This window comes from Erithacus rubecula (genome assembly GCF_903797595.1).
Source record: "Erithacus rubecula genome assembly, chromosome: 3".
Lineage (NCBI taxonomy): Eukaryota > Metazoa > Chordata > Aves > Passeriformes > Muscicapidae > Erithacus > Erithacus rubecula.
In genome coordinates this window covers 89,480,989-89,547,254 of record NC_136689.1, presented here as the reverse complement: position 1 = coordinate 89,547,254, position 66,266 = coordinate 89,480,989, and the positions used below count along the sequence as shown (strand labels likewise).

At 40.4% G+C, this 66,266-nt stretch overlaps 3 protein-coding genes across 3 annotated transcripts; 1 reads left to right on the top strand and 2 right to left on the bottom strand.

The window, feature by feature from the left end:
• Positions 1-12,947: 12,947 nt before the first annotated feature.
• On the bottom strand, positions 12,948-17,162 carry LOC306800264 (uncharacterized protein). The gene is made up of 3 exons (XM_079302217.1): positions 16,969-17,162; positions 14,001-14,147; positions 12,948-13,122 (listed from the first exon to the last, which is right to left on the bottom strand). Exons 1-3 carry the CDS (start codon positions 17,114-17,116, stop codon positions 13,094-13,096), a joined length of 324 nt encoding a protein of 107 aa, XP_079158343.1. The 5' UTR covers positions 17,117-17,162; the 3' UTR covers positions 12,948-13,093.
• A 19,066-nt stretch (positions 17,163-36,228) lies between these two features.
• ALG2 (ALG2 alpha-1,3/1,6-mannosyltransferase) lies at positions 36,229-39,464 on the bottom strand. Its single transcript, XM_079299478.1, has 2 exons — positions 38,973-39,464; positions 36,229-37,156 (listed from the first exon to the last, which is right to left on the bottom strand). The coding sequence occupies exons 1-2, from the start codon at positions 39,312-39,314 to the stop codon at positions 36,254-36,256; spliced, it is 1,245 nt and encodes a 414-aa protein (XP_079155604.1). The 5' UTR covers positions 39,315-39,464; the 3' UTR covers positions 36,229-36,253.
• A 91-nt stretch (positions 39,465-39,555) lies between these two features.
• SEC61B (SEC61 translocon subunit beta) lies at positions 39,556-44,832 on the top strand. Its single transcript, XM_079299479.1, has 4 exons — positions 39,556-39,698; positions 39,802-39,899; positions 40,439-40,540; positions 44,500-44,832. The coding sequence occupies exons 1-4, from the start codon at positions 39,696-39,698 to the stop codon at positions 44,585-44,587; spliced, it is 291 nt and encodes a 96-aa protein (XP_079155605.1). The 5' UTR covers positions 39,556-39,695; the 3' UTR covers positions 44,588-44,832.
• Positions 44,833-66,266: the final 21,434 nt, after the last annotated feature.

The following is a 66,266-nucleotide window of genomic DNA, read 5'->3' as shown; positions in this document are numbered from 1 at the left end:
CAGTCAAGAAGGTATTAATAAACTTATTACTGAGGTATTCACATCAGAATTGCTTAATTTTCTTGTCAACCCAAAGTTTCATGTTTCCTATTTATTTTCCTTCATCCCAGACCTTGCAGGGAATGTGTTCATGCTCCATCTTAGGTTAGACTGAAATCCAGCATCACCAATTTTGGCAGCATTCGTCATCTAGCCATGCACTTCTAATACGCAGGACTGCAAGAGAAGCCTAAATACAGTGATTCTCTTGGCCCTTATTTGTGTTAGAGACAATGCCAGTTTCTAGCCCACATCATTGTGGGGGAAGGAGTTTTCAACATGTGACACAAATGCAAACAAAAAAATGTCTCCCAGCACATTAAACATAATGCTCTTGCTTTCTTTCGGAATATGACTCATGTGTTTTAAATTATTACTAGTGCCTCAAGTTCAATCCCCACCCAAAATAGCCCTGTTGCCTCTGATAAGAGAGGAGGATGTCACTTTACTGAAGTAAAGCCCTTATTATCTGCACAGGAATGAAAAAGCAGGCAAAAAGTGGGCAGGCCACATGGCTAAAGAAGAGACAGTTTCATTTTCCTGAGCTCATTTAGTATCTTCAGCTCTGGCAAGTGTGAGATTTTGGGCTGAGGGACAGACCTTTCCAAGAGAGCAGTACAAGCTGAGTTAAAGAAACTGGAACTGAGTGTAATGCAACCTAATTAAAATTAAGAGTGGTTGGAAATGTGTTTGGTTATATTCTGCAGGCAATGAAAGGCCATTTTCCTAAAAGTGTTATCTTAATGATTTGCCCAATTTATATTCTTGTCTTTTCATTTATTAGTTACCTAAACCTTATAAAGCAGAGCTTTCTCCATCCTCATGAGGCAGGTGTGTATACAAATGGCAGGTACTGATGAAATGTTTACTGAAAAGATTAGCTCGTCAATGAGGCAAAGGATGGATATTGATCCCCCTTCCATGTTTGTCAACCTGTAACCTGTTTAAGAAATGGCCTACAGCAATGAAATCCAATCAAGCACTCTCTGCAGCTCCAGTTTTCTTGTAATATAGGGAGGGGATTCAATCACAATAAAGGAAATGAACCACTTATCATATAAATGAGGGTAAGGCAATTAACAGGTTACAGGTTCCAAGTGAGGAGAGTTTCCATTACAGCAACATTAAACAATGGCTAGTCTGTGCACCTGAGCTTTCCTGTGGTCTTTCTGCAGGGAAGGGCTGTTATTTGGCCAAATGTGTGGCAATGTTGAGTTAACAGGTTTAACAGAAAAGAGCACAGTGTGCCTCCCCTACCTATACCACTGCTTGATAGCTTTGTAATGGAAATGTTTTCAGAGGTGGCCAAAGCACCAAGAAATTGTCAGCACTTTTCAATCCATAGGGTGACCTGAAAAAACAATTTTTAGGTCTATGACAATTGTGAGAGTTCACAGAACTTAAGATCAGAAGAAAACTTGCTAATATGATCCTCCTATCCTCACCTCCCCCAGTAATGTCTCAGGATCAATTGTGTTGAAAGCAAGTGTTGGAACCACCAGGCTGCAGGTACAGCCTTCAATAGCTTGTCTTTATTTATTTGCTTGATGAGTAAAAGGGCAGCATGATCAACAGATAGGCTGATGTGAACCCTCTCTTCCCTCCAGAAGAGTGGATACCCATGCACAGCACCTAATTTGTAGGTCTAGATCCCTGCCCTGAAACAGATAACAGCAGCTGATGTTGAAGCATTGCCATTCGAGAGTGTCCATCTCCAGAAACAATCCCAGACCGTGTTTGGAAAAGATGAGATCAAGTACATTTTCCATTAAAAGTTTAGATCTTGGTATTTGCAGTGGGTTGAGTTTGGCTGGGTATCAGGTGCCCACCGAGCTGATCTCTCATTCCCACTCCTCAAGGACAAGGGTCTTGCTGAGGAAGTGAAGTGCGGGGAAAATAGGACAAAAAGAGGGGAAAATAGGACAAAAAGCTTATAGGTGAAGGTAAAGACAGGAAGAGATTATTCTATCTAGAACCCTGGCATGTAAATCCAGTGCTCCAGCCTTTTCCAGCTAAAAAAGTGTGCCACTGCAAACATCTGATCTGTGCTTAACCTAAAGAAAGTTTTCTCTCTAATTTTCTATCTCCAGTGCATTTTTTTTCTTTTCTAAATAATGTTCTTCCTAATGAATACTTTTATTGCTTCAAACGTGCACTGAAATAGACTCCATTAGATAAGCAGCCTTCAGTGAGAGATTATGCATGGCAGTCAGCCAAATGTGGGAATTCAGTGGACTCATGGACTTGGGGAAGATGGGGAGGTACACAGCCCTCAATCCCCACTCCCTGTGTCAGCCAGACCAGGGCAGCCTGTCCAGTGTGACCTAAGAGCCTCCAAGCTCAACCAACTCAGCTAAAGGGCAGAGAAACCACAGCTGATCTAAAAGCCTTTCTGAAAAAACCAGCTTTCACTGGGCTGCTGGTGTTACCCTGGCCAGGAAGAAGAACAAGCTCTTGTGGCAGTCTGCCAGCTAGCTTGAATTTTCTGGCAATTTACCTTGCTGAAGTAAATTGTGCTTTAAGAATTAGGAGTTGTAGGTGAGCAGTGACTGCATTCCTTATTCATATTCACCCTTCCAGTGATGACTAGTGCCATGTTTTACTCCTTCCAGTTCCATCCTCAAAAATGTCTGTCCAGTGGTAGAGAGAGCCCTTGAAAATTGTCTCTTCTTTTGTAGAATCATGGGATAGAAGCACTGAATAGCTTGGGTCAGAAGGGACTTTAGAGATATCTTGTTCCAATCCCCCTGCCATGGACAGATTAATATTCAACTGGACCAGCTTGCTCAAAGCCCCATCCAGCCTGGATCTGAACACTTCCAGGGATGGGGCATCCACAACTTCTCTAGCAACCTGTTCAAGTGTTTCACCACCCTAATATCTAATCTAAACCCACCTTCTTTCAGTTTAAAGCCATTTCCCCATATCCTACAACTAAATGCCCTTTTGAAAAGTCCCTATTAAAAGCAAAATAATAATTGAATTATTAGAATTAGTAAAATCAGTGATTGAATTTCTCGTGAGTTTGAAACCTTACATTTGTGACTTGGACTGATTCAGACAGCAGAAATAAGATTTAAATTAAAAATTAATCTTAAAAGTTTGAAATAAAGAGCTAAATCTCTCATATGCAATGACGCTAAATTTTTCATAAGTAAGCAGTCTCATGTGAAATAAAAATGTTGAAATGAAGCTGTGACATGGTGGTTCATCTTCCTAAGTACAATAACCATGTTCAAAAATTAGTGTAGCTTTTGGAATAATCAGGATAGAGTCAAACCCTTTAAGGTTCCTATGGCATTATCTTGCCATGCAGACACCTTGCTGGTACCAGTACCATCTGGTCCAGCATTCCCAGGTGGAGGTGTCTGCCACTCATTTTGCAGGAGAGAGGAGAATCCTGCGTCTGTTCCCTCTCTCTTCCCGATACCACATCCCCCAGAGATTTACTGTCTGCTTTGTTAATGATTAAGAGCTAACTACAGAAGGGCACATATCAAGTATGGACATATTATATGGGGCCAGAATTGAGGAGGAAGCCTCAGGCTTGTGTCCCATGGGCCTCTCTCCAGTATTAATCTTCTCGGTACATGAAATATTCCTCACCAATACATAACCTCACTTATTACTTCCTGCCATTAAGTGCAGCAAATACTCAGACACTCTTCTGGAACATCTCCAAATGAAATCTCAGAGTCATTACATTAACCTTTTCCATTATAGAGCAGAAGGAAATTAGCTATTGGCACACAGAGAAATACTTAGAAAGTGGTATGATATTTCGCATTACTGTATTTTTATACTTTCCAACAATGCAAAGAGTTAAACAAAAGCATTAAAAATCCTGCATGCTTCATTAAAAACCCTCAATTTCTCTATTTTCAGCAAAATAAGCCATCAGAGTTAGATTCTATAATTGACACCATTGCTTAGGGAACAAACCTATGAATCTTATTAGAGACAAATTCATTACTTTAAGTCCACCCTTAGGATGCAGAGCTCATAAAAGAAACCTCTGGAGGGTTCAGCTTAGAGGATGAGATGATTTCAGGCTGCAAATCTACAGATTTGCTGTAATTAACCTGAACTAATTATTGTCAGGCGATGGGTCAGACATCCTGGATAAAAGCCCCTGACTGGTTTTGTGGTCTACTGGGTTTTCAGCAAGAGAGCTGCTTGTTAAACAAAGAAAAAGTACTGAAAGCACAGCCCTATATATTCTTAAAGTAAAATAAATCTTTCCACTAGGAGAGAATACCAGAGTCTATTTAAAATGCACAGTCAATTGGCACACTGAAATGTATCAATGTTTAATACTTTAGTTAGTTATCTCACTGCAGGCAACCACCACTAGCAATGGTCAAAAACAGCTCCTGGGTGGGCTGTGCTGCTCTCCCTCCACAGGAAGAGAATTCCTGCCTGCCTGCTTTTGCAAGTGTCATGAGAAGGAGTCCATTAAACCATTCTTCATGCACTGCAGGTACAAATTCTAGTCCTGTAATGGATGCTGCCCTGTCACAACTCTGCTGCTGCTTTCAAGGTCTAAGAAAGGTGCACCAGTGCACCTACAGAAGTTTCTCTGCCTGGCATGGGGCAGAAGAATCTGGCTGGCCTCTACAAGACATGCTGATAATTCAGATCATCCCAATTTACTTATCACAGCTTCAAAAAGCAGTGACTATTTTTAGCCAACAGTGGAAGAGGTGTTTAGTGTTATTGTTTCAAACACAGATTTTTGTACACATCTGAATTTCTAAATTCTGTTGTAATTAGTGGCCATGAGATGAAAATATTTTGGGGTCTCTCCATCCTTTGAAGTTTTCAAGACTTATCTGGGCAAAGCTGACATGATCAACTTCCAACTTGAGTGGGACATGACCTTCAGAAGTCCCTTCTGGCCATCATTTCTATGAGCCAGTGTGGTTAAAACAAGGTTACAAGGCGAACTCAGGAGTTGCACTTTCTCAGAAGGAGATGCTTATTGACTGCCCATTGCTGGGGATTTCTCTTCCCTTCAATCCAAAGGTCCAATGACATTGTTTTTTCTCTCACCTCACATGGTGTATCTTGGCAGATGGTCACATATTTCTACAGAATGTTTCACTGATATTGGGCAATTTGTTTTCCATTTCCTTTGGGTGTCTCTGATGCTGTGGGACTGAGCTTCTAACTAAGGACTCTGAACAAGGGAAGCCTGAGAGTGAGTGCAGCACAGCTAGAGCTGATATTGGCAGTGATCACCTGCAAGCCCTGGGATACATCAGTGAGAGAGCACAGGGTCAAGCAGTGGGGATAGTCAGTGACTCTTGTCATAAGAGCAACTTAAAATACCTTGGTGACATTTTAACTCATTGAATGTGACTTAAATGGCTTTAAATTTATAATATATATAGCAGTTTTCCTACTGGTATAAAGACATTTCCTAGCAAGCAGAGGATTAAAAATTACTGATAAGAATAGCTGGAAATCTAAACAGTGGAACTGAAGGGAGGGATTGATACTGAGCATAACATTACTTTTATGTGGAGGCAGCAGCAACACAAGAGCTCTTCTGTAGATCTGAATGTTCTAGGTGATTGGATCCTGTAATCAAAGTCAGAAGTTATTCATTACCTGAAACAGATTTTAAAATGCACAAGTAGCAGCATTTAAACCCTACTAACATTCTGCAGGAGGCAGCTCTTGAAATGCACAAAATTCTCAAGTTTTATGTGTTGTGAGGACATCCTGCAAACTAAGATCATTAAAATATCCCCCCTCTGACCCAAATATCAAGCATTGTTCCTGTTCCCTGATTTGGGCATCCCTGTAATAATGATGCATCTTCCTGTTGGGAGAGCAGGGAGAGTGATGCCAGGTAAAAAGTGCCTTTTTGGCATCCTTCCATGCAGGTGCTCAGCTGACCCAGCTGTACTTCAGCCTTACTCAAGCATCAGACTTCTGGTCTTGATTGAAACAACACCTTCCTCAATGTTAACAAGCTTACCAACCATTGACTGCCCTGTTTAATGATAAAACCTGCTTCTCCAACAACAGGAGGAGAGCTTCCAAACCCCTCACTTCACTGCCCTGGTCAGCTGTGGCTGGTGCTTCAGCTGTGACTTTTTGGGAATTGGTCTCTCCCTAATCAGCATCAACTTAGGGCAAAAGCTTGGCAAGCTTGCTCTGTGCCTGTTTATGAAAATATTGCAAATAAAAACTATTTGCCAGTGAATGGAAAATCCTAACTGTAGCAGGAAAAGCTGCAGTTATCAAGCATCACCACTGTATGCCACTACAGACTAATTACTCTAGTGGATCCCAGAGATGAGGCACTGCTACAGCAGACCCTCAAGAAACACTTAGTTAATATTAAATTGTAATCCTATTGCTTTTAGATGTTCTCAGTGCTATTAATCTCACAGTTTCAAAGTCAGTAGTTTAAAAATGGATTATCTGAAAATCACAATGCCATTAACCTCTTTGTGTATATAGCTTTTTTTAAGCACAGGAGCCAAGAGGAGTAAAAGCAATAATAAATTTATGTTTTCAGTATCTTTCTCCTTAAGAATATTCCACATATAATTTCAAATTCATCCAAAAAGCACCAGGCATGGAAAAGACTATTTTCATAATCTATTTATGCTAAAGATAAAATAAACATGAATAATCAGAAATATATTATCTCATCCACTGTCTTTTATAAGTTCTCTATTGGACTGGTACAAAATTACTCTCAGATTTATATCCTAGCACTAAAAAGCGTAAATAAAATGAACTACAGAAGAATTATTAGTTAGATATCTTGAAAAAAGTTTCCAGAGTTAATTTACACCTAATAAAATTTTTGTTGAAAATTTGCTAATGCTTTTGCAAAAAAGTCTTTGCAACACAGACTACTGTGCCAAAGTAAGAATTAACCTCCTCCTGACAGAAGATGAAGAACTTCTTAAGTTTGTGTATAAATGCTTAAGTAAGACTGTAAGTGCATAAGTTAACACTTACATGCTTTTTGGATCCTACCCTAAATTTGGTCTCTGTTTCTATTGCTTTCTCCTATTAAAAAATATTTTCCTTTTTTGTCTCTTTTGTTTTCTGTTCATTATCATTCATTTTTTCTATACCTGGTTATTAATAGACTTAAGCAACTGATTGTTGCTGTCTCTATGAATTCCTATTCTTATGCTTTCCTCAGTTTTTATTCTGTCTGCAGTTTAAATGATTCTTTGCTCTAGAAAAATCCCTGTAAGATGGGTAGGAGGGGGAGAACCAGTGCAAAGAAATTAGTAATTATAGAAATTGTCACTTTGACAAAATAAATTATTCCTAGAATCTTTTAGTATTTCTTACAAAAATTATAGGGAATATCTCCTTCATCTTGAGCACAGAAGCTAAATAATGTGGAATAGTGGTCTCACTGAGAGCTGGAATGTTTAAATTCAAAACTTCACAGCAGAATTATCTGGCACAGGCTTCATCCCTTTTCCCAGGGAAATGACAGACCCTCTTGGACTGCATCCTTTCCATTCCCTGTTCAGTGAGGAAGATGGGTGGTGCAACACTTGGAGAGTGTTTCCTTTCATGCCTGGGATATTTGCTCCCCTTTGAGCAACTCAGAGATGTCTTTGTTTTGCTTGTGCAAAGGAAATGTGCAACCTCTTTTACAAAATGGATGAATTTGAAAAACAGCATTAAACAGATTAAATGACAGGGGAAAAAACCCAAGAAAATGAAATCTCCCTTGAAAGTGTACACTTAGAGGGCTGAGAAGTGCACTTTGTTTCTGAAGTAACATCCCTGAGTTGTTTCAGTGCTGAAGATCTTTTCAGCTGATTTTACAGAGCTCCTGCTAGATCTTGATGATGCTACTTCTGCTGCAATGCCATGGCAATTTCATGGAGATGGTACAAATTGATGCATTCTTTCCAAGAACCCTTCCTTGTCCTCTGGAGTTTCTCGGGGCATTGCAGCCCATGATTGCTACCAGGAAACTGGATCCAACTCAAATATTTAAATCTGGACATGACTTCAATCATCTACTGAGTTTTGTCTCCCCAGTAATTAGTAACTACTTGTATGTTTGACATTGGAGTTTACAGTTCTGTAACGTCTCCCTTTCCTGGCTTCATTATGATATTTGAGCTCTGAAAGGGGTTATTCCAATCCCAGAAGTGAATGAATCCTTTCACAAGAGTTAGCCTCTTAAAATAATTATTAGGGAAAATTAAAGTGTAATCATTAGTCCAATAATGGCTCTAACGGAAGGAAACATAAATTAAGTCATATTGGATCTCTGAAACACTAAATTAGGCAAATTAGGGATCTGATTTTTCTTTAAAAGCCTAAATCTATAGTAGTAAGTACTAAAGGAGGGCAGTGCTGGATGTGAGAGGAAAATAACTATCAGCTGTGAAATATCTTTGGACTGTTTAGCAACATTACCATTCACAGCCACGGAATACATTACATTTTATTGTAAACTTCATTCCTCAGAGAAGTATAAATCTTGAAAGTGTGTCAATACTTGGCAAAGTAAGCAGTCTCTGGAGGCAAAAAATGTTTAAGACCATCTATCAAGTATAAGAAGTTGATAGCAATTAAAATCAGAGCTGTTTATGTATAAACATAAATTGCAGAGGTAGCTTAAAACTGGCCAGTAAAAATCTTGGCTGGGTGGAAATTCCAATAGCAAAAGACTGCAAAAAACAACATCTGAATTTTAATTTTTTTTTTGCTTTTCTGCTTTTGTGGCATACATAATTTCTTTAGCAACAATATTTTCTATGAAATTTTATTACATTGAGGAAAATGCATGTGTTTATTTTTACATCCAGGTATTCTTTCAAAAACACCACAAACAACAAAACCCAAAACCCACTGAACAACAGTAAAAAGAAAATAGCTTGGATAAAATATTACTTATGGTAGATAAGCACTAAACCTGGTTATATTTCAATGTTTGCTATTACCCCAAAGAGATACAGAGAAGGATGGGGAATGTTTTAATGCTAATTACTATAATAATAATGATGATTTTTAAAATTATTGGGTATTAAAAGGGAATTATTATATCTCTTCTACCAAGACTTCCATGATTTTAAGAATGGTAAATAAAGCCAGAGAGGCTGTTTCCTTCCTTAAAACATGGGGAGGTGTGAAGAAGACACCAATTTCAAGTGTGACAGTCCTGAGGAAACTTGAAGAGCTGGGGTGCTGTGCCCACAGTGACCCCCAGTCCATACCATGGGCACAGAGAAAAACTTGCTGGCAGCAGGAACAGTGCCAGGCTGCTGGATGGAAGGGAGAGACCTTGGCTACAAAAAGTGGGATTGAATGCTGTTAAACAGAGCATAATGTACAATGTTTATTTGAAATTAATGAGGCTTGCATGTCTTCAAAATGCATTTTAATATTTAAATTGCTGAAAAAGTAAATTATTAAAATAAAGTGTCCATGAATTATCACCCTAGATCTCCCAAGCCTCAGTACTACAAAATGATAAACAAAGAGTGCTTAGGTCAGTGAGGTAAAGGAAAGGCTGTCCGCTTTTCATGTTGAATTTTTTACACTATCAGGTTACCTCTTTTCATTTCTGTTCAGCTGTGGGAAAGATGTCTCAGGAAGGAAGAGTTAAAATGGGACCCAAATCAGGACCTAGTATGTATGAGAGATTTTCGTGTTCCAGACACTAACATCCACCACTGAAGGAACAGAGCAAATTCACCCACATAAGTGGATTAATTATGTCATCAGACAGAGAAGAAACTGCTATGTCAGGACCTTCCTCTCATCTTCCTTACTTTCAGAGGAAGATCAGTCCAGCAACTATTTCTACATCTCCAGAACAATGCAAGAGAAGAGGACTTTGTTAAGTGCTCCCAGCTTTCTAGAGGAAAAGTGTCTGAGCTTCCTCCCTGATTTGCAGGGCTCCTGCTCTATGCACACACTGTGAAGAAAACCAGAATAAGAGAGAGGGTGAGACAGCATTTCATTGCAGAGAGTTTCTAGACCTTGAATCTCTCCCTTCCTTTGTAGGAAGAGTCCTTGGACAAAGGACGAGTCTTCTCTCTTTTGCTTGCAAGAGCAGGAATACTGATGGGTCTCTTATTAACACAAGGAGTAAAGGGAAGCCCTAGGAAATAACAAAAGTATTCTGGTATTTTTAAACTTAGGCTTTGTCTTACACCCTCTCCACCAAGAATTTGTGAGAATTTCATGGAACAAGACATGAACAAATCAATAGAGGAAACAGCATCTGAACCACAATGCAGGCATTCAATATCTCCTTGTGCATTAAATTACCCAATTAATGTTTCCTGTTGCCTTAGCCTGCTCTAATAAGGCTTGACTGTCGCTTATCAGCCCTTAATCTTCTAAATGATGAGCAAGAACTGCAGCTGGATTTACAAGAGCCTTTGGGGCACAATACCAAACTCCCAGGATGCCAAAGATCCATCCTTGGAATTACGCTTATTAGGGGTTCTCATTCATTATCATTTACTTCACACAGATATCCACTAATAACATCAGATTGACTTTATTATGTATTAAACACTATTAAAATAGATACACAGGACAATCAAATTCTGAGTATAAATAATCCCTCAAAACCCAAGTTTTTTGTTGCATAAAAATGTCATTTTAGATACCAATACCCCTTTGAGCTAACTGAGTTTGCCTGCTAGTTTGGCTTATTTTTCCTGAAAGGTTGATATATAGTTTACAATGTTTTGGGGGAAGAAAAATTTTTCTGGGGTAGCTGAAAATAATTTTTATGGGCTATGTCCCTGAGTTAGCTAATTAGAATTAAGATGTTGGGAAAGAGTGGTAGGTAATGATTTTTAACAGACAATGGCAGTGTCTTCAGAATGATATTTTCCTGTTGTATTATTAAAAAAAAAAAATCTATTTTACTAAGAGAGTCTTCTTATGAACTGTGAGGCCAGCTGGGGGGAGGAGTAGATTCATTTAGATAAAATGCTATTAAATTGCCTGCATAGTGTCCTGTCAGACGACTATTGATCCCATCCCATGGGAGAAATTGATTTCTGTGCAGAGAGCTGTGTGCTCTCTGCAGTGTCTTGCTCCAGCACTATTGCTCTGGTAATCACACGCTGCTGCCTCTTTGCCTTTCTCTCTCTTTCTGTCTATTTGTTGTGCAAAGATTGATTGGGAGACACGGAGGATTCAAATTGCAATATTTGTTGTTATTTCACCTTTCCAATTATATTCTGTTGAATATGTAAATAGTTCATCTGTAGTTCTGAGTGTATGAATGTGCTGAAGCAGTCTGTGAGGAAGGCTTCCAGAGGGATGGATGCTTGTACCTTTGTTCTCCTATAGACCTGTAAGAGCTGACTCAGTTAAGGGATTCCAAATGCAGATGAGAATTCTCCCTGCTTCAGCAAAGCCACCTAAGCTAGTTCTCAACACAAGATCTAAAGATGGGAAAATATTTCAAGCTTTTAATGCCAAAATTATGTAAAAGCTGAAAAGTGAAATGATGAGTGATTAAGCATCCTTGCTTTGGTTTCCTTCTTTTAGGCATAAGAACCTTTTGTCAGGTCTCATTAATGTGAGTCATTTCTTAACAAGACAAAAATACCTGAGGTCAAGTAATGACAACATTAAAGTTGAAACCCACTTTTAGATCTTCCTCCTTTGAATAAGAATAAGAAACAAGGTCTTTAATTGTCATGAAATGGTCACACACATTGTTTCTTGATAAAATACAGCTTCAGCTTGTCTGATGAGTTATGTATGTACTTGACTTTTTTCTAGTATTTCTTGTTATTCTTACATTGGTATCATTCTTATGACTCATTTATCATCATCATCAGTGCTAAGAAGTTGTTGGAATGTCAGCTTGTGGGGATCAAGGCCCTTGAGGTTCTCTGGAACCATAACTTGGCATTTGTACATGGAGAAAAACTTCTGAATGGGAAAAACTCAAGGTAGACCTGATTTCAAATCATGCTAGTGCTCAGGGTATAGAGGGGAAAAAAGATCTGTTGGTAGATCACAGCTGTGTTTTATTGTCCCAGGCTGCTGCAATAGACGTAGGAAGGAAACTGTAGGATGGATCCTCCTGGAAGACTTTCAAAATCTGACAGGACAAAGTCCTAAGCAAATAAGTCTAACATTAAGGTTAACCCTTCTTTAACAGAAGTTTAGGTTAGAGAACTGCCCTCATTCTCCTCACACCAAGGTCTCTGAAACTAAGTTTTTCTATGATTTTATGAATTCAAGTCCTGGTTGCATTTAAACATTTTTGCAAGGCAGCTCCTCGTTAGGACATCAGCTCTAGCCCATGAATGAAGCCCTGTTTTTTAACTGCCTTTAATGCTTTGGATAGCACAGCAAGTGAGCATACATTTATTCTCCTCTTCATTACTCTCTCCCCCATGCTAGCATTTCACCACTCAACATACAATTCAACTTGGCTTGGACTGGAGGCAAATGATGACTTCTCGTGTGTGTTCTGGAAGGTGCCCAGGCAGCAGGGAGAAGACCATGTCTGACAGCCTAAGGTGCATTTCCCAGCTGTGGAGAAAGGCAGCTGAGATGGGAATGCTCAAGCAGGGGGTCAGGAATCATTGGAGATCACTGATTGCAGCTCCCAAATTCAGCACCTCTTAACTTCTGTCCTGAAGGTGTGGGACTCTCTCCCTCCATCTTGGAGTGGAGAAAGGGAAGAAGCAGCTGTGCCATGTGGTCTTATTTGAAATACAGAGGGAGGGAGGTAATAGGGTAGGTTCCTTGCAATTGAAGAGCCTAGAGTTGCTGAACCCAGGATTTTCCTAGAACAGCCTTGCAGTACAGGTACCTCAGCTTCCATTGGCTTGTGTTTGTATGTGCTTCAGAGAATATTTAATCAAGGAAAGAACTGTCCCTCACCTCAGTCCCCATTAATTTAATGCAAGAATCCATCATTTTAACAGAAACTTTATTTGTGCACATGGAAGACTTTGCCTTTCATAACAGGAAGATCATAGAAGGGGAGAAATTGTCAGAACTGATGGTGAAGAATTAACTGTTTGCTGAGTTTATTTGTGCACTGATGCTTTTCTTCTATTCAGCGTCTTCCTCCTTTTCCACCCATGGCTAAGGAGAAATACAGATAAAAAGTGAAGACAATGTAAAACAAAACTGGAAAATACACAGACTATACAAGAATTGGCCACAAACCTTCCCAGGTCAGAAACCAAACCTGTTATTGTTTGAGAGACACTTTTTGAAATTAAGAAAATCAATTCTGTCTCCAAGGCTCTTCCTAACCCCACAGGATCCTACTAACACAATTAGCATCCTTACTGATGCTTTCAGGTATAGACTGAAGGCTCTCTCATAATTTGGTTTGTTTTATCTGGGTGTGGGTTGCATTAACCTGGCAGAGGGATGAGGGAGATTTCTGTTGTTCTCTGCTTTGAGCTGGTGAGTGCAGGCAGATTCCTGTGGTTTTGACACAGTGAATTTCCTTTAAAAGAAAGAAAGCTTAGCTGTTCTGAAAGGCCTCAAGAAGTAGACTAATGATTCCTGTCTGTCAGTCAGATAACTCCATTCTCATGGTTCACTGTTTTTTCCCAGTTTATATCTACTTCGTATGTTCAAATGTGGAGCTCTTGGTTTAATCTTAAACTTGTGATTGAAAAATAATTATTTAGCTGCCACGGTGGTGCTGATGAAAGCATAATCTAAAAGTCCATTTGCCTTTTTTTTTCCTGTCACTCTCTTTTGTATTTCTGGCTGCTGTCCACTCATACCTTTGCAAGTTTGTTGCATAGTTTTTTCCACTAATTCCTCTGTTTCATCTTCCCACTGAGTTTAAAGAAACAAGCAGTAAAATAATTGTTTCAAGTAGAAAGCAGCCACTCCTCTTATTCGCATCTATTCATCTAGTACATGTGCAGTAAATGATCTGCAATACTGCTGACTGCTCAGAAGTAATTTGTTAATTCTTTATGGAGAGGACTCTCACTTACAGATGGACTGGACGGTGGAAGTTGTGCCACCTCTGGGAACTCCACCTCCGTGACATGAGGCCTCACTGGACATCGTGCTGGAAGCCCTGGATCCACCAGAGATCCCACTGCTGGTATAACCTGATGAGTGGGTTGTGCCTCTGGCACCTAGAAGAGTTACAAAGGACATGTTACAGACAAAAAAAACAGGGAGGAACCTTACAGGACAATTATAAACTACTGTTTTAAAACAATTCAAGGCTAGCATATGTATCAAAAGAGAAGGTGACTGCTGATTGCTTGACTTGTTCTGTCAGTGTACTGCTTTTCAGCTGCCACCTTGGGGAAAGGATATTATCAGTGCTGTTGTGGAGTTCCCAGAATGCAAAGAAAAATTATGGCTTTTGCACAGACTGTTTTTGATAAACCTGGATTTCTAAAATAGTTTCAGCACAAATTGCCTCTGCTGAAATTGCACTTTTCTGTGGAGCTGCTTGAGGACTGTGGAACAAACTTCTTTCTTAGTAGAAACTGGGAAAGTTGCCTAATTTCCTACTACTTTCCTAGTAAAAACTAGGAATTGCAGCACTTTCTGTTCCAAATGAGGAATATGTTCCTTTCCCTTCACTTTTCCCCACGTAAACCTGTAATAGATGCCTGTAAAATTCTGGTACAACAAGTTGTAGTAGCCAGTGGCCAATTTATATGTATATCCTCCTCTCAGTCTAAATAAACCCCGAACAAAACATTCCTTTGCAAACTCTTCTTCTCCTGGGAGAGGAGTAAAGCATTAGTGCTGACAAATGTTAGTGATAATGCTTAAAGCATTCCTGGAGGATGCTCAAATATTTTGGTGATGAGCTTGTTATAACATCTTCTGTAAAGTGACACTGAACAATACTCATGCCCCACTGCAGAATCAGCCGCTCCTTCGAGCATGTTTGTTCTGGGGGGAGGAAGGGTTACAGTCTCAATGAAAAGGTTAAGAAGATGTGTTTGGAGAGATTTCAGTGAGCACCTGCGGAAATGAAATCAGGCCCTTTTAGCTCTCAATCAGGCAAAGAATGTGTGGCAAGCTCTCCTGCTGCAGGGAGCCAAAGCTCACACCTGTCTTGGCAGTGTTACAGAGCTAGCATTTCCCACATGGATAAAAGCTCTTTTGGAGTATCTCCTGTCGGCATGGCTCAGGTTCCCTTGAGTCATGCAGACTTCTCTTCACCAAAATGGTGGTTTTCATTAAAGTCCACAGTTAACACAAAGGTTGCAAGAATAAAACTAGGTGTAGTTAAATGCTTATTTTTCTTCTGTTTCTTAATAAAGTTCTCAGCACACAGAGGGGTAGAAATCTTCAGTGTTTTAGCTTTGTGCTCTCTGTGAGGCATCTCCACTGAAGAGTTTGCCTCTAGTTATGAGTGTATTGTACCACCCTGATGTGTAAGACAGGGCAGCTTGTGCAGCTGACTAATGGCTAACATGACTAGAGTGAGCAACTGGCATCTCCTGCTTCCCAGGATTTCTGCTGCTAAGGCAGCGTGGTGCCTGAGAGCAGCTCTCCTCTCTGCTTTTCACTGTCTCTTTCCCCTCCTCTCCCGACTTTCATATTCTCTCCGTTGGCTGCTACTATCCCTTAAGTTCTTTCCTACTGAATATTCAATGAACACTGTGTTCAGCAACCTAAACTCACCGATCCAATCATACAAAGTGAAAACTAAAACAGTGCCTCACAGGAGTCACATGCAGTTTGTCTCTGAATGACCCTTATGTCACCTATTCCCTCACTGTCTAGAGGGCCTCACTCTATGAATAATACTGGCAGCAATGTAAATCATATCTTAAAACAAAAAAGTCAAACTTATTTCATTTCTGTCAAGCTTAACACACTTTTTGCTACTAAAAGATGCCCTGAATCTGGACCCTGGCTAGCTCACCTGGCCAACCAGCCATTTTATGGCTGGAAAACTCACATTCAGGTCCATCCTTCAGATTTCTACCTGCTAATTATGGAAGTAGTAGATCAGTGGTAGAACAATATGGCAGAGACACCCCCCCATAACCAACCTGCAGGTTGGCATACCTTGACACCTGGGACATGTGGGTCTGAGACCCTGAAGGCAAGAAAGGGTTTTGCAGTCTCTATCCAGGGTCAGAGAGCTAAATGCTGAGCTTCTGGGTGAGGCAGGGTTGCATGGGGCACCCTGTTCTGTGGAGTCATGCCTGTTCAGAGGATGCCTGCTGAATCAAGTCACAGGAGGTCTGGCAGGGAGAATGTCTTGTGCACAGATCCCATGGGATCTGAGGGTTAAACAAGTGCCAGGCTGGTGAGAGTCATCTGGTAAGGGACTGCTCCGTGCCAGCAGCAGAACAGCAAACACCTGCAGGGTTAGCTCATGTGAAAGGCAGCTATGCCCTTTTTAGTACTTAGATAGGGGATGTCAAGGATGTGTATATACATCTCCCTCATGAATTCATCTCTTAGACTACAACTCTCTCCTCTACAGAGTGTATAAGGTTTTAGGAGTTCTCACTGTATGGCTGTGTGTGTTAACAAACAAGAGCAAAGGAAATCTTATAATTTTTATGAAATGTAGCAACACAGCTCATGCTCTTGCATAAGTGCATCATTGCTTGTTGCCACCATGACTTTTCATATTATTGATGATTCCTGGCAAAATGGAGAGATAGCACAAACTTCAAGTCAACACTGTCCAAAACCTCATGAATAGCACATATGTATATGTTCACTCATGCATAGTGTGTACACACACAGAAAACATCCCCAATAATATCCCACTCATAGCACACAGTTAATAGCACACAGAGGAATCTCCTTTCTTCAATACCTTATAGGAATTGGAGAGAAGAGATTATTTGGCAAGCTCATTTCCAAGGAACAACAGCTGTCTGATTCTATGTGTCATCCTATGATCCTGATGTCTGATGCACAAAGCCACAAAACCACACACACAGTCACACACAGAACTGCTCATACCCAATTCCTGGAGAGTAGAAGTGTAGCCTCCAGAAGGCACACCTCCCCCAGAGGCTCTGGCTTCTTGGGACATCAGTGATGAAGCAAGGGACCCTGCTGAGATGCCAGAGGGAGTGAACCCAGCGTTGCGGACGTTCTGGTCAGCCATGCTGCTTCCTGCTGGAGAGAATTCCAGCCCAGAGACTGCTCAGCCCATCTTTTTATACACTCTCCAGGTGCCAGTGAGGAAACGAAACTGCTGCCATGATAAGGAAGAATAGAAACTGAAACTGATCCTCAGGCAGAAAACGAAACTGAACTTTGTCAATAGTTCATTGCTGTTGCCAGGATGGAATTTAGGCAAAACAAATAATTTCCTCTTGTGATACTAAAACAAATTTCTAGTGCATGACTCATTGTTTGGCAACTGATGCAGCTGAAAGCTTTGCTTCTTCACTGTTTTGCATTGCACTCTATTGCACTGAGTTGCATCTGTAGAAGGAGCTACCTTGTTTTAGGAATTCATACAACTCCAAAAAAAGTCATTAAAGTGGTGACATGCAGAAACTTCAGGGGGGTTGGTTATCACACCAAGAGTTCAGCTGTGGTATAGCTACCCCTGAAAACACAGAGCTGGAAATCAACCCAGCAAACAGTGGATGGTTGGAATTAATTTCTATATGGAAGGAATTGGGAAGAGACCTTGTGTTGTATGAGCAGATGGACACAGATGCTTTGCTCTTCTTCATGCAAGTCCCTCTAAAGCAGAGCCTCTGCCTTTAATGGACAGGCTTTTGCAAATGGCACACATGCCTTTTCTTAGCCAGGAGTTTAAACAAGACTCATTAAAAATCCATGGACCTCCCTTAGATAAATAAGAATATCTGATTAGGTCACATTACCACAGGAATGGGGAAATACACAGAATAAAATTATAGTGTTTTCACAGTAGTGTGATATCTATATCTTGTACATGGTGGGTTACAGAGCGAAGGATATGAAGTCTGTTCCTCTTCTTATATGTGCTATTTATCTGAGCAGTGGAATATCTGGCCCACATACTCCTAAGAAGCAGTGATCTTTTGACTCTTTTCTTTCATTCAACTTTTCTTTAATTCATAAATGTTAGTTTTCTTTAATTCTAATGTCAGTTGTTTTTGTTTTCTACTCTGCTTGCATTAGGTCTTCTGTAATTATGAGGTATCTTTAACCCCAAAAGTTCTCAGATTCCTTATTTATAATTTTAATTATTTAATGTTATAAAATATCTAAAGTTGAGGCTTAAATGCAAGTAAAATTCCACATAAGAATAGGACAGTGAATGTTGCAGGACTTCTTCAAAGTCCAAATAAAACTAAAAATGTCAGTTTCTTTGTACATATTGCTGTAGATCCCTCCCTCAAAAGTGGTAAAATCTTTTAGTGTTTTGTTAATATTATTTATTTAATGTTGAGAACAGCCTGTTAGGAAATGATGGTAAAATCTGGCAAAGCCATGGAGAATGAAGGCTTTACAAGCTGCAGAGACTCTATATGAGGTGGCATTTTACTCAGTCCTAAAACACAAATCATGATGGATACACACAAAATTGTTTAACCAAATATAATTAAAACTAGATGTAATAAAAGTTTTGTTGCAAAAAAAAAGTGTCCAAAGGTAATTCATATTGTCAGAGACATCAGAAAATAAGCAAGGAAAGAATAAATTGCTAGAAGTCTTATAAAAATAAGATCAATAAACTCAGTGTAAGAAGGAAAGGGAAGCCACAGGAGGGAATCAAGAGAAGCCTTGGACTTGCCTCTACAAACTTGCCAGGTGATTTGGACTCTTGGTTCAATCTTTATTTTTTTTTCTGCTTTGTTTTACTGGCATTTATAGTTAGAAAGGGTAACTTCCAAGATGTTAGCCAAGTGTAGTTAATGTTCAACTGTGTTTTCAAGGAGACTGGCACAGAAGCAGTCAGGCAGTTGTAAGTTCTTTTTGGACTATTTGCCAAAATGCAAGCAGTGATATTTTAAGGGCTAAATAGATGCAACTTCTAGTTAAAGTATGGAAAGGAAAAAAAAAAAACCAACCAAAACCATTAGGTTTTTATCACAGTTCTTGGCATTATAACAGTAAATTGTACCTGGGAGGATATCAGGGTAAGTTAGCCTCCCCCATTCCAGAAACTAAAAATCATAGAGGAGGAGGATGGTGTGAGCTGACCTGAAAAGCATCTAGTGGCACTTCTAAGCCTGAAAGACCAGAGTCAAAGCCATGAATACCAAGAATGTGACTGCCCTTATTTCCAGTGTCACTAAAATTTCAGTAGCATTAGGTGCTGGAGAACTTAAACATAGAGCTAGCAGTTTAAATCTGAGTTCAAATGAAACCTATAGGTGTCAAAAATCTAACCTATGTGCTCTTTGAAAGGAATTGGAAAGCCAGAGGCTGGATTGGAAGTACTCACACTGAAAATTTCAGTGGTGGCCATTCTTCTTAAATTAAAAAGGGGGGGGGGGGGGGGGGCGGGGAAGGAAAATTAAGCTAAGCTATGAAAACATAAAAAAAACCAATGCAATCAGATGTGCAGGCAACTCTTCTAAATTTTGCTTGGAAGGACCTTCATCTCTTGTGTTTTTGGATACAAACTGTTGTGTCTCTTTAGCATGTTTTCCCTGCAGTCCCCACTAGTGTGACACTTAGAAATATTTACCTCACAGTGAAGCTGGGCAGCTGATCAGACACATTAATCTCTGCTTTTGGTAGTCACCTTTTTTATTTCAATAACATTTTCATTGAAGTCACTTTTTCATAAACACTTTCCCATAAACCTCTGTTTCAAAAGAGATTATTCAAACAGTTTTTAAACAATTAATCTTTCAAAGGGTCTAATTGAAGGAAATAAACCTGTGGAGAATCTGACTGAACCAAAGATCTCCAGCATCCAAGATTATCTATCTGTCACCCTCTGACCTATTTTCTTTACACTATTTTTTAATTTTTGTAGCAATTATAGTGTATATGGATAATACCTATTAGCATATTTATGGTCATTGCTTCATATTTATTGTCTGCACAACTCATTAATCTTCATCTAGTGTGTGAGGCTGACAGCTCAATCTATTTTGCAATCTCTGGGCAGCAGCCATATCCAAAAAGCTTTTGTTTCCCTGTAAATAAACTGTGTTCAGGACCAGAGGACAATACTACATCATGCAGTGATTGACACAAGCCATGGCTGCTAATCAAAAGTAGATTTTATTACCAGCTGAGTCAAGTGCATTATGGGGGCATTGTTCTAGTGCTGTCAGGGCAAGAGCATACGTAGCCAGTCACCTTCTCAAGATGGGTTGATTGTTCTCCAAGATTAGGCAGAGTTGCCTTATTATCCATCCCAGACAACAAGGCATCTCACCCAAACAGACGCCTTTACAGAAACTGCCTGTACATTGAATTGATTTGAATTGCTAATGCATAATCTGTCCAGCACAGATGTGCAATGAATATTTGGATGTTGTTTTGCATGTCAGTTGAGAAGACTGAATGATGAGGTGATGATCGTTCAGTGATGGGTACTGGACATTTGCCAACAATTGAGTTTGAGCACTTTCCCTGACAGTAATCAGATCAGCTTCCAAAACGTCTTTTCTTCATTTCACTGACAATTTATGTTAGAAGATAATGCAACTCTCTCACAGTTAACACAGTTGGCAGCAATTTGCATTTTTTTCATATAATTAAATTTTTCATTTCACCCAAGAAGAAACACATGCAAGCAGCGTATAACTGATACAGATATTCCAAGACACTTCCAAAGTATCTCCACCAGAATAAGAGGCCATCTAGATAGGCCAAAAATGGCAAAACTCCTCACAATACAGGTAGCACTAGTTTTATTAATTATAAAGCCACATTTGCTGTGAAAAAATAGCAATCTTGTATCAAGATTTATTAAGCAATGTTTCCCAAAAATACAGTTAATGATATCACATTTAACATATGACCATTGTCATGCTTAGGGTTGGTCAGCAAACACAATTATCTGATTTTAAAATTCTCAGTGTCGGTGAGGATTGATGTAGTGTAAAATAAGAACAGAAAAGAATCCCAAAAGACTGATATTATGATATCAAGGGACTGATATGAGCTCACACAGTGGCATCACATGATTAATGTGAAAGAGGTTTTATGTAGTTATAATCATAGAATCATACAGAAACTTAGGTTGGGAGGAAGCTCTGGAGATCATCCAGTCCAGCCATGGAATGATCCTGTTATTTGCTCAGAGACACACTTGGTTGAATTGAAAGTGTCCCCATGGATGGTGATTCCACATCTTCTCTGTGGAATTTTGTCCATTATTTGACTACTCATACAGTGAATTCTTTTCCTGGTATATCTAGTCAGAATTCTGCTGATTATTGCTTCCAAGGAGATGCTTAATCTTCTTCATATTCCTCATTATTAAAACCCTACCATTAGGCTATAAGTAGCTAAAAAGGTATTGTTAGCTTACAAAATTAGAGGATTGTAGGGACACTTCTCTGATATCCAAGAAATTTTACCTTCTAACTTTATTTAAGTATGTGTCTAGTGAATCTCTAATCATATAACCAATCACTTTTCCTCAGAAATAAATACTAATGTTTCTCAAGAACTTCTACAGCCCTTTTTAGGATATATATCAATTATTGCACGGTTTTTATCTGTCTTTCAAAGGTAGAGATGAGTACTCATGAGTGTGTAATATAAGGAAGAATCACTTCCTTTAATTTATCAGTCTTCTACTAGCCAAATTTACTATAGTTGGGAAAAGACTGTGAAGTGCTTGACCCAGAAGTTTTACAGCCAAGATCAAAAAGAAGTTTGCAGGCAAGTTATATAATATTTTCATACCTCATTCTTTTTCAGGATTAGGCTGTCTATATATCATTTGGATTTTTATTATCATTTTCATCTCCTGAAAGCAAGATATCATCATCTCTGCATTACAGAGGAAACAATGCACAAAGTTGCACTAGTGGCTTTTTGGGGGCAGAATATTCTAGTTTTTGAAGTTTTAATTTTGTATGCTATTAAAAAGAGAAGTAAACACATTTAACATCTACATGCACTGCATACTCACATCAACTGAAATTCTACAGAATTTCCAGCTAGAGATCCAGAAAAAAAGCCTTTGAATAAGTAGTCTGATAAGACTAAATTCAGGACTTAAATGGAGTTAGGTGATAAAAATTTTATTAATGTCCACTTTGCACATCCAAATTTCAGCTGGTACTCCTCAGAGCTTCCTCCAACTGGATCATACCCCTCAGTGGCAACTCTGCTTTTGATCTCAATGTTATGTTGGAGAGCACAGTCACTGTTGACATTCTAGTTTATGCCAGGACTCTATTCCATAGTCCAAACATATGAAATGGGACCCTGCTCAAAGCAGACTCTGCAAAAGAGGGAGTAGTCCTGCCTCAAATGCTCAAGCTCCTAGGATTCCTCCAGGTCAGGACTCAGCCCTACAAGAGCAGGCCCATAGGAACCAGGAGCAGAAGCACCACTCAAACATGGAGTTATGTCCCATTTGTTATTTTCCTTCAAGGAAGTCTTCATTACATTTTCCTTCACACTGATTCTTTAATTTCCCTGACCTGCCACATGCCTTTGACAGACTGATATGGATGCTTAGGCATCATTCTCAAGGCTCTAGGGACAGAGGTACTTGAAAGATGCCATGGAATGGCCAGTGCTAATGTTCAGAGTGAAGAAATATTCTTGTTCCAAAAAAAAATTTAACATAAGCCATTATTCCTGCAGGTTTAAATGTCATGCGTTAAAAAACATGGAAAGTTGCTTCAGCTAAAAAAATAAATAACAGCAGCAGGGTCTTCAATTTTTTGAGCCTGAAAACAGAGGTAAAGATGAATTGTTCCTTTATATATTGTTCTGTAAAACAAAGTGCATACATAAGTGACAAAACTGTCATCTGCCAAGTTAGAGTTCCTTTGACCTTGAAGTTGCTGTCTTCCCATGCACAGTTATACAACAAAACCTCAGAGTACAGGAATACAGACGATTCTAGCCTCTGGGAAGGATAAGAGTCTCAGTTCATACAGTCTTCAAGATGTATAGACTTTAGGGAAAATTTTAAGTCTTTTTGAAATCTAAGAAGCAAGTTCATGAAGAGAACAGACCAAGTACACAAGCCACTAATAAGTTATACCCCCTCTCTCAAAGGAATATAAGATGATATGTTTTTCTGGAAGAAATTTGTTGAAACAAAAAATAAAATGTGAAGTAATAGGATTCATGGTGAAATTCCTATTATTAACAACACTGAGTTCTCACTGTTGTACAAATATAACAACAATTGGTGCTTTAGTAAAGCCACTTCAAAACAGATAATCTGCAAACTTCAAGCAAGTCTATGTAAGTGTGGGCACCTTTTCTAGTTCACAGATCCCACAGTGTGTGCTCCAGGGAAAGTGCTGAGCAGTCCAGGACAGCTCTGATCCAGCAGATCCCAGGGCAGCCTGGTGGGTTCAGTCCACACAGAAGCTGCTGGCAGAGGAAGGAGGAGGAAAAGGAGTCTGTGGTGCCCACCATCCCTAGTCCAAGCCAGAGGACATGAATTCTGTGATGGTGTCAGCTTACATGACTTGCCAGATCTCTTCCTGATGTCCCAGGCTGCAGCTGCTGCATCCAAGGACTGCACTCCAACCATGTGAGTCTGTGGTCAGCATCGCAGGGTCCAAGGAACAGAAACAAATGAATGTTTCCAGAAATGAAAGGACAAGTCTTGTCAGAAGTTGAGCACAGAGAGCTTAAAATAATGGAATTTTCCTTGCCTGCATTTTGAAGGGAATATTATTTTCCTGTTCCAGGAGATTTTAGAGGCCATGTGTAGTATGCTACTCAGGCATTATGTTAATTAGCATAGCATAAGCATTTAATACAGACAAAGAGGTTCAAACATTAATACAAGTGAGTACCTATGTAAGCATGAGTGCTGGAAATGCTTTTATGGTGCTTTAAAAAGCAATTATTGACAAAGTGATCAATCTATTACATAGGCAAGGGCTCTAAAGACCAGATGGCCTGATTTACTTCTCAGTTCCAGCTGCAAGATGCATGGACAGGTTTCAGACCATGCTTAAAAGGACTGAGAGGCTTCCTTGGAAGAGCAATGAGTGGCTTCTTCTTTTAGATTCTTCTAGGCCTTAACAGCCTGTTTCAATTAAGAGAAACCTCTTATTTTCTGTTTATTGGAAAGTTTTTGCATCTAGATGATGTTTGAATTTGGCATTAATGTTCTGGTTTGAGAATGCAGGCTACAAATAAATGTAATATAGCATCTGAGATATTGTAAAGGGTAAAGCAGCATGAGTAAGGATGAACTACAGTAAGAAAAGCACACAGTGAAAGCCCTTTCTGCAAAGATCACATCCTCTTGGCATCCACACCTAAGCATGTGAAGTATAGGAAAGCAATCAGCACTACTGAACGTGGATTTGCCAAGGGCATATTGTCTGTGGTCAACTTGACCCCTCCCTTTGCCAAAATGCCTGGTATCCCAAGTGCCATGGAAGCTCTTTTAACAGAAAGAAAATAAAATTTGTCAAAAAACACCAGCTGTTTGTAAAAAAGCTTGCAACTGTAAACAAAACAAAAAAACTTCCTAATGTCTACAGCATTTAGGGAAACATGTCTGTCCATGGATAAATGCCTTGAAGCAATAGTGCCTTCAGCAATTAGGTAACTTTCTTCATAACAGAGAAGCTTAAAATCTTCTAAATATCACCCATTTATGACAACAGGATGCAAGCCTTATGGAAATGTTCATCAAGCAGATCTAAATCCTTGTGGCTAGTTCTTAAATGGAAAAGAAAGTGCTTCCCTATTTATAATGCTAAAGCTTCTGGGCAAGACAGAGTGAAAGACTTAAATTAAATGTCAAATCATGAGGTACTAACAATAAATAATGAAGAGATTTCTGTTGCTTGTGGTGGCTGCAGACAAGACACTAGATAAACTATTTACTGCAGGTAAGTTGAACAGTCCTAGATAGATCACTCTGTCCTAGATAGATTGTCTGTGTTTTTGTTACTTGGACGAGTGAGCAGACTGGTGTGAGCCTGTGCTGCCCACATCTCAGGGATTTTATGGCCCCAGACCTTGTCTGTACTGTAAAGTAGCTGCAAGTGTGCCAGGATTTCAAGAGCAATTCCCTCTCATCCTTTCTCCTTACACAGTATAGACCCACCTGGTGCACTCACTGCCCCTACATGTCTGCATTGTGTGTGATGATGAGAGGGGCTACAAGGATGATACCCTGTAGTGTGGTTCATCTCCACCATTCAGGCAGACATTATTCTGGAAAATAACAGGCTGCTGGACCGATTAATTGAAAGAGGTCACAGTATCCTCCAAGTACAGTATGTGACTGAGAGGTGGGAAAAAGGTGGAATTTTCCCCGTTTGCACTTTGACACCATGGTCTAGTTATACCTACATCTGTCTCTCTCTTACCATTACCTCTCCTTTGTGCCAAGGTCCACGCTTGTTGGCTTGTTTTATTAAAACACTGGTATGCCATTAGAACACTGAAGTTGCTTCTTGGGCTCCAGAATCTGCACAGAACCCCCAATCCTGAAGACAGACCATTGAGTAACTCTTTATTCCCCACATCAGAGTGATATTTAGGAAGGTGTCTCTATGTAAAAGCCATGGAATTTCAGGTTAAATATCAGCAGCTATTCTAAGTAAATGAGAGAATTGGACATGCCTACAAAATGCCAATGAAGCTGCTGAGAGTAGTTTGTGCCATTGGAAAAAGCAGAATAAATGTATAGCATTTGCTGGCTCTTCTTTGGTACAGAGGAATAGGACTTGAAATCTTATTTGTTCCACAAGATTTTGACACTTGTCAGTTCCTGCCATGGTTATGTCACAACTCATGTGAAAGTGAGTTTCATCAGCTTAAATGAGATGTCGTCTGAAAGTCTATGGATAACTTTCTGGCTGGAGGCCCACTTCCATCCATTTCTCCTGCTCTTTTCCTCTGTAGGGGTTGAAATACTCCTTGCAATTAGCAAAGGAAGTCTGTTATGGAAGGAATACAAGCAACATTTCAAAGCTGAAAAACCGATTTTATTCTTCTTGTCCTTGTCCGCCAAGACCAGCACCAAGCACAATAAAATGGCCAATCTGAGTATTTTGGGGAGCTGAGAGTTTCCAATGTGAACTTAGTTACTTTGTTCACCTTGTAAAGGCCTGGAGTGAGCATGGTGTAGCCTGTCATTTTAAAGGAATATTGGGAATCAATTGCTTGGCCTTTTATGCATCGATGTTTAACAGCGCAAGTTCTAAGGTGAACTTTGAACCCAGAATCACTATGGTGGACCAAAGATGTAGAGTCCTATGGAAAGGAGACACATGAAAACTACTGTTGGAATAGATCAAACTTAGATCCTGCCTTAGTTTTATCCAATTAATGCTCTTAAGGTTGTGTTGTTTTTTTTTTTTAACTCACTGAAAGTACAGCCTTTGTTATTTGTTTTAATCAACTTTCTATTGCTCTTGTAAATAACCTTGATCTTTGTCTGAGTGAGAGAATCTGATAAGAAGGGGTCTTAAAGGAGAAAGGTGAAAACTAGATGAATCCTGCAGGCAAGAGAGAGGAGATTTGAGTTAAGTTGTAGAAGGAGTTGATCTTCCTGCCTGTTTATCATCTGCTTATAACCCAGAGGAATTTCCATCCAAGCAGCTGTAATACAGCAGTGACTGGGTACTGGTATCTGAACACCAGGGATCTTTTTTCCCAAATTCATACCATGGTCACTGGAAGACGTCTCATTGCGGATTTAATCTTTCTTTCACTCTTCTGTAGGGCTTTCACACACTCGTAAAAGAATAGCATCTCAATGCCACATACAATTACATGAAGCATTAATCACAACAGTTATCAACTTCTGCTCCTTTCTTCCTGCACATGTTGACCATGAAGGCCATTCTAGGATGAAACAGAGATGAGAACAGATTCCTGAGTATTTCGTAATAGGAAGGTGTCTCCTCACATTTAACAGTACAGAGGTAAAGAGATTGAGGAAACGAAACCAGACAAAAGCAAACAGTATTGCACACAGAGATAGGGAGTCAAGAGACAGCAAGCACAAGGTATCAATGCCAATATAACCTTTCTGGACTTGGGGTGTGGCTGCTTTCAGCACAGCAACAGCTTGGGTTTTGAGCAGTTTTTCCTCTCTTCTGAACAACTCCTCTGCAAGTTCTGAGCAATTACAAAATTGTTTACACATAAAAGATATTTAATGGTTGGCAACCCAAACTGGTGATATATCAGGTTCTAGATGAAGATATGAAGGGTATTACTGTGACAGCTGAGTTCATAAGAAGATCTATTACATATTTTCTTGAATCAGAATATATTTATCTACTTGGAATTTAGGTTGAAGAGGCTGTGCCTTCCTACAGTTCGTTAAAATAAATCATGTGCACCCAAATGTATATAGATTCTGATTCACATTACTGTAAAAAAAAAGATATATGATTTCTTGCATATCTCAGTATTATTTGTCCAAGTAACTTATTTAAGAAATGTGTGTGGTTTGGACCTGTTTTATGTCTGATTGAGAAAAATGCCTTTCAGGAGACTGTTTCAAGGAGAAAGCCACATTCTCTGGACAAAATAATATTTTTTTCTTGTTGAAAATCCTGCTTCTGTTAGGATTGCCTGTGAAAAATCCTGGTTTCACCTGGGTCTTGATTTGAAGAAGATCCTGGCACAGAGTGTTTTATTTCAGGCTTTTGCATATCCTTCTAATCCTTTTTATTAGCCATTTATTTTCATATTTTTGTAACTGCTTTGTGGTCTAGTGGATTTGCTTCTTCAAAATGGATCTTTCTTTGAAATTTGGTACTCTTCTGTGTACAGTAGACTCAGGATTCAGTGTCTCTCAACCTGTTATTAGGATTGGCAGAACAATGAATCATTTAATGGAAACTGCAAGGAGCAAATGAAACTGTGTCCTTTGCTCAACAAAAGATTTTTGCTTAAAATTACTTTTGGGGAAAATATTCATTCTTGGAACTAAAAAAATATTAAGGAAACTTCTAGAAGTAAAAGTACCAGGTTCTTTGCACTCTAAAGAAAGGAATGTTTATTCTTACTCATTCCTATCAGATTGACACGTTTTCTAATACTTCTGGACTGTTGTATATTAATTTTAAAAAATTTCACCTGTATTATTCCTTGTCTTTATTTTAGATGACCACAGCTGCTAGCTTTTTACATATTATGTTGTGGAGAACCTTTTCACCTGTATGAACCAGAGTGTATTTTAACTTAATTTAAACAGATATGCAATCAAAATCTCTTTCCCTTGTCAAATATGGAAGTTTGTTAGAGCTGCAGAGTTAGACCATGTTAGACAAATGGCAAGTGCCTTTACCCTCTGAAGAGAATATTGCAACCTTAGTTCTAATTGATATCTACTTCAGCCTCTAGAAATATTTCACTAACAACCCCCATAACCCCCAGATTCTAGGAACTGACTTTCCTTTAAGAATATATAGGCAGAAGACAACCTCACTGTGAGCATTTTTATCCCCATGGAGCACAGCCTGGACTGGACCTTCCTCACTCAAAAGGTCAACTCTCCACAGTGGGTCCATGTATACACAAAGTACTTTGAGACTTGACCACCCCAGATTATTTATGAAATGCAACAGGAAGGCAAGATGGGAAATTTTACCCTCTCACCTATCATGAACTTACAGATAGATCTAGTGATTAGAAATTCATAGATGAAAATTTTATTCACAGCAAATCACAAATTGGTATCTTAAGTTACAAGTGCCAATTTCTTGTCTTGAATTCCAACTAAAGTGTTAGAAGAATACTTCTATGCAGAAAATTAGACAGTGCTGGAATAGGTGACAAAGCACCCTCTCCTTTAAATATTGTTAAATCAGACATTGGTACTGGATGAGTGGAATATCCCCTCTCAGCAGAATTCTCTTATTATATTGCTTTTTATGTCAATGCATATATTTTTCCTTGGACAGGAACAGTTTCAGGAAGATAGTTGTCTATTTTCATGTTCTTCAAGCATTCTGTGTTGTTTTGGGTGGTCTCTTTAATTTTTCCATGGTTTGGGATTCTGCCAAAGGACAGAACAGTTCCACGTATGGATCAAGAATCAGATTAGATTTATGCTCTGTTTTTAGCAGGATCTGTCCAAAGCAAATGCTTATGTCCAGTGTTATTTGTGTGCTAATATATTTTCCAGCTCCTAATCACAATTATTGATGGAATGTCTAAGCAATTACTGCATTTGGACCATGACTTTTGCTGTATGCATGTTACAATCCACACTGAGTTGTGCTAGTGTGTATGTATGTTTTTCATTAAACCAAAAAAGTCAACAGCTACACAGCCGTGCCTTCACCCAGCTGATACAGTCATTCACCTGGAGCAAAGGCCAGTTTCTGGTTTCGTTTCTGCTAAGTTCAGAGCAGGGCAATAGCTATGCTCTGTAATTCACACATTTCCAGGTCTGCCCACTTCATGGCACATGGCTCCTGGTTCCCTGTTCCTTGGTGACCTTCCTGCTCCCTGGGCACACTATGCTGACTGAATCCAGACGTGTGAGAGGTACAAGAAAGGTTTGATGGGAGAGAAACTGAGATACTTGGGAAGAAGTTGCCCTGGATTTCTCTCTGACCTATTTGAATGAAGTTTCCTTTGTCAGCACGAACAGGGTTTCATTCTCCCTGACCACTGCTGAGCCCCCAATTAATTCAGTGGCTCCATATTCTGCACTGCTCTTGTAGGAACTCTGCTTGAGCCTCTCTCTTGGTGGGGCATCAAATGCCCTGCCAGACTCCAGTCACCAGGTCCCACCAAGATGTCCTTTGTCATGTTAGGCTTCTTGACTTTCAGTTTGTTAAGAAAACAGGGGTTAAAAGAGGTAAATGAAGGTGGTAAATGCTCTGTCTATTGCCAGGTGCTAAAATAGGGGCTCCAATGGGAGACAGATTCCAGCTAGGTTTCATGTTTCCACAGTTCTCTGTCCTCTTGTCCTGTGCTCCCTGAGGAGCTGATGGTCAGGATCTCTTCCTGCAGTCTATTGTTATGAGGTTTGTACTACACACAGCACCTTGTTCAGCTGTAGCTTTGTTTGCAGGGCTGATCTTGGGCCAGGCTGAAGATTTAAATGAGTAAATCAGACAAGATTTTTGTCTTTGTATAGCTTGCTATACAGTGTGGGAGTTCTGTGCATAATTGTGAGAGGGAAAGTTCATTTAATCCAAATATGTGTGTGTAGGTTATCTGAAGACCAATTTCCTCAAGACTGATTATCTTACATATGGGTTTTTAACTTAGCAACTTTTGCTCACCTTCTCCATGTAAAACCACTCCAAATGATTTCTATTTTGATTTTGTCAGTCATACTTTTTCTCTCTTTCAGTGCACAGAAATTGGAGTCATAAAGATACTATAATGTTAATAGAACTGTCTCAGAGTTCATGAGGTGAAACTTGTTGGTTGTCTCATATGACCAACAGTACAAAAATATGTAACCAACGCAATTAATCTTCAGCCTAGAATAATGGGCACTAAAGAACTGCACACCCATAAATCAATACAGACTAACCCCTAATTTATTTCTTTTTGGGTCACACATTCTACTTTCACCATAAAAGCAGATAAGGATAACTATAATTAAAATGCCTTTCCTTCTCTACTGTTTGTGTTAACATTCATGCTATTGAATATACCCCTTTCTTAATACTATATTTTTTCAGTATTCTACAGTTATTGTTTCATTAAAAATACCCCTGTGATACTAACTGTATAATAAATTACAATTCAAAATAAAACATCAGCCATTTCATCCATGAGAGAGAATAAAGCCATAATAAAAAATAATAAAGTTTACCAATATGATAATGTAGCATGAGGTTTTTATAGACTCCATGCAAATGTTAAAATCTATAAATTTTTTATATTGTGTAAAATTGTAAAAAATAGCAATGAAGGGGGAAGGGAAAGGGGAAAAGCAGCAGTGTCAGGTTGGCTTAATCACTAAATTTCCAGATTTCATTTTAGAATCTGAAAAAATAATGTATTAAAATATGCATATTAAATTATGTTTGTGGCCTATCTTATTGACTAGATTAAAAGTAAATTGAAGAAGCAAAACTCTGTCTTTGCACTTTCCAACCCACAGCATCGGTAGGTGAAGAAACTCTAAAGCCAAATCACCTTTCTCCTTGCCTCTCTTTGCTTACAACTAACACCCTGCACATACTTTGCCCTTATTTTCCCAATTATGCTTTTCTTTATTTGGCTTCTTTTTATTTATTTGGGGTGTAAGAGAAGGTAGCAGAATATGCAAATTTGGGGAGAAAGAAGAGAGAGAAAAGAGAAGAGAAGAGAAGAGAAGAGAAGAGAAGAGAAGAGAAGAGAAGAGAAGAGAAGAGAAGAGAAGAGAGAGAAGAGAAGAGAAGAGAAGAGAAGAGAAGAGAAGAGAAGAGAAGAGAAGAGAAGAGAAGAGAAGAGAAGAGAAGAGAAGAGAAGAGAAGAGAAGAGAAGAGAAGAGAAGAGAAGAGAAGAGAAGAGAAGAGAAGAGAAGAGAAGAGAAGAGAAGAGAAGAGAAGAGAAGAGAAGAGAGAAGAGGATCCTCCATTTTCTTTTTGTTGCATCATCTTTCACACCCACTGATGGGATTTGAGTTTAAAACTTTCATTCCCTTGTAGACTAATGATAACTCATTTAATAATACTAGTCCAATATTTAATATTTATTCTGACAGCTGATTGCACAAGGCACATGCAATTTGATTGTAAGAAAACTCTCTTTTTTTTTTTCTTTAAGTAAAGGAGAAGAGAGGAAAAAGTATGGATTTCTGGAACAAGTTCAAACCAGGTAAAAAAAATACTGTTTAATACCTCACCTTTTTGGAAACTCAACACTGAGTTGTTTTCCTGTAGTGTTGGTCTAGAGACAGTACAAAAACCACACTTGATACACTCTAGAACATGCTAACTTGTAGAATATGGGGGTACTTCCTATCCTCTCATGATGGCGCTGTTTCCATTTGATTGACAGGAAATTTGTCATTGACAAAAACATCCTAGATTCTGTGTCTGTAATCAAGATTCCTGCTGGATTTCCAGAAAAAGGAGGAGAGGAAGTAAAAAGGATAAAAGGCTACACTGTGATAAAATAAGGAATTGAGTGCCTGCACTTCTGAAATGAGAAGTCTCTTTCTTCTATAAGCCTAAAACTTTGTTTTCATGTGTGGGTCTTTAAAACAGCAGGGAAAGACCAGGTGGGATAAAGCTTTGAGTAACCAATTTTGGTTTGGTGGTGGGTGATTCTGCCCATGGCAGAGGGGTTAGAAGAAGATGATCTTTAATATCTCTTCAAACCCTAACCACTCTATGGTTCAATGACAGTAAGAGACTAGGTCAAGAGATGCTCAAGAGAACAGAAAAACATCCTCACAGTATCACAGAATAGTCTGAGTTGGAAGGGATCCACAAGGATCATTGAGTCTGACTCTTAAGTGAATGGCCCATGCAGGGATCAAACCCACGACCTTGACATTAGCACCCTGCTTTAATCAACTGAGCCAATCTCAGGACTATAAGAACGTAAAAACACCAGTCACAGCATAATCTGAAAACATTTAAGAACAATTACAGATTTATTTTCTTGATCTAACACTACCTTCACTGCCAGTATTCCACATTTTTTGTCAAAAAAAAGTATGGGACTTTCTGAACCTTCACAGGAGTCTGTCATTTCAAGGTGGCTTCAGCCTATCTGAGATCAACATGCCAGCAGTCAGGGTCCACCAGGTATCCCAGGAACTCCACCCTGTGCTGTTGGAAAGAGCTGATTTCTGGGGTTTGACATGGAGTCACCACTGCTGCAAGGGCCTCGGGATTTCCCTGGCATACCCTGTGTGCTTATTGAGTGATGGATGAAGATGCTGAGAATACAAGTACACAGTTACCAAGCAGACTGTGCAGAACATGTCCAGAACCACGGAAAGTGGTCAGAGTACAGGAGAGACCAAACAGCACCAGAAGATCCTCATAGTGACTGTATCTGGTTCAGAAAGCACTTGTCTGCTCATTCCCTTCTAGCATGCAGGAAGTGTGGACTTTCTTAGGGTTTGTCAGCTTCTTTTGATGATTCAAAACAGGCTTTTCCAGTGCCATGGCTCTTCTAGAGGTACCTGCTTGAAAGGGACCTCACTTCCCATGGGCATGAGAGGCACATGAAGCTCCTGAGGAAGAGTCATTCAACACATCCTGCCTTACTGTCCTGCCAAAGTCTTGGCTGGCATTTCATTACAGAAGCAGATGTCTCTGGGCCTTAGGGGATATACTGTGGCATAAGCAAACCAAAGCAGGAGCCATACCCCCATGACTTTTTCTTCAGAGAGATCACTCTCACAAATAGGAATTTGAAATCTGAGATAAACAGGACCTGGCTACCCAAGGTGCCTCTGAGGAGTGGCAGCGCACTCTTGAGGCAACAGAAGAACCAACAGTGGTGCTGGGCTACCACCAGAATACAACTGATAGCCCAAGTTCTGGGGTAGGCCAGCCCTAACCATCTCGTTTTGAGGGTCACAGACAGACATAGACTTTAAAGGGGCTTGCTTTCCACATCCAGTTTCCAGAGCCAAATGGTTTGTGTATTTATTGGCCAATTATTTCCCCTGATGGAGCTCCAGCACTCCAGTGCTTGGCCACTGCAGTTGTGGTCCCTCTGAAAACTTTAAATGAACTAAGTCATCTGGTTTTGCACCACATGGCCATTGTCTTCCACACACAGTCACAATCCACATTGTTCAGGAATATTACTACTGCTGATCATCTAATATCCCTTGGGATACATGCTACCTTGATAGGCTGCAAAGATTAGCCATATCTAACTAATAAATCCTAATGTAACTGTACAGTCCCCATTGAATGGTTCTGGAAGACCATAAAACTACGGAAAGGTTTGGGTTGAAAGGGACCTTTAAAGACTATGTTCAACCTTCCTTCAATGGGCAGGGATATCCCTTACTAGATCAGGTTTCTCAAGATGGAAAGCAAGACATCTTGAAGCAGCCTGCAGTGTTCTGCCACACTTCTACACAATGACCACAGCTTCCTGCAGGAATCTGAGCCTAGTCTGCAGCTGATAGGGAGCCTGAAGGCCAGGCTCCATGCAGTCAGCCTCAGGCTTGAGGTGGTCCAACCTGCCTGCCATGAAGCAGCAGGACTGGGGCTGCTCTGCATGGATGAGTGAAAAGCCAGGGAAGATCACATCACGGGACAATGACCTCACTGACCAGGGCACAGTAGCCAAGCAGGGCAGCCTGGTGACAGCAGCAGCTGTTGACAGCCACAGCAATCACCAGGTAAATGTGAGATGGCAGGTCAGGTCCAAGTGGAATCTATTAAACCCAGTGAACAGAAGCTGCAGGATATAGGACTAGGCACAAGCGTGCCAGCAGCACAGCTCAGGAAAGGGCTGGAGCCAAGGCTGGAGCAGAACTGGAGCTACCCCTGCAGTTATGCTGGCTAGTGTGCACCAGTGTGTCCCTTAAGGCTCCAGCTTAACTCCAGGGCAACTGAGAGAAGAGAATGTAACACACACTAAGCAAGCACAGGAATTGGCCCCAGCCACCTTATACCTTCTAAAGGGAACTTAAAGCCAAGGCCAAACATGCCTTGAGGGTGTTCATCTGACCACAGATCGTTTTCATGTCTCTTCTGGTCCTTCAGTCATCTATTGCCACACCCATGATGAAAAAGTTGTACAAAGATTTAGGAAAACTTTAAAGAGTCGGAAAGGAGCAGAAATGCAGGAACAGACTACAAGAGTATAGATTCAGGCTTGCCAGTTTTTTCTGATTGAACAGAAATGTAGGAAATAGGGCCTGTGAGACCATCTGCTCTCACAGTAACGAATAAAAATTAGAGTATTCCAACTTCTTGATTAAAGGACAAACTTTGTGGATTTTTGTTTGTTTTACTTCAAATAAAAGACTTATAAGTATACTGAGACCTTGGCTACAAGTACATTATATCAAGACCCTATACGGGTCTTGGCCCTAAGCAACAGAAAGAATGGTCTCTCTGTTGTGAAGTACTAATGTGGAAATGCTTGAAACTACCTTAAATAGAAATTGCAGAATTCAGACTATAAATTATATTTCATACCATACTACAAATTGTATTTTATAGGTAACACTGGATTTCATTGGATCTATTTTCACACTTAAAATTCAACTGTATGGATTATGTGTGTTATAACAAAACAGAACCACCAACTGATAAAGATGTGCTAGAAGAGAAGTAGGTGAACATAAAATATATTCCTTTCCTGAGACCAGCTTGGAAAAACTACCACAGTACTGTCACATGTACACTCACTGCATTACGAAAACATAAAGTTACCACTAAATTAGGCAAAATAAAATATCTATATTGCCTTGTCCAGATTAAGACCTTCTTTAGAAGTGTGATGCCCTCTAAAATGAAATGTTAAATATAAGGAAAATCATTTAAGTATCTACAAAGTAGAAATTCCCAAAGTAAAATTACATCTTCAAGCACTGCAGGTAATGAACAGAGATTTCAGCATTAACCTTTATGCCTGAGGTAGTCTGATATCCTTGGTGTTATTCCAGTCTCACTTCCACCTGCTCACACACCTCTATGCTTTTCTGACTACAGTGTGATGACACAATGCAATTGGACAAGCACAGTAAAAGGTCAGTAATTTAAAAACCGTACCATTGATACTCCTAACACTGCTGGGTTTTTGAAACATACAGTTGATTGGGCTGTGCAATTCTCTTTGTACTTCAGTTGAGACAGCCCATTTACTTCCAAATTACTGATGACCATTTAAAATACAAAAATATAAGGCTGTGTTTGTCTTATCTGGACAAATCCAAATTTTGTAAATTGAATCAGCCATTCCATACAGTATGAAATAAAACATACAGTAATTGCCCTACTAAGTCACTGCCATTTAACTTTGCATTTTGCCAAGGCACACTACACAAGACAACTCCTGCAATGGCAGATCAGTCTACCACATGAAATTTTAACCTTCTAATGACACAGTGGCACATGTTTTGTTCCTTCTGTGAGTCAAATGACATAAGACAGCACAAGAAGCAAAACAAGGACATTTATATATCCCTAATTCTTCATCAGTCACAATGAATACTAGTCCACAACACAAATGAGAAACACAATCGTGTAAAATATAACATAGGAATATAATTTTATTCTGTTAATCTGCGTATGTATTGGTACAGCTGTTCTGAGAAAGCTTCTGAAGAGAATTTTTCCATAACTCTCACTCTCCCAGCTGCTCCCATTGTGTCCTTTAAGAGAGGATCTCTCACAATTTTTTCCATGGCATCAGCGAATTGGGTTGGCAGAGGATCACACAAAAATCCTGTCACATTATGTGAGATTGATTCTAAAGGACCACCTGAATTAACTGCTATCACTGGACATCTCATATACATTGCCTCCAACGGGACTATGCCAAAATGTTCATTGCTTGGTGTATAAAGTACACATACAGAGTTACTAAGAAGAGAGATTTTCTGTTCATCTGAGAACGATCTCAGAAAAGTTACATGGTCATTAACACCAAGTTTGGCTGCGAGTCTCCTCAGCTCTTCATAGTGCTCCACATTTTCCAGAACTCGCTTATCATAACCACCTGCCATAACCAGGTGAACTTCATCCCACTCATGAGAATCAAGTTTCCCTTGGAGTTCGTGCAAAGCTTCGAGAGCCAATGCCAGATTCTTTTTCCTCTCATACCTATTAATGGAAAGAAACAAGAACTTTTTCTTTTTTGGTATCAGGTCAGCTATGTCTGCAGGAACAATTTCTTTAAAGCTACTGATGTTGAGTGATGGGTAGAGGACATCTGGGTTGATGTGAGACAGAGACTTAAATGTGTCTTTGAAGACGCTGGCAGTGAACTTGCTGTTCACAACGATGCAGTCTGCCATGCCAGTTGTGTACTCTTCCAGCCAGTCCAGCGGCATCCTGTAGAGGCGCTTCAGGCAGGATTCCCTCTTGGTCAGAAGCTGATCGGGAAAGTGACAGTAAAACAAAACCTTCTTTCGGGTTCTGGCCAGTCTAAGTACAGGAATGCAGGCAGATACCTAGTGCAAGAAATGGGACAAGAGGAGAGGTCCATTATTTGTGTCAGTGCCACCAGTGTGTACACATGATTTCAAAGCCATCCTCGGAGAGCCACTGCTTTGCAAGCCAAGTGCCTTCTCCTTCTCCCCACACAAGCACATCAAGTTGTACTCTGTCATCCAGGACCTCTCATGGCCCTATAATTTCTCCCTGCTCTCCACACCAAGGTCCCTTCAAGCCCCAGGACTTCTCCAAGCACCTCCTTCTGCCACTACCAGGGGTGCTGGGAACAGAGTCAAAGCAGCAGTGGCACCTTCTCCCTCCAGCTGCCCCAGAATCTAAGAGATAAATTGCAAAATGTGGAATATGTCAAGATTATCTAAAGTCAGGCCGTTCTTCAATGCAAGATCTTTGTATACTTTCAAGCCTAATCATCAAGAAAGAAGACCTAATCAGTGGAACTGGCAGCAGCTAGCATCCCTTAGTCAACAACATCCTGGAACTAACACGCCTTAAGGATGTAGTAAATCAAGACGCTGATTTATGTCTATGTATACATTGCCAGCTTGGCAAAATACTCAAGATCCATGTAGCCTATAGCTAAACTATGTTCATTAAAACACTAAAAACTGCACCTAGAGGTCAGAAAGACCCCTGCTCAGGTGAAGACCATTTCCCTAAGCAACTGTAGAAGTTAACTGGGATTACGTAACTTGTATGGAATCACAGAATCAAATTAGGCTGGAAAAGAGATCACCGAGTCCAAAAGATGACCCAACACCACAGTGTCAACTAAACCATGGCATAAAGGGCCACATCCAGTCTTTCCTAGAATATATCCACAGACAGTGACTCCACCACCTCCTTGGTCATTCCATTCCAATGTACCATCACATTCTCTGAAGAAATTCTTCCTAATGCCCATGGTAAGTCTCCCCTGGCAAAGCTTAAGACTATGTTCTCTCATCCTGTCACTGGCTGTCAGGGAGACCAATTCCCACCTGCTAGAGCATCCTTTCAGGCAGTTGTAGAGGACAATAAGGTCCTCCTGAGCCTCCTTTTCTTCCAGCTAAACATCCCAGCTCCCTCAGCTACTCCCCATAAGACTTGTGCTCCAGGTCCTCCCCCAGCTTCACTTCCCTTCTCTTGAAATTATTAACTAATCATAACATTATGAAGGGCTACACTTCGGAAGCTACTAACTCTGAATTTCAGTGTATAAAACATGGCACAGAAAGTCTGATAGGGTGTCCTTGATTTGTGGAACACTGTAGAGCAGACAGGCTTGCTCTGAAATGAACAATCAATGTCTCTCTCTTGAGTGTGTCATTATTGGCCTGCTGCACACCACATAATGAATTTGATTTTGTGGAGATTTGATAGTCCAGGGCTCTGGAGAATCTCTCTTATGAGAGACTGCAGGAATTGGGCAAGTTTACAGAAGAGAAGACCAGGAGGGAATCTTATTAATTGATATAAATATCTCAAAGGTGTCAAGAGGATGATGCTAGACTCTTCTTAATGGTGCCCACTGACAGGACGAGGAGCAGTGGCCATAAACTACAACATGAGAACTCCTACATCCCCATGAAGAAGAACTTTACACGGAGGGTGGCAGAGCACTGGAACAGGCTGCCCAGGGAGGTGGAGGAGTCTCCTTCTCTGGAGACATTCCAAACGCATCTGGACGCGACCTGCTGTAGGTGACCCTGCTTTGACAGGAGCTTTGGAGCAGATGACCACCAGAGGCCTTTTCCGACCCTAGCAATTGTGTGATTCCGCGGAGAGCAGCCCACCAGCATCCCGGCAGCGGCGTGCCCGCGCCCGTGGCCGCACCTGGTCGCACACGAAGGCGTCGAAGGTCTCTCCGCTGAGCAGCAGCACGTAGAGCGCCACGAAGGCCATGCGCAGGGCGGCGCACAGGGCGTGCCCGCGGCCGCACAGGCTGCGCGGCAGCCAGCCGCCCGCCCGCCGCACCGGCAGCCCGCGCGTCTCCGCGAAGCAGCGCCCGGGATCGTAGTGCGCCGTCCAGATCTGCACCCGGCAGCCCCGCGCCCGCAGCGCCAGCGCCGCGTCCACCACCAGCCGCTCCGCGCCGCCCAGGCCCAGGTCCGGGTGCAGGAACAGCACGGACGGGCCCGCCGCTCCCGCCTCTCCCGCCGCCTCCGCCTCCTCCATGGCCGCTGCCGCGCGCTCGCATGCGCAGCCCGCTAGCACGGCGGGACACGTCAGCCTTCCTTCTCTTCCTGCCGGGCCTTCCCGCCCGCCCCGCCCGCCGGGCGGCCCCGCCGCGCCCGACGCGCCGCTCACCGCCGGCCCGCGCCCGCCCGGCCGCTGCGCAGGGAGCGGGCGCGACCGAGGCGTCTCGGGGGGCAGCGGCCTCGGAGCGCGGGCGCCGAGCGAGGGGTGCGGCGATAAGGGGCCGGTGCTGCTCAGGCACTATCCGGGGAAGCCGCGCTGCCCGGGATGGGCGGAGCCTGAGGCGGGCAGGGACGTGGCCGGAGCGGCTATAGCGGAGCGAGTGTGAGACAGCGCCGAGCCCCGGCCAGCGCCGCCGCCATGGTGAGTGAGGGGCTGCCCGGGGCGGCGGCGGCGGCTCGGGCCCCTTCCCCGCCGGCAGTGCCCGCCGCCCCTCACCCCCTCCCGCTCTCTCCTCTCTCCGCAGCCCGGGCCCAACCCCAGCGCCACCAGCGTCGGCTCCTCCGGCCGCTCCCCCAGCAAGGCTGTGGCTCCCCGCGCCGCGGGATCCACCGTCCGGCAGAGGTGGGTGCCCGCCGCGCCTCCCCGGCGGGGGCAGCTCTTGTCCCCCTCTGTTCTTTGCTTTCCCCGGCCGGTGCCCTCTGCTGACGTGGCAGCTCCGGCTGGTGCTGGTCCAGAGAAGGGCAGCGCTGCTGGGGAAGGGTCTGCAGCACAAGTGCTGTGAGGAGTGCCTGAGGGAGCTGGGGGTGTTCGCTGGAGAAAAGGAGGTGACCTTATCATTCTCTGCAACCACCTGAAAGGAGGGTGCAGCCAGGTGAGGGTCTGTCTTCTCCCAGGCAGCAGGATAGGAGAGCACAAGTCTTAAACTGTGCCAGCTTAAGGTATTTAAGGAAAGACTGGATATGGCACTCAGTACCGTGGCCTAGTTGACATGGTAGCGTTGGGTGATAGGTTGGACTAAATGATCTTAGAGGTCTTTCCCAACCTAATTGGCTCTGTGAAGTGTGTTGTTTCTTCAGAGGCTCCTGGGCTGCTTGGTCCTAGGAGCTGGTGGAGTACTAACGTGCTGTTTGGTCTTTGTTTCCTTCTGTCATCCCTTAAAGGAAAAATGCCAGCTGTGGGACAAGGAGTGCAGGCCGTGCCACGTCCACAGGGACTGGTGGGATGTGGCGGTTCTACACTGAGGACTCTCCAGGGCTCAAAGTGTAAGTTGGGTTATTCGCTGTGGCAGGCTTGAGGGCTTTACAGTTCCCCTGCTCATGTAGTCTTGCAGTCTTCAAATTAATAATCATCTGTCAGTGTTCTGGTGTGCATGGGAAAACTTGTTGAGTTGGTGGTTGGGATGACATATTTAATCTGCAACCCTGGAGAAATAGTTTTTTCAAGTTTCAATGTTTTTAAAAAGGTAGGTACAAGTTGTATTTTGTAATTGCCAAAGCTTACCTTAAGTGGTCTTTGAAGGCTGTGAGCAGTCATTTTGAGGTTGAGAAAGATCACTTGTCTCAATGAATTTAAGCATCTGTGTGCATGTTTTCATTCTCTTTTAAGTAAAAATTTTGGGTTTTATCTTACAATAGCTATGTTATGATCTTTTGCACCCTTTGAAAATACAATATAACTGTTACAGCATATGCTTGCATCAGGTTTTTTTATTAAAAAGCTGCAAATAAATTACTTTGGTTGAACTTGCCTAGCAAATAGCATGCCAATACCTCGTATATCTCCATTTTCACAAGGTGAATATTCCAAAATTTTGGTTGAATACCTAGTAATGTTTCATAAACTATAAAGAGAACCTAAATTTTTACTCTTTTGGCCAGTTTGAGTCCTTCAGATGACTTTCCAAACAAATTTTGCAGCCTAATACATGAGTAACAAAGGTGGAAGGTGTATTTGAGTTGATGAGTGTGTGCTCAGTTGTATCCTGAGTGGAATTTTGTGCGTATTGTAGAATTACAGTTCATCAGCTCTTGTTCTTACTGGGTTGAAAAGTCTTGAGATGCTCAGGGCTGACCCTGTTGCTTGTTTTTTTTCTTCAAATCCATTACTATTTCCTTTTGAAGTTCTTCAAGAGGGCTGCTGCTAGCTGCACAAATAGAGCATTTGGTGAAGGGCTGATTATAGGCTGCTCAGTGATAATTCCAAGAGTAATCATTCCTTTGAAGTTGCCTTATGTCTTTTCATTTTCATATGTACTTGAAACTTTAAAAACCAAAATATATACAGCAAGCCACCGAGGCAGTGCTGTTCTGCCTTGCTTACTCCATTCTGAGTCCACAAAGGAGACAAGGTGAAGAAAAGACAATGAGCAGCAATAGTGTTCCAGAGCAAATCTATACAGACAGGCAGGGCAGCTGTTTTCTCTGTTGTTTGCTCTACTAAAGTTCAATTGTAACAATTAATTACACCAAACAGAACAAAACCCAAAAGAGGATTATGATATTTTTTAATAGCCTTGTGATACAAGTTTTAACAATTTTGCTTTATTGTTTCCTTGTGAATCCTTTGATTTCACTTTTGGTGCCACTTAGTTGTTCTCATCTTCAGTGCGAGCAGATCAGTAAACAGATTTTCCCATCTATGTTGTGACACAGTGGTTCCCAGTTTTAGGGATTTGGAGTCCTGGGAGTGGTTTTTTTGGAAGCTGCTTTGGGTAACTATGGTCAAGCTTTTAATGGAAGAATCAAATCTATAAAAATGAGTTGGTTTACAAGTCACCCCACACTAGATGTAACATTTTCTGAGCCATGTTTTGGTAGCAGCTTTCTTGCTTATAGCTTTCTGGATATTTTTCTTCAAATTTCTTTTTTTTTTTTTCTGTAGCAACCAATTGTTTTTATCTCTGACCTGTTTAGTGGGCTTTAAAGTGAGAATGGATTATCTAGGATTTGTGATTGCCTCAGTGAAGTGATTCAGCTGAAGTTGTTTTTAGAAATGGTTGTGGTCACTACTGCATAAAGCAGTTGCATTGTGTAAAGCAATGGGAAAGCTTAGCCTGGTAGTGGTGGTAGGTGGGCTTTTTTTGGTGTTTTTTCATATTATTTAAAAAGCAACCTCTTAAAATTACTTTGAAAAAATACATAAAACCACCTGAGAACAGGTAAATTCATGCTAGCTGCAATGAAGGGAATTTCACTCTAGATGTTTATATATTCTATATTGTGCAGAATTAGATTGATGCTTTGGGTATCTTGTATTTGTATTCAACATCCAAAATAATAAATATGTTGAATAGGCAAGTTGGTTCCCCTCAGAAAAGATCCTTTATTTGCATTACAAGATGCTTCAAGATGTGTATACCTCTAAAAACATCTATTATCAAAAGGGAGTTGTGGGAGATTGGCTGAAAGGCAATATGATATTTTTCCTCTTTAAAGCTTAGAGATTACATGCTTTGAAAAGAAAACTAAACCCAAACTTTTTTGTCTTTTTGGGTCTCTTGGTAGCTGTGGTTCCTGTATCTTGTCTTGGCTTTCCTACTTAAAGAACTATAGTCTGTTTTCCTATAGCTACACAGTGGAAAGTCAAATTGAGCTTGTTGTACAATGTGCAGCCTTTTGAAAGACATTCTGAGAATGCACAGTACCAAATCTTTAGAGGCATCTGAATCCATTTATCTGTTTGTGGTGGGCTGAGAAGATGCAGGTGTGTGGAAGAGAATTGCAGGGTTTCAACAGGTTTTCTTCAGGTCTGGAGGAAATCAGATGTATGTATTGGAGAGCTGATTATTCTCTAGGGGTTCAATGTCATCTGCATGTTTAAAAAACACTGAACACCAGTCAGTCCCCACTGTTTATTTCCATGTAGTTCTGTTCTGATTCGTGGTGCTGCTTTGTTCCCATGGGTCTTTGGCAGAGCAGCTAATCTATTCCTAGTGCTAAAGGCTCAAATGAATTAAATAGTAATTTAGATACAGTGTAAGGACAATAAATTAGGATTTGTGTTATGTAGGCTATAAACTTATAAATGTATATCTATATATAAAATTATAAAATAAATATATTTATTTATTTATATAAAATACTGAGGTTTGAGAATTACATTCTGTTGTGTAGTTGAAAGATACCCCTTGAAGGAGTTGCTTGTGTAGTTGTTTATTTTCTTATTGTTATTATTTGCTAAATGCTTCATGTCTGTGCTCAGGATTCTCCATACCAAAATAAGTCTGATAGACAATAAATGAGTTTTAAACTCAATGTAAGATTAGAGTTGTGATAATTTAAAGTATGTGGATCATGATCTCATAGAAAAATATGACAGGAAACTCTCTGAATCCTTTTTCAGTTTCCTTTTTTTTTTTTTTTTTTTTTTTGGTAGTTTGTATTCAGGTAGCATTTGCATGCTTATAAACAGCATCCTCATGGGTAGCACAGGCTGGATAACAGATTTCCCAATAGCATGTTGAAAATCAGAAACGAGATTGTATGAAGTGAGTGGTATGAAGGAGTGTTGAGTGTGTATTTGTGTAATTGTTGCATCTCACAACAGCATGAAACAGCTGATTGAAGCCATCAACATGCACCCTTAGATTAACCTGGTTTTTAAATACATTACTATACAATTTCTAAACAATATATAAAAGTAAGAAGAAAAAAAAATCATTTTAGGTAAAGACTTAATGATGTAACTTTGCCACTTTGCTTATGTTTTTCAAGAAAGAAGTCCCTGTCTCTCACCCACTGCTGCCATTGTTTTCAAATGAAATAAAACCCCCAAAATAAAACAGCTAGTGAAAATTCTTTGCCAAAATTTTAGTAGCCGCTAGAGGACTCTGTTGGTTTTTGTATCAGACTGCATCTTTGCTCAGGTGGCTATCTGAGTTGTAAACACAGATGATACTTTTCCAGAGTCTGTGGAAACAGTGATCCATAATAATGAATCATTAATGGCTTTTTTTAACAAGTGGGGGTTTTGCTACTCTGTTGTGCTTTTTAATGTAACATTTAGGGTGTATAGAACTGTCTTTAAAAACAGTGGCAGCAGCAGCAGTTTTTGAGAGAGATGGCTGTCTCATTTCTATGTGCCTTAAGGTATTTCTGTGGGAAGGGAAGAAGAGTTTTCTTGTACAATTTTGTATGAACCGATGAGGTCATTTGGCTGATGACTGGCATTTGGGTAAGACAGACTTCTTTTTTATGTTAATGCATTTTCTCTTTATTTTTAGTGGACCTGTTCCAGTTTTGGTCATGAGTCTTCTTTTTATTGCTTCTGTATTTATGCTGCACATCTGGGGTAAATACACTCGTTCCTAGACTCAGCTGCCAGCTTAAAGCATACATCTTGGACCAAAACTATGGTGGATCCTGGTTGTTCTTGGAGAGAGACTGGGGAAGCTTCCTATCACCTGTTGAAGTCCTGTCAACTTTGGCTGTGATATTGAATTCATTTCTCAGTTTGCTACTTGGGCAGCTTTAAAGCCTGTCATGGGTCATTTTATATTTGTATCTGTACACTTAGAATACAGGTATTGCAATAAAAGTTATATATGGAAATAGAAGCAGTCTTAACTGTATTTTTTCCTTTTCCAGTATACCACAGCTAACACATTTTACAAGATTTTCATAAATCATATTTCTGAGTAAATGCTCTTTGAGTTTAAACCAGATTCCTCCAAACCATGCATTGCTATATAATTTTATGCTAGAAGATATTTTTTTGTGGATTAAAGAGACAAAATCAGGTTCACAAACACGAGAAGGTAACCAGTGTCCTTGTTGAAATAAAACTTAGATACCAGTGCTGAGATGGTCATGTTCTTCTTTTAACTCCAGAAAAATAGCTGGATTTATTTATTTCTTAAATGCAAGTTAAACTTTACTCAGTGATTGTTATACATAAGTTATATAAGTGTGTTTGTTTTTTTGAGCTGTACTTGAGGAGCAACATGAGCTGGTACCTAACTGATTTTAAAATGAATAATTGCACAGCTGTCAAAGACATTTTTCACCCTTGTTCACATGGTGTGGTTCTTGGGGCTGTTCTGTGCAGGGCCAGGAATTGGACTTCAGTGATCCTTGTAGGTTCCTTCCAACTTAGGATAGTCTGTGATTCAATGACTGCATGTCCAGACTCTTTCAAGGAGAATTAAATGGAATGAGAGGACTGGAAAAGCAATGACTGCATTTCAAATAGCAGGACGTGCAAATAGGCTGAGATACAGCTGAGTGTTGCTTCAGATAACCACTCCAGTTTACTTCTGGATGGTCAGTATTTTCCTTTTGAACAGTCACACAACACTTCCTTCTCTTTTTAAGGTATCTACATATTTGTGCATTGGCATTTCTCAGTGCTAATATGGTCTTGAAGGTGGATAGAATTATTTTAGCCTGCTGTTCATGTTGAGTCCTGGTTGAATATCAGCTTGTCATGGGAAAACAATATCCTTAGTTATGCAGCCTGTGACAGAAGTTCTAATTGCGTGTTGTAGAAGCAGCCTCTCTTACCACCTTCCTTCAAACAGTTCTTAAGTTAGCATTACTTCTGAAAAAACCAAACTGTTCAGAACAAAAACAAGAATGAGGAATGTTGTCTCAGGGCTACAGAGGTAATTATTTTAAGCTCTGTGTATGGAATAGTACCTAATGTAGATGTGGAGGGAAAAATAGAGCACAAACTGAAAATTACTTTAGAAAATTTAATAATAGGAAGGTGTTTTCAGAGGTTTGTAAGTTGAGGAACAGGGAATTTTGGAGACTCAAAGGCAGTGGTGTACTAGAACACTAAACTGGTGGAAACTGATACAAATAAATCATGTATCTAAAGGAAAAGGATCCATAAATTATTTATGTCTATGCATATGGAAGGGAAGTTAAAACACAAGGGAAAATGAAATAAGTAGGGGGTTAGCTCACCACTTCAAAAGGTGGAAATAAGGATCTCTCACTTAAATGCTTTGCTTAGCAAGAAAATAAATTCTGTACAGTCAGCGATTTCATTTTAAGGCAAGAAAATGTAAAGAGAAGACCAAATGCAGGTCAGTTGTTCTGCTGACCACGTGAACAGACTGTGCTGAGCTGATTTGTGGTGCTCAAAGGAAAAGGAATGGAATACTCTAAAATAGTCTAAGGGTAAGAAATAACAGCAATATCAAAGTAGGTAGCCTCTTTTTTTACTATGTTTCTAATACACTTTTACTGTTTTCTAATACAGCAGGAAACAATTTTCTTTTAAACACTTCCATTCCTTAAAAGCGGTTTTCTCACATCAAATAATTCCATTTAAAGCCTTCCATATTTTTTTCTCTTTTGGTGTCCTGCTGCTTCTAAAGACCAGGATTGATGATGATCTTGGAAAAGTGATGGGGAAAGGCTTATTGTTTACAGTCTTTTGATAATTTTTTAATACATTTAAATGCACTTTAATACATTTGGTTCAACTGAGTATAAAAATGTTGACTATTTTGACAGTGCTGTCCTTGCTTAAATATTTTGTTTTCTAGAATGGGCCTGTAATACGGATTTTTGCATGCACTGTCAATAGGGCCTAATGTCTCTAGTTTAGCACAAATTGCTTCCCACCCTTTCTTGTCTCTATATTTTGTGTCAGCTTACCTCTGGTGATACTTAAGTTGGATTCAGCTAGCTGAAACATCCATAGTTTTATTTTCCTTGTACTTCATTAAAACCCAGATTTCTCTATTTTATAATTTCAAGTTGTGATTGTTTAAATTATTAGCATGAATGTGTTAGATATTCATGCTCATATTCTTAGTGTTTCATGTATGCGAGTTGTAGTGGAGTCCTGCAACTGATGTTTATCAAACTTCAGCTTCAGAGAGATACAGATAAAAAAATGCAGGTTGCAAAGACTTATTGGAGATGGTCAAAGCCCCTGCTGTGCAAAAGCCTTTCACTTTTAACTTGTTACTAGGAAGAAAAGGGAGATTCTTCTTCCTTTATGATAGGAAAACTTTAATCTTTGCTCTTGCACCTGTTTGCACACTGAAGTCAATCACCCACGAGCCATTGATCTGTAGGTATATGGGCTTCATTAGTTCTGGTGTTTCAGATTTGCCTTTTGCCATCTGTGTAGAAGCCAGCTCTGCTGCACAGCACGCACACATATGCACACGTGCTCTTTCCAGTGGATTTTGGTTTGTTCTATTTTATTCTGGGCAAAGATGATTTCAGAGTCCAGCTTGTTATGTACTTCCTGCTTTGGTAATAAAGGTGTGTTGACAGCTTTGTATTAGCTGTTTATATAAATGTGTTTCATAGAATACTTTTCTAAACTTCATGTTGGTAGTAATATACTAAGATTAGTAATGATTCTCAGCTTCAAATGTCTGAGGGAGGGCCTTTTGGCTATTTTTTTTATTTTTCTTGAGGGGACACTTGCACAGCATTTGTGATTTCTGCTATGATTTCAGAAGGAAAGGCAACCTAAGCAAGAGCAGGTGTGAAGTTGCTCTTATCCATGACATGTATTGTTGTCTTCTTCCTTCTGTGCTCTAGTTAACTCTTTTTCTGTGGAGACCTCCAAAGATACTGAATTGTGCCATGTAGGAGGATAATGCTCTGATGCAGAGATATGCCAGGCAGTAATAATAATTACCAGGACAGACCCATTTTACTTAAGTCAAAAATTCAAGTTCAGATATAATCATCACAGATTTGATACCACTATCACACATATGGCAGTGGGTTGCAAATAATTATCTTTGTTTCTTAATTTGAATGATTTTTCACACAGCTGCCTTTCAGAATTGTGTCTGTGACTTTTTGACCAAACCAAAATGCATAAATTCTTTGAAGTTACACTATTATTTAATAAAATAGAACTAAGCAAAATTTCCATGTACTGCCTCCTCAAAAGAGCTGCTGTCTTAAAAAGTGAAATCCCAGCTAGTTTTTCTTCTTTTTTTTTTTTTAATTTTTTTTTAGTTCATACATTTATCACTGAGTAAATATATTGACCCAGTTTTTTTCTCAGATACTACAGAGAGATAGAAAATATGCAAATGCTGCAGAGGTTAGACATTATCTGAGTGAAATGCTTCCAAAATCGGGAATAAATTTGTGGTTAGCCTGCTCTGGTTTCAGAGGGGCTGCATTCCCAATATCACTTAATAATCAAACACTATTCTGTGAGACCTTCCAGTTTATTAGCTACTGTCTTGGTTGTTTTTTTGGTAAGGTAATATGAAAAGAACCTAAAGCAATGTTGCCTTAAATTCCCGAGATTGGCTGGTAAGTAATGTTACTCCCGACTTATATAAGAGGGCCATGCTGTTGGAGTGTGGCATTTGTTGTAATCAGTGAAGGAGAACATATGTGTTCCTCACCTCAAGAAGACATCTGTGAGGGAGAAAACATAACTGCATGATACAACTGAACAGAAATTTGTAAAGGACCAAACTAGTGTAATTCAGTGTGAATCTGAACTTTGGTAGACCTTACTTTCTAATTTTGTTCCATTTTTGTTCCCATATTCCTTCTTTTACTTCAGAAAGTAATCAATGAATAAAATTAATTAAATATAATATTAAATATCTTTTAAAAATTACTGTTCTTTCTTTAATCTCAAATAAATTTTTTTAGTTCTTAGTGAATTTTTTTTTTGTTTGATTGAAATTACGATTACAACTAATTGCAAATGCCAACATTTTCCATGAAATGGAACTTAACATTAAAACCAGCTCTTAATACTAGATAGCCATGACAGTGTGAAATAGCATTGGAAATAGATACTTTGGTAAGGACTTGTGGATGTCTTTGATCCAGTTCCCTGCTCAGAGCAGAGTATTCATCAAGGCTTGGCCCTTTCTGAGGGCCTTCTGCAATTGCATTTTGAGAATCTCCAAGGAAAGGGTTTCTCTGGGTATTTCTGTGCTTAATCACTCTCTGGTGAAGATAGTGTTTGTTATATCCAATTAGAATTCCTTTGTTGGACCTTGCAGTGATTGCCTCTTGTCTTTTTGCTGTGTGTTGCTGGGAGGGTTCTAGCTCCAGCTGCTTGCTAACCTTAGCTGGGGACAGCAGCTTGTGTTTTACCCTCAGGTTCTTGAGCTAAACAAACCTGGTTGTCTCTGTCCCTGTGTCATGTGCACCAGCCTCCAACTGTCTAAATACCCCTCTCCTGGATTCTCCAGTTTGTTAGTGTTTCTTTTGCACTGGGGGCATAAAACTCAATTTTCCAAATGAGTGTGTGGTAAGGGAGTATCTTTACAAGTGCTTTGCTTGGGATGCCCATTGTGCATCATGCTCCATCCAAGGTACAGGGCTTAACATTTATCTGTCCTGAACTTCAGAAGATTTTTTTGGCTCATTTTTCCACACTGCTAAGGTCCCTGAGATTTCAGGGCTCTCCTCCACCAGCTACCACTTTGTGAAATTTGGTGTCCTCATAAGCCTGCTGAAGATGCAGATATTGAGACCAATTGCCTTGCTGCCAGCAGCATGACAGAGAGTTTGCATCACTGCAGGATTACTTAGCTTCTGTCCCTGTTTATGGCCATCCTTAAAAAACCTGATATGTCTGGGCTTGAATGTAATCCTGGCACTGAGATACTGGATTTCACATAAGGACAGGATCTAGCCTCATGCATGGAGGATGCAAGTGAAAACTCAGACGTGCTTGAGAGTGCCTTCCCAAAATTCACTAGGCAATGTTCCCAGGCCTTCTGCTTATTCATTTCTCACTCACCACCTGTGCATTCAGATCTATCTGCTGGCTCATAAACTGATTTATATAAAGTTCTAACTTCTCAATAGCCTGCACCATTTCTGTTATGTGTAGATCTTGCACAGACTGTATTAGAAGATGCCTACAACATGCACTAGGTGGCCAGAGCGATGTGTTTTTCTGAATTTTGTCTTAGCATTCTCAGTTAATCCAGAAGAAGGAAGAAAACTTCCAAGTTTTCTCACCCTGTATTCTTTCTCACCTTGTATACTCATCCTGTATTCTTTCTCCCCTTGAATTGACTATTCTCTGAAAACAAAAGGGGCTCTAGGAATATAACTGTAATAATTCTTCTAGGTACTTCTTTCCCAATAAAGAAGGATTGTTATGATATTTTGATAAAATGAGTTAAAGCAACTGCATACCTGTGTGATACCTGTGTGTCCAAATGCTCCATTTGGTGGATTGTTTCTCTTCTCCTTGTCTCCACACAGATTTTTAGGTAACTTAACCAGTGATCCTGTTTCCTACCTCTCTTGTCACTCTCTGGCTTAAGAGCATCTGGTAGGCTCATTGTTTGTTGGGATTAAAGTCCTGATTCTTTCTCCTGGAACATTTGTCTGTCCAGAGTCTCAAGGCTGGATGGTTTTCACCTTGTTCTCAAGTAGACAAGAGGCTAAAAGTGTTGAGGAAGAATTGCCTTCATATAATCCCAGGTAATTGCCAGTGCTGACCAGCCAGGTGCTGTGTAGTGGCTGAAGCATGGATATTTTCCAGGGCATTTGGGTGCAGATGTTTGAATCTTTACAACTGGTTTATCTTTGCCATATAGATGTCAAAGCTGAATGGGAGAAAGTAATACCAATGTCTCAAAGTTCACTTTCCCTGCTCTTGCAGGCAACACAGCATTAAAGCATTTTACAGATTGATCAAACTCCTTAATTTAAGATATATGAACTCCCCATGTCTTGTCTGAGAAGGTACACTGGGATATGTACAGCACTTAGCTACCTCCCTGTATAAAAAGACACTTTTTGGCAGTGAAGTTGTAGGTGTAGTTGTGCCAGATTTAGTAAAATCCGTAGCTGATTCACAGGCAGTGTAAATATGCCTCTACTTTAGGAAGATGGTGTTGGTGGAAGTCAGTCTGTGCCTTAGCCCTACAATGCATGAGCATCATGTAATGAACAGAGATATCTTAAAAAGCCACCTAATCACCATATTTGTGGAAAAGTTCTGACAATTACATTCATGCTCCAGACCCTGTTCCTCCACCATCTACTGTAAAACAGTGACTTTCAGATAATGCTGAAGTTGGCAACAACAATACCGCTACTGATTTACAGGGAACTTTGTCATAAAAACTGGCAGACATTCCAAACACAGCATCCTATCTTAATCTAAGTGTCTTTGTGAAGTACCCAACTGTGAAAAACCTGCAAAGGCAGATTAATGTGGGAGAGTGATGGCACCATGGGTTCTGGCATTCCAGTGTAAATCCATTGTGCTGTTGTAAACCAGCAAATGTATGGAGTCAAAGCTGTACTTTCGCATAAAGTCTCATTTTTTCACTGTGCATTTAACACCATCAGGTCCCAGATTTGAATGTGTAACTGCAATGCCTAATTAGCACACCCATGCTAAATATTTCCAGTACCTTCTGTGACAGAGCTTTTATGCAGTGCTTCCTATCCTGCATTTCTCTTCTCACCCTCACTTGATGCTGTTGGGTAACACCCCTATAGCACTAAGAACCACTGCTACTTACTACCTATTAGTAATAAACTATCATTTCATTATTCTCCCAGTTTTGTGCCTTCAAGTTTTGGCCAGACTAACCCCTCAAGTTCTTTTCTGTTTTTAGCAATCATAACACTTGTGCTCACCTCCTGATAATCTCCTGATAAAGTAACAGTTGCTACATGACTCATGGGTCAATGGTGAGGTGGTTGGAACTAGGTGTTCTTGGAGGTCCTTTCCAAACCCAGCCATTCTGCAAGTTTGTGATTCCATGTAGCTCAAGTTCGGGTGTAGTTCACTGAAGAACTGACTTGGCTTTGGTCTTGTTTGATCTCCCACAGGCACTTTCCTTCTGCTTGCTGAGAAAGGCAGTAGTCATAGGTCATGTTCTTTGTTGCTGTGTGTGACATAAAGCTGTTTGCAGCAAAGCAATGCCAGTGCTTTGCTCCTGCTTTCATTTCTGCACTGCATCAGTGCAACTCCCAATTTCTTTCCGTATGTGCCCACCTTCCTCCCTTGCCAGAAAGCACTGCTTGGATTTCTGCTGAGGGGATCTAGCATCATCCTGCCTTTTCCAGGAAAAACCAAATTGATATGCAACATTGGGTCATCTCACCTTATCACATCTGCTTCTAAAACAAATCTCTGTGCATTAGAGGGTGTATTCTTTTGTCACATTAATGAAGGAATAATAGTGTTTGTCTCAAGCCAGACTTGATGGGTTGGGCTGAACCTTGCATATATATATATATATATATATTTTGTGAGATGTATGCTGTCCTTGCATGGAAGCAGTGTAGAAATGAAAGAATTTAATCTTTTTTGTATAGTAATTCAATGACACAGGTCAGACTGGAATTCAGGATTTCTGGGGTCCTTAAGTTAAAGATATTCTTCTATGTAATGCTGTGCTTGGCATAAAAGTATAAAGTTCATCTGAGTTAACCTGTGCATGAGCTGTGAGCATGAGAAAATACAGGAGGATAGTGCACAATGTGTCAGATTACAGCAGATGGGCTGTGTCCACCACTCACCCTGTGTGATCACCCTCAGTGATAAATTGGGGCTTCATAACATTTTTCCTAGAGCTATACAGAGGCCATGAAGAAGTTGAAGTCAGTCTTTTCATAACAGTTCATGGCAGGAGTACAAGAAACAATGGGGTTAAGTTGAAACAAGATCTCTTGGATATAAGGAGATAGCTTTTCACCATGAGGATGGTTGAGCCAAGGTTGCTTCTAGAAGCTGTGCATTTGTGCTTTCTCCATTGTATGTTTTCAAGATCTGATAGATAAAGCCCTGGGAAGCCTGGTTTGATCCCATGACTGACCTACCTTTGAGGTGTAGGTAACAGAGTTGCACTAGATGAGCTTTCAAGATCTCTTCCAAGCTGAATTATCCTATGACCATATGATTCTTGTGGAGCCTTTTTGACACCTAGATGAATGTCTCTGCATCCTCTGAAACTTAGGTTTCTGCTGCTCTGCTGCACAGCAGGTGATGCAAAGAGCTGAAGATAAAGCAGAACCTCAATAAAAGTTATGTCAGATTTTCAAAGGTCTTGAAGAGTTATGGAGAGAAAGAAAATTATTAGTTTTATCAGTTATATTATTCAGTCTTTGGAGCTTGATTTTTTGATAGATTGAATCAAGTAGAGTTCCATGATATTAGGTAAAAACATAATATACATTGCAAATAAATAAGTCCTATAAATAAGTCTGCAAGAATCATCAAAACTGTTCATGCTACTCCATCTGCTGGGGAAATCAATAACAACTTCCAGTATTTAAGAGGTGGAGACATTCTTCAATCACAAAGGCAGGGTTTCTCCAATCAGTTTTGTATCTGTAGGCAAGTGACTTTGTTTTGGCAATGCTTACACTACACAGGATAGACAGGAAACCTTAACTTGTTTGTGGAAATTAAGATTTTTGAAAAATTCTGCAGGTATAATTACTATTTTTTTCTCCTGTTCTCTTTATTTTGAGATTTGTCACTCAAATCAATGTGGTTGAGAGGCTGCAAATGAAAGAAAAGCCCTGGAAAGTTTGGCCTCCTCTTTTCCATGCATTGTAGACTCAGAACATGAGAATGTTTGCTAAGCTACCCAGAGCAGATCTCAGAAGTCAGTCTGTGTGGTCCAGGGTTGCATTCTGTCTGTTTGTGAAGGGCTTAGCTCAGTGGTCCCTGATTAACACCTTTCTCAGCAACATTGTCTGCTGGAATTTTCTTCACCAAATTCTGTAATGACTGCTTGCAGGTAAATGAGAATGATGGTGTTGAAGTTGCCTGAAAATAACAGAAGCATGTTAGCATAAAACTGCAGTCTCATGTTTTTGGAAGGTACTTGGTGTAAAGGTCACATAGCCTCTTCATGACCTATGAGACTCCATGTCAGATGGTAACTTTCTTGAAATAAGGGGACCTCACATGAAAAAGACAGTGGAAGAGTAAAGGCTAAGCTAAGAATTATGTGTATTTCATAGGTGTCTTTTTTTTTCTTTACATAATCAGTAACAACCACTTTTTTTCAAAGTAACATTGAATACATTGAAATGTATTACTTTGAGAGGTCAGAGACAGAGAGCTTTAGTCTAAATCTTCATTTATATTTTGTTATGCAAGCAGAGACTGAGGATTGTGTTTATTGTCCTGAAGACTCACATCTACTGTTTATTTCCATATTTTGAGCTACAGAAAGAGCAGTGAGCACCTATCAGGAGTACAATCACTTCATTCTGGTGAGAAGTAAGCTTTCATTTGGACCAAAGAGAGTCTTAAAGTGCTCTTCACAGCCATGAAGTCTTCAGTTTTGCTCTTCTCTTGCAATGAATAAAAATGTGTGTTTGTTTCCTGTATGATGGCAAATTTGTAATTCAGACATTTGTCATGGAGACTGACTGATGAGTAATGAAGTCTAGTCCCTTTAATCTAGTCTGAATTGAATATTTGATCTCAAAGAGAACATTTGCATCACAGTCCATGTCACTTCCCAAGGGTTCACTTGATTTGAAGACATGAATTCTTGAGAGGTTTTTTTAAGCTCAGAATTTTACTGGAGGCTTTTCTGTTATATACTTTCAGATCTCCATCAGAAGGGCAGAGTTCAAGGAACAGCTGTAGCCTTGTAGCCAAGTAGATGAGGTGTTTCCATTTATTCTAAGGGGCTTTGTCTCAAGTTAACAGTGGAGACTTCTGGACCTGCTGGGCTTTGTATGGACTTGTCTTGGGCTGCTTGTAAATTTATTTTAGCTTATTTACCTGTATTAGTGATTGTCTAAGGACCGTGTAACTATTACTTGGTTTTAGCTTTTGATCACTTTGTACAACTGTGTAGTATAACACCTGATCTTATGTATTTTTGTAACTGGAAGATATTAATAACAAGCATTTATTCTCTGTAGAATGAACTGTATATGACTGATCCTGGAACAAAGCATCTTGTGGGTTACAGACACAGGATGATACCAGAGGTCCCAGGGCTGTGAACAGCTCAGCAGAGGTCCCTTGCAAGCAATTGAAGAAAGGCAGTCTAGAAATAGGTAAAACCAGTTAGGGATAACAAAAGAGCTAATACTAAGGGCCTGACATATGTACTACACACCATATGTAATGGTGTTACAGATGTGTAACAAAGTTGGAGAAGAGTGAAGAAAGAGCAAGGTGCAGGAGGTGTTAGAAAACAAGTGTAAAGGATTCCAAGCAGATTCCAAGTTGAGAAGTAAGAAACCATCAACGTCATACTGGCAAAAGATTTGAACACTAGGAGCTCACTGTTCTTCTCCCCTTACTCTGTCTTTTTAAAGACCCAGAGTGCAGTGGAAAGAAAAGCACACCACCAAAAAAAAGGGTTGGTATTTCCTGGGCATAGTGACCACAAAATGATCAAGTTTTCAATTCTTGGTGAAGTTAGGAGTGGTACCAGCAGAATGGCCAGCTTGGACTTGTGGCAAGCAGACTTTGGCTTGTTCAGGAGATCCAAAGGCAGGTCCTGCTTGACCAACCTGATCTCCTATGACAAAGAGTCACACTTAGTAGATAAGGGAAACACTCATCAATCTAGACTTCACTAAAGCATTTGACACCATCTCCCATAGCATTCTCCTGCAGGAACTGGCTGCTCGTGGCCTGTGTAAGTGTAGCCTTTGCTGGGTAAAGCTGCCTGGATGGCAGGCCCAGAGAGTTGTGGTGAATGGAATTACATCCTGCTGGTGGCTAATGACAAGTGATGTTCCCCAGGGCTCAGTACTGGGACCTCTCCTGCTTAATACCTGTATTAATAACCTGGATGAGGGGATTGAGTGCACCTCAGTAAATTCACAGACATTACCAGGTTAGGTGGGAGTTGATCTGCTGAAGGACAGGGAGGATCTGCAGTGGGAACTGGACAGGCTGGGTTGGTGGGCTGAAGATAACACCATGAGGTTCAGCACTGAGAAAGCAACAGCCCCAGGCAGTGCTGCAGGCTGGGAGCAGAGTGGCTGAAAGCTGCCACAGGAGGGGACTTGGAGGTGCTGTTTGACAGCAGCTGAGCATGATCCAGTGTGTGCCCAGGTGGCCAAGAAAGCCAGTGGCATCCTGGCTTGGATCAGAAATGTAATCCTGCTGTGGCCAGCAGAACAAAGAAAGGGATTATCCTGCTCAACTCAGCACTGTTGAGGCTGCATCTCAAATCTTGTGTTAAGTTTTAGACCCTTGCCTTCAAAAAGGACATTGAGGTGCTGCAGATGTCCAGACAGGGGTAATAAAATTGGTGAAGGGTCTGGAAGTCTTATGAGGGTCAGCTGAGGGAGCTGTTGTTGTTTAGTCTGAAGAAGAGAAGGATCAGGGAGGACCTTGTCACCCTCTATAGCTCCCTGGAAGGAGGTTGTAATGAGGTGGGGATTGTTCTGTTCTGTCACGTTTCAAGTGCAAGATGAGAGGAAAGGGCCTTAAATTGTGCTAGGAGAGGTTCAGATTAGATATTAGACAAAAAACTTTCACTGGAGGTGTGGTTGGGCACTGGAATAAATTGTCCAGGGAAGTGGTAGGATTGCCAGTAGGTAGGAGGTGAAGCATCTACATGCAGCTCTTGAGTCTGGGGTTTTGGAGTGATGCAGTGGTGCTGGGTTGATGATTGGATAAGATGATCTTTAAGGTCTCTTCCAATCTGAATGATTCTGTGATGCTAAAATGTTTGTGTATATACAATTTTAAGTAATCTAATTTGAAATGTGAAGCATTAGTGTCATTCATTGTAACTGGATAGGTAATTCTTTCATTAGGGTACTTGGACATCAGCTAGACTCACAGTAAGATCATGGTCTTGTATACATGGTGTGTTCCCTTGCCCTTGACTTTCCAAGTGTATCAGACTGATGGGAATTCAAGCAGTCTATGATATAACCTAAATGCAATTATTTGGTAGCAAAACTTAGGGAACAGTCATGAATGGTGTATCTCTGACTGATGCAGCAAGAGTATCTTGGGGTGGCCTGTCATGAAGGAGTACATGTCCACCTTCTGTTGTGCTCAGCTGGAGCAAATGAATCTGTTTCCAGAGATTTTTTTTTTTATTCAGAAGAGAGTAAAGGTGAAAGCTGTACTCAAGGAAGGAGTGTGGTTATGTCATGAGCAGCCCTCATCCTAGAGAGGCAAATTTTTGAGTCTTTAGGAAAACACAGCTTACACACTCCTCTGGATGACACCCCTGGGTTTGGCTTTCATAGACTTGACCAAATACACTGAATATGTGGTTGAATTTATGAGATATTATTTGGGGATGTTTACAGCAGTCATCATCCTCTGAATACCATTATTTGCCATCTTTCAAGAAAACCTTTAAGTACTGCTAGAGTCAATCTGGTTAGGTATTGCAAAGTCTGCTGCTGTTGATTCTTCTAAGGAAGAAGAAGGAAACCCCCTAGATTTGGAGCTTCTTTACTTTGTCTAGCACTGTGTACAGTGATTTAGGTAGAATAGTCATCACATTTCAGAAATTGTACCAAGACAGCTTATCTTGGGAGCAGGTCTGTGAAGGAGTCTGTGATGATATTTAAAGGAGAGCACCAAAGACAGAGGAAATTAAGCTGCTACTGTGCTGTTTTAAGAGATTGGAGAACAAGTCACACGGATATTAAGAGGAAATTTTGTAAGCCATAGGCTGTTTCCTGTGAGGCCAAAATGCAATCCCTACAATTCAAACTGCTCTTCATATGTGTGAAGGACAGATTTAGACCCACGAGGGAAAGAAAAGCTGTGAAGAAGAGGAGGAGGGCTAACAGCTTACTTCTTGGCTGTTAACATTGAATAATTAAGCACTAACAGCCAAAAGGAAAGCTGTTGTTTTCCTAGTCCAAATACCCAGCCAGGAATAAAACATTAAGCAGCTATAGAAATGATGTCTTTCATTTTCTTTTCATAAAACAAATGACTAAGTTAAACAACATATACTTTGGATAGATGGAATATAGGTGTATTTCATATAGCCATTAATTTCTGTAATTTATGCTTTGCATTTCATGGATAAACTGAACATGATGTGCTGACTTTTTTCCCTTAAAATTAATTGGGCATCTGTGGAAATAAAGGCTAGTATCTAAAATAGTAAAGTTTTAAAACATGACCACTTTATGGTAAAGAATACCCTAAAGTTCTTGTGTATACCAAATCTTACCTGTTTGTTTGGTTTTTTTTCCCAGCTGTGTTCAAAAATTTTGTTATTTATTTACCTTTCCCTGCTTCTGGAAAGCAAGTCATTATTCCATGCTTTTACTGATGGAAGGTCTGAAGGTGTGGAATTAGGGTCTGGCCCCTGCCCCTTTTGTAGGCTTTTTACAAAGGCTGACCTTTCTGGAAATTCTCAGCCTGCAGCTGAAGCTTACCAGAGAGGAGAATAAAGCAAGTTTATACTGGTAGATTTTACTGGGTCTAAAGTGAGGATTGTAAAAATGTGAGTGAAACAGAGACACTACATTCATGATTTAAGAGTACAACCCATACCCATTCACACGTTTTATACTGTAAGAAAGCTCAGTGGGGAAAAAAAAGCCTAAGAAAAAAAGACATATGAAATGAAGGAGATATGGCATTCAGCATGTCTGACAGAAGAAATAGCCCCCAGAGCCAGAAAATTGTCATCAGGTAGCAGTGATATCAGTCTAGAGCTCCTTCCAGCTTTGGATCACAGGGCCCATCAGCAGAGCTCCCTGTATACAGCACCCCTTCACAGTCACTCGTCAATCAAGCAACTCTGAAAATAAAGACCACATGTCATCAGATTTGTGGAATTCTTCTCTTCCTGTTTATGCAAGAACTGCCAGATCACTTATGTTGCTGCACCAGCTTTCTGTCCTCAGAGAGGTGGGTGATTTTCTTTTCCTAATGTCAGTGTAGAGAAGTCCTTTCACTTCTGGTATGAAAATGAAATGTTCCTGTAAGACAATTTCATGCTGCATGGGACACTGAGGACCTTTGCAGGAATGCAAAAGCAGTAGCTTTGAAATGATGTTTATTCACCTCTGTAAAGACCCTTGTGGATAGGGAGGAATAGAAGGATGGATCCAGAATACCATGTTTGCCTGTGGAAAAGCCTTCACACTTGTTTTTATTGGTTGAATTCAAGCACTGGAACTGGCAAATTGCCCCAAAGATACAGTGTGTGCTCGTCTGAAAGCCATAGGAGCAAAGTAGAGAGGCTGGTGACCTGCATTAGCTCTTGAAGCTTTACTAGAGATCGGGATGTCATTTGGCCTGGGCCAAGGATCTGCAAGAAACAGTGCTCATGCTTTTGTGGGAAGTCTGCTTGCTTGTCAATGCTCAGTTTACTTGGACAGATGCAGCAGAAATGGGACAGAACAGTCCTATTTCAGTGATTTGTATCCTGTATGTAGCTCACTCCTGCTCAACATTGGCAGAGGCACCATAAGAAGTAGGTAGTGATCCCTCCTGGTAGCAACCATCACTCCTTTCTCCAATAAAGCTGCACAGATAAGGAAGAGGTTGAAGATTGTATTAAAAACATCCCAAAATAGCAGTAGTTTTGCTGGCGGATTTCCCAGCAGACCATATGTCGACCTTTCCTGGTCAATGTAAAATCCACCATCAGTCATTACTGGATTACTGCCTAACCTCAGATGTATCACCCCATGTTTTGCCATCTTGCTGATGCTGCCTTGCCACCCTTTCCAAGGGGCTTCAGGCTCCCTTTGTGAGCACTTTTGCTCACAATGTGTGTTCTCAGAGAAGCCATCACAGGCTCACAAAGCATAGTCTGAGTGTTCCCCACGACCGGAATATCATTTGCTCCTCTGCATTGCCCAGGCCAGGGCCCTGTTCGTTTGGTGTTGCTTGGCCAATCTTAATTTTTTTTTATGAAGCCTTTTTTTTTCTGATGAATGCTAGGTTTCTTTTTTTGATTATCAGAGGAACATTCCCTTCCTCTTCCACATCTGTCTCTTTCAAGGCAAATTTCAGAGAGCTCTCTACCCCCCTGGCCCAGGAAGACAACCTGATGCCTCTTCTTTGCTGGTCTTTTCTCCATATGCTGAAGAGGAAGGCTTTGTATATTTTTTATGTTCTCCCATAGCATTAATTCTTTATATCCAATATGAATTATTGGCAGATTAACAGCAATCTGGAAAAACAGATGGTGCTTTGCAGACCTCCCTCCTCCTTCCTTGTCATGGTTGAAAGGAAACTAACATTAATTCAGCCCCAGCCTTCAGTGAGAGCGCAGGCCTACTCAGTGTGCCAGGCTGCCAGATATTTACGTACGGCTTTATCTCATGTACGTACGTCCTATTTCTTCTGGATATAGAAAGAAACCTCTAATATATATCAGTGTTCCTATAATGTGCCAAAATTTTATCTATAGTTACATATGCAAATATAAAACCACCACTTAACTACATCCAAGTCTAATTACATAACTATATATTAGCGTCTCTGCATTTGTGCTCCTAAATATATGGAAGTGTATTCACAGAATACATATGTATATATATGCATACATGATACATCAGGTGTGTGTTTCCTAAATCCATTGGGCATTGATATTGATGTTTGTGGAAACTCTAAATTGTGTGTGATTGAAAGTTGTTATTATGGCTTGGAATGGCAAATGTCCACCAGCTACTGGTTAATCACAAATGTGTTCCCTGACTAGAAACAGATCCTTGTATCACTTTATCTGCACAGTTGCACTGTGTCCTGGCTTTATGTATCATGTTTGGCACTATTTCAGTCTTTCTCTGCTGGACGACACTCTTCAAAGATTTCTTGTCAAGAAAATTCATCATGCCAGTTGTATGTATGACTTTTCCCTGTACCACCAGTATTATTTGTCACTGACTGTACTCTTTAACAACAGGTAAGAACTAATACACTCAAGATCTTTCTTCAAACTTCTTCCAGGAAAACATTATTTTTTTTTTAACAGTTCTTTCATTTCATAGGAGTAAGATTAGTAAGAAATGCACTGAAACCAACATTAGCAAATAATATATACACAGGTATATACAGGCCAATGCACAGAGGTTGTTGTCTGAGGTATGGAATCTCTTTTTTGGCAGATGCTTTCCCTTTGTTTTCGGTTTATATTTTGACTATCCTTTCTCCCAGCCTACAATTAATAAAGCCAGTCACCACAGACTGTGAAATTCTTCCTTCTTTATTCTTTTGTATACTAATTATCTGTTCCTTACTGTGCTGTCTGTAAGAAGGGTTTTGATTGAAACCTTTTCAAGACAGAAAGGATCTGAAAATTAACCTCTTAAATTCTGCACTCCTTCACCACTTACAATATTCATTTTTTCAGGTTTTTATGGAGAATAGTGTTTGATAGTCACTTGATCACATCTCCCTTACATTGAATGGCAAGAGGCCACCTTGCCAATGAATGAGTATAGCATCTTTGATGGAAAGCACTGCAGGGACAGAACAACAACTGGGATGTGAGGTAATTTTGTGGGATTTTGTTGTGGTTTACTTTGATTTTGTTTTTCTGTTTCATTTGTCACATTTTGGATGTTTGGAAGTATCAAGTGTGCTTAAAAAGTAACAGTGTTTTTCTCCATCCATGTCCAAGGGCCATCTCACTTAAGGTCAAGCATATCAGTGAAAAGTTTACCAAGAGAGTCTGGAGACCTGTGATGAAAAGCAGAATTTATTTATTACTAGTGGCTTCTAGTGTCATTTCAGACTGTCTCATACTCATCATATAAACAACCTCTTGCATTTACTCAGCTATATACTTATATTCCAAAAGGAGTAGCATATGGTGCGAGAACCAGATGCCCCTGCCCACATAAAAGCTCTATACATTTGTTTGAATGTAGTCAGGAAACAGTCACGATCTTCTTCCCACTCCCAGAGGAGTCAGCTGAACGCAGCCAAGACCCTGTTTAGCTCTCTGTGACTACTGGTGTTGCCTAAACTGTCCTGGGGGATAGTGGGATGGGCTGTCTTGTCTCATGGGAACGTTTCACTATGAGAACTGAACTTTCTATGCTCTGTGAATTCATTCTCTCTAGTGAGATAGTTTTTCGGTTCCCCTAAAAGGCTGTCTGGATTCCTCCACAGAAACTTTTAACTCCACCCTTCTCCTGCTTCTGTCTCTGTATTTCATTCTCTGCTTCTGTGGAGTAGTTAACATTATTAGGATCTTCTTCCCAGTTGCATTTTCTATATGGGTATGGCCTCTGCTTCCAGAAGCCAAGTTTGCATCCTGTCTAAAACCTCGGTTTAATTCCTGATACTTTAAAATTACTACTCCAAATGAGAACCCAGTCACAAAACCTGTGATAAATCACAGATTTCACTGCTCTTGCATCTTCCCTTCTGACCATTCTTTGTTTGGAGGTTGGTATTTATGTCAGCCATTAATTTTTTGTAGGCTCCTTTCAGCTGCCTGCTTCTACGATTTTCTGGCATGTGCAATTGTAACAGAACACGATGCTCTGAACACTAACACGGGTCCTTTCCATGTGGCATAAAATCTTTGGCATGCTTTGCCATGAGATGATGGGTTTGTCAGTGTGCAGTGGAGGTCTGGTTCCATGCTCTGACAGTGACCTGCCATGCGGGGGCAGAACAGCTCCACCTTGGAACATGAAATGAGTTCTCCCAAAGAGAGCTGGTGGCTCTGCAGCACTTCTCTACACAGAGGCAGATACTCCACTGAAGAAGTCTGCAGGATTAACTGAGTTCCCTGGAAGACCCTTAGGTTCACAAGATTCTCATCAGTCTCGTGGTGTTCTTCCTCACCTTTGCAATAGCTGATTTGGCTGCTCCTACTATAGTCCCAACTCATAGGAAGCCCACAGTCATGAGAAATGTCATATCTTCTGCTGCACCTGAGTTGATCAGACAAGCCAAATTCAGCTTCAAATATTTAGTGAAAATCAGAATAATGTGACAGTGCACATGACTACTGTATGCTGGCAGCATCTTTGTGTAGACTGGGTCAAGTGTGATACCAGTGGAAATTGCATATGCAGATGAACTGCATGCCATGCAGCAGTGATCTCCTGTGGATGAACCTCTGCATCTCCTATGCAGAGTCCAGTTGTAAGGTATCCAGAGGCATAGCTTTCTGTTAGGACCTATATTATTTTAATATTCCACTTTTTTTGAGATTTCTCGGTGTGGACATTAAATCTTTAAAGGCATTGATTCTATTTTTAGTGGTGCTATTCTGAAAGCCTTCCCTGCAGAAACTGCAAATACTATTTTAAAAAGTCTTTACAGCTCCAAGTCATATGAGTCACAAAAAAGGGTTTATATCTTCTTTTTCAGATTTAAAAAGAGTTTTTTCCTCCAGTAGGTACTTTGCTCTCCCAGGAAAATGGATGGGATCTTTCTTTCAGTCAGACCAGAAGGTGTTGAAGACACTTTGATATGTTCTTCTCATGTACACTAGATGATGCAGCTAATGAATGGACAACTTCAAAATACCATTTAATGCTGTGCTTGGCCTGTTGTTTCTGTCCTGTTGGTGAATCTGCACTTACTGCATTGCCACTTGGTTCTTCTTTGTTGCATGTCATGCCATTAAAGGCTGGAATTCAAGCAAAGAATCTTTTTGGTTTTGATCTTTTATTTAAAAAAAAAAAATTATCACATAAGCAAAAAGGTTTACATGGTCATGGAGGCAAAAAGACCTCTGCTTTCTCTTCCACTTGTAAAGAAACTTCCCTTCTGAACTGATTAACTGTATTTCTGGGAACACCTGAGTTTCCTCTCTACCCTGCTGTGGAAAAAACTTTCCACTGAAATTGGTGAAAACTTTTAGAAAACTGCTTTTTTTCAAAACTTGCAAGAAATAGTGCTAAGCCATTAAAAACATCTGAGTAAAATCCAATTCCTTAAATCCCTGATGGAAGAAATCTTATTACCTTCAATACTATTATATACAGGACAAAGCCTGTAAGGCTTTGCTGAGAGATTGAAAAAGGCAAATTAATGACAGCACTTGAAATTACCTGTAATTATCAGTGACACCAGGTCAGCATCATTGCAATGACAGTCTCACAGAGCGACGATTCTGACTGGTTCGGGATTTATGCAAAACTGCCAAACAAAACGTGACCTCCACTATCAGTATTAATGTATCTCTGGAGCATTTAGGCATCTGAATTCACAATCTACTGTGTAGCTGCTTTCATCTTTTGAAGAGCAGTTAAATTCTGAAGGGTCCCAAGCGTTTTCCTGGTCAAAATCACCTCTCCTTTCCCATTCATATTTACTCAGGCCTCTCTCTTCGCTGTCACCATCACACAATGTCTCTTCAGCAGCTATAACAACTGCTTATATGGAAAAGTAATAATAGGAAGGCGTTTAATGAATTTTAAGCTGACTTTAATGTAATTTAGCGGCTGGAAACAAGGAGAAGAGCCAGCGCAGTGTGACCTGCCAGCTCTCTATGGATTGTCAGTGGTCAATGTAGCACATATTTCAGCACTGCTCTCCAGGGTATGCTGGCGATGTTTCTTTTCTCCAACTACATTCCTGATTTCAATTAAATCAGCATCTGAAGTACTCTTTCTGATATAGTTAGTGCCTTCCAATAAATGCTCCTGGCTTTGTTTCTCCCCAGATGCTGTCCTTCCTAACACTTCTATGCTCAGTGAGTGGAGCAGACATCACCTGAAAAGCAAAGAATTTTTTAGAGAGACTAAACACAAAGTCTTGTCTTGAGAAAGCAGAGAAGAAAAAATAGCCTTTTGGTTACAGAGCCATAATTCCTTCCTTTCTGGGGACTGTCTCCAAATCTTTCTTTTGTTCACTCCTTGTTACTGTTCAATACTAGATCTGGAGTGGTGTTGGTTTTTTTGCTCTTCCTATAACTGTAAAGGAATTTCCAACATAAAACCACTCATCAAAGTGCACAGCTGAAGTTCTAAGTTTGCAGGGACCAAGGATACCTTGAAGTTCTTTTCTCTTTATTTTCCACTAAGTACATGAACCAAATTGTTAACACATTGACCCAATGCCTTTGAGGCATTATAAGGTTTTTTATGACAGCCTGCAATTAGCATTATATAGTTTCTTTTGAAGGAGGCGTGCAACAGGTGTCTTAGCTTTCTGCTCTTTTCTTCCGTCCCCTCCAGTTCAATGAAAAATATTCACTTTAACACCATTGATTAAGATTGCCTTTGCTTCTGGTTCAGATGTGTCTGTGCTAGGACATGGGAGGAAACTATATTTATATACTCAGCTGGACAAAGGACTGCACTTGTCATCAATTTTTGCAAAACTTTATCTTGATACAAATTTATTTTTGTAGTTTAGTTTTCAGCTGTTTTGACCTTTAAAAAAAAAAGCAAAACACAAAAACAACCAACCACAAAACCTCTGTGACATTACTGTGATGAACTCCACAAGCAGCTCTTTGTGCTGGCCCCACTACTGAGATACAGAACAGAGTTCTACTGGTGGCATCTGGAGCCACTCAGCTTCAGAGCTTTGCAGAAAACATCCCAAAGAAGACAACAGCCTTTGGATAGTTTCCTTTGCTTGCTGTGGAAGGGTCTTCTAGATCACTTCAGGTTCATTTGGCCAGGTGACAACATAATCCTGCATTGCTTGTTGGCACTCTCATTTTGCCTGTTTGCATTGATCACCTACAGTGATAACCCGAGGCTGCTGAACCACAGTAACCAGCCCATCCATGGCAGTGTGCAGCAGAAGGCTGCAGTTCTAGATCTCACTGCTCATGGCCACCATGTCTCCAAAGGCATTCAATCAATTGCACTAGCTGGACATTTAAGGTAGGGTGAGGATGCCTCTAGCTCCTGGCCCTTACAGGTTTGTGCATTGTAGGACTCCCAGATACAGGCAGCTGTTCTGATCACAGCTGTACATTCGGGCTCCTCACGGCCAAATAACAGATGGTTTTTGTGCTTCTTGGCACTGCAAACCAACACAGTGTTGCTACCTACAAAGTGAGATGCTGGAGTAGGACCCAGGCTGTGGAAGGGGAGAAAGGAGGGGAAGGAGCTGGCTCAGAGAGAGAGGGGAAAGCTTGGGGGATTCAACTTGTTGCTGTTGTTAAATGGGATGAGAGTGAAGGCCTCTGACTCCATCCTC

What these genes read in the sequence shown, in the direction of transcription:
- LOC306800264 (XM_079302217.1), bottom strand. Translation starts at nt 17,116, where the DNA reads ATGGCTGACCAGAACGTCCGCAACGCTGGGTTCACTCCCTCTGGCATC. An exon ending in TTCTACTCTCCAGGAATTGG is followed by an intron (nt 14,148 to 16,968) that starts GTATGAGCAGTT and finishes TAACTCTTCTAG; the next exon opens with GTGCCAGAGGCACAACCCAC. An exon ending in TTCCACCGTCCAGTCCATCT is followed by an intron (nt 13,123 to 14,000) that starts GTAAGTGAGAGT and finishes ATTTCTCCTTAG; the next exon opens with CCATGGGTGGAAAAGGAGGA.
- ALG2 (XM_079299478.1), bottom strand. Translation starts at nt 39,314, where the DNA reads ATGGAGGAGGCGGAGGCGGCGGGAGAGGCGGGAGCGGCGGGCCCGTCC. An exon ending in ACGCCTTCGTGTGCGACCAG is followed by an intron (nt 37,157 to 38,972) that starts GTGCGGCCACGG and finishes TTCTTGCACTAG; the next exon opens with GTATCTGCCTGCATTCCTGT.
- SEC61B (XM_079299479.1), top strand. An exon ending in GGATCCACCGTCCGGCAGAG is followed by an intron (nt 39,900 to 40,438) that starts GTGGGTGCCCGC and finishes CATCCCTTAAAG; the next exon opens with GAAAAATGCCAGCTGTGGGA. An exon ending in GACTCTCCAGGGCTCAAAGT is followed by an intron (nt 40,541 to 44,499) that starts GTAAGTTGGGTT and finishes CTTTATTTTTAG; the next exon opens with TGGACCTGTTCCAGTTTTGG.